The sequence below is a fragment of the Elgaria multicarinata genome, chromosome 12 (assembly GCF_023053635.1).
Source record: "Elgaria multicarinata webbii isolate HBS135686 ecotype San Diego chromosome 12, rElgMul1.1.pri, whole genome shotgun sequence".
Classification (NCBI taxonomy): domain Eukaryota; kingdom Metazoa; phylum Chordata; class Lepidosauria; order Squamata; family Anguidae; genus Elgaria; species Elgaria multicarinata.
This window is the reverse complement of record NC_086182.1, coordinates 25,342,783-25,414,871: the sequence shown is the minus strand read 5'-3', so window position 1 is coordinate 25,414,871 and position 72,089 is coordinate 25,342,783. Positions and strand designations below refer to the sequence as shown.

The 72,089-nt window shown below is 42.4% G+C and overlaps 1 protein-coding gene across 1 annotated transcript; it reads right to left on the bottom strand.

The window, feature by feature from the left end:
* Positions 1 to 23,014: 23,014 nt before the first annotated feature.
* On the bottom strand, positions 23,015 to 68,124 carry BARX2 (BARX homeobox 2). Its single transcript, XM_063139078.1, has 4 exons — positions 67,938 to 68,124; positions 30,986 to 31,283; positions 24,796 to 24,880; positions 23,015 to 23,507 (listed from the first exon to the last, which is right to left on the bottom strand). The coding sequence occupies exons 1-4, from the start codon at positions 68,122 to 68,124 to the stop codon at positions 23,259 to 23,261; spliced, it is 819 nt and encodes a 272-aa protein (XP_062995148.1). The 3' UTR covers positions 23,015 to 23,258.
* Between the last annotated feature and the right edge of the window lie 3,965 nt (positions 68,125 to 72,089).

The window sequence follows — 72,089 nt, the reverse complement described above, 5'->3', positions numbered from 1 at the left end:
GGGAGCCTCCAGGCAGGGTTAGGGGATTTACTTTACTCAAAAGTAAATCCCATTGACTTCAACTGCCAACGTGACCTGCTGCCCCTTGGTCTGTGCTTGGAAGGGAGACAAACAGAGAGAAGAGGGAGCTGGAAAGATTTCCCCTCTTTCTGCGCCCTTTTTTTAAGCACAGACCAAGGGGCAGCATGTCATGTTAGCAGTTGAAATCAATGGGATTTACTTTTGAGTAAAGTAAATCCACTAACCCTGCCTGGAGTCTCCCTCCCTGCTTGCTTGCATCTTCAAGTTCATGAGCTACAGGTGTGCTGGTTCCCTTACTCAAAAGTAAATCCCATTGATTTCAACTGCTAACATCACATGCTGGCTTACCTTTGAGGAAAGCCCACTGAACAGATAGAGTCTTGTTTGTTGTTTTTTCGTTCAGTCACTTCCGACTCTTCGTGACTTCATGGACCAGCCAACGCCAGAGCTTTCTGTCGGCCGTCGCCCCCCCCCAGCTCCCCCAAGGTCAAATCTGTCACCTCCAGAATATCATCCGTCCATCTTGCCCTTGATCGGCCCCTCTTCCTTTTGCCTTCCACTTTCCCTAGCATCAGCCTCTTCTCCAGGGTCTTCTCCAGAGTCTTACTTCTGAGTAAACACATATAGAACAATGTCCATACATGGAAGTGGGGAGGGAGGTTGTGGCTGCAAAGAGGAACACGAGGCAAGAAAGAGGAAAAATGGCTGCTACTTTGGGCATGGAAACACAAGAAACACGCCCCGAGGAAGGTGATAGGCTAAGGAAAAGCATATATAAAAAAGGAAGGTTTCTTATGATGCAATCGGCCACATAAGAGAAAATACAATGACTGATACAGATAAGATTAGAAAATAGAACAACAGAAAGGGTAAGCAATACAACATTACAAGGCAAGCGTCATGTGGTGAGATAAGACTCAATACACAATAAAAACGTTTATAAGCGGTATACCCAGCTTAGTGTAGAGCTCCCTCAGAAAGGCTGAATGTGGAGAAGTCTTAAGTCAAATTCGGTGGTGGATCTAGCCACAGCACTAAACCAAAATGCAATGAATGTATGGGTTTCACAGCCACAAGCTGGGGTGATGGAGGCTAGCTTAAGTGGCTTTTAAAATGGGCAGGTGAGACTAGGGTGACCATATGAAAAGGAGGACAGGGCTCCTGTATCTTTAACAGTTGCATAGAAAAGGGAATTTCAGCAGGTGTCATTTGTATATATGGAGAACCTGCTGAAATTCCCTCTTCATCACAACAGTTAAAGTGCAGGAGCTATACTAGAGTGACCAGATTTAAAAGAGGTCAGGGCACCTGCAGCTTTAACTGTTGTGATGAAGAGGAAATTTCACCAGGTTCTCCATATATACAAATGACACCTGCTGAAATTCCCTTTTCTATGCAACTGTTAAAGATACAGGAGCCCTGTCCTCCTTTTCATATGGTCACCCTAGGTGAGACCTGCAACAAAATGTTGCAGTACACAGTGTTCCTGTTAAGGTCCTGACCAGTAATGCCCATTTCCAAAGTATTCCGTTCCATTCTTCCTTCCCCACTGTGTTTTCTGTTTTGTTCCCCCAATAGGCATCCCTCATTCTGGGATCACTGAGCATGCTCAGTCCTCCTTCTGCTGTTTTGGAGTACCCCCTCCCCTGGTCTTTCCCACCGCCTGGGCAGAAGTAAGCCTGTGCAATGTTGGATTTGACCCAAAGAAGACTTTTTTTTTTCAAAATCTAAAAGAATTTAAAATACAGAGCAACAACAATTAAAAATTCAGCCCTCTATCTTTAACTAAAAGCATATTGAAATGAAAAGTTCTTCAAGGCCCATTTAAAAATGGAGAGAGAAGGAGCCAAATGTAGATACCACAGATACGGGGCCACCCTTCAACAGGCCCTGTCACTTGTAGCCACCAGTCTCTGTAATCATGAGGACCAGACCCCTTGTTTTCTTATATCTTTGTGACACAGCCTGCTGAGACCCAAAGCTTTTCAGTGGGCAGAAGACTGCACTTCAAGACACTGGAAACCAGGTTTAGGATGTTCATGCTTTCCTTGATTCCCAAAGATATTAAACGACAAGAGGTGTAGACCCAGAGGTGAACATTCCATCAACTACAGGAATTATTTATTTTTGTAGTGATAGCACTGTACCTGTGACCGCCAGTTGAACCTTGTTCTCTTACCTGAGAGAATATTTCAAGCTGCTTAATGTGACAGGGAAAGTGAGTGACAGGCGTTTTCGCTTCCCATCTCCACCGCCCCTCAAACCGCTTAAAAAGAAAAGAAAAAAAAACAGAGGGAAATAGAACATTCCTCTTCTTTATGAGGGTTTGAGCAAACAGTTCCTATTGTCACCACACCACCACGCTACGTGAACTTCCTCACCATGTAAGTCATTGAAAATGCATGCGTAAGAATTGCAGCCAGGTGACCCGAGGACTTAGCTCCAGGACAGGTTTCCAATGCCCAGGCTCACCTCAAGACATGCGGGATAACAATAATTAAGCAAGACTCTGAGCATGTGCAGAGCACATTACCTCCACACTGAACAAGCACGACCACACACATCTGTAATTCAGGCTAAAAGTAGAATTTAATTTGAAAGATCTGACCCCCAAAATGGTTTATGTTTCAAGCACAGCCCACAAGCAGTTATGGTGTTTTTTCCAACATTGTTATTCTTCAAGGTGGGCGTTCCCAATAGTTTTGTGGAGTTTGAGCCAACATCAGATAGCTTTAACTCAGGTTTTGGCCTGTTGTTGTTGCTGTTGTTGTGCTTGTTCTTGTTGTTAATAATTGAATAATACCTTGGTACAGTACCAAAAAGAAAATGGGTAAACTCTGCCCTGTGCTCATTTCAGTTTGTTGTCTGTTAGTGATGCAGTTGTTGAATACTAAAAAGGTTTACCTGATCCCTGAGATTAAAGCCATGTGGACTTGCTCCAAACACTGTGAGCCAACGGCACTGAATAAAAACAAGACAACCTACATGGCAGGCGTGGGTCCATCATCCCAGATTTAAGTCTGGATTCCTACATCTCACAAAGTTGGTGATAGCCCATGTCACAATAAAGTTGTTAAAATTGTTTGCTCTTTTCCTCATGTGTGAAGCTCCGTTGACCTCAGCATGCATATTACAGACTAATGCGGAATGGGTGCTGAGTTTGGTCTGGTCATGTTATTAATACAAGCTCTATTTTAAGCTTGGCTTTTGCTAGAACATTGGACTGTTTGACATAACAACTGTTATATGCTTTTAATGCACGTTGTTTGACAAGATGTTAATCACTCTGCTAACTTCAGCCAGGTGTGCCTTTTTGAATGAAAAAGTGTGGGGGGTGGGTGGAGGTCGGGTAGAGATGCCAGCCCATTCAAATAGCTTTAAAAATATTAGGCATAAACTTCTTAGAATTTCTGCATAGACCAATTGCAAAGCTTACAAAGATGCAATAAAAGTCTCCACTGCCCTCTCTTCCAAAGGAAGCCAAACCTGCCCCATGGAACTTCTCACAACTTGGGGATGTGGGGCACGTGCAATGGGATAGGATCAGGGAAGAGGGAGGCATCAGCCCCACCAGTGATACACAGTGATACCATCCCTCTTTTCATCTTTGAAATGTTGGAGGTCATACTACAACTGAAGGTTTCCAGATGGACTCAGCCCACTGTCAATAATAATCTTGTCCTTTGCCCAGTACACAAACACTCACTTCCCGTTTTGATTTTAGGAGGAGACAAAATTATCGTTAAGGTTATATAATTTTTATTGTATTTATTTATTTAAAATATTTATATACCTTTCCCTATTCACGAATTTCAGAGCAGTGGACAAACTGAATAAAAACAGAATAAAAAACACAATTAAAAATACATTTTTTTAAAAAAAACACAAAAGTGCAATAAAATCATGACTGGCCATTAGGGGAAGGCTGTTTAAATCATCTTCCAAACCTGGGGGCTTTCTATATGCCCTGTATACGCCATGGTGCTGCGCAGTGATGCTGCATCATTTATATGACACAGCCACCAACTCGCAGCCACCATGTTTTTTTTCTGACGGAACTACATCCTTAAAAAGCAGCTGACTTACAAGATCACCATCTTCTTTCCACTGTCTGTAGGCGGTGACTTGGCTTCAGGTTCAAGCTGGGGGCATTCCAAGGGATGAATTGAGGCCCAGGATAGGACGTGGTAAGCTGGGAATGCAGGGGGCGGGCTCAACCAGCTGATCGGCCACTGGCACTGTGGCTTTTTCAGCCAGAAAGCCCATATTCCCATCTGCAATGAAGATTAACATTCCCACCCTGTAGCTGCGATGCTGCGGAGTTTCGATGGAGCGAGTGGCAAAGGTGCCATCATCAAGTCACGGCCCTCGTGACCCTTCAAATATTTTGGACTACAGCTCCCAGGATTCTTTGCCATTGACCATGCTGGCTGGGTTGATGGGAGTTAAAGTCCAAAACGTCTGGAGGACACCAGATTGGGGGAAACTGATCTCAGGGGTAAGCAACCTGGAGCCCTCCAGATGTTTTCAATTACAAGTCCCATCAGAGCCACCCAGCATGGCTAATGGTCAGGGATCATGGGATTTGTGATCCAAAGCATCCAAGTTGCCAATGTTTAAGCCAAGTTTAAAGGAACATAGGAAGGGAGAGCAGGGTCACATTTCTTCCTCACTATGATGAGATGTATTGTATTTGTATTTAAATGATAGTCATTATTTCTAAATAGGCCACGTATACATAAAAATTAGCATATGCAAATGTTATGCAAATTTTGATCTTTTTGGTCCTCCTCCTCCTGGCAGTGTGTTTCGTCTTTTTGGATGACGTGGAAGTGGCCACCCTACCGAGTAAGTGTGCAAAGGCTTGCAGCCCTGAAAGTGCTCAGTTTGGGACTGGATTGCACACAGATGAAAATCCATGTTCTCCTAGGCATTGGGCTTGAAGTGAGAAATGTCAGCAGCCGTTGGCCTGGGTGACTCTTTCTGAAGGACTCAGAACATCTCTTGTACCCTTTAGTCTGAATTTGGGCCTCAGACAGAACGCCATTAGCTGTACCGTGAGTATTTAACGACGGTGTCAGAGTCTGCCGGCTTGGATCAGTCAGGCTGTTGCCGCTCTTTCAAGAGGTGGCACTTTGCATACGCAAACGTTCTCAGCTGGTAGGACTTGGTATTGCTGCAATGCAGTTAGTGCTAATCCCCGCCTTGGCAAGAGCATGTGTGCTACTACCCAGCGTGCCTTGCTGAGCAATTTCGCTTTTATAAATAGAGTTAGCAGTATGCAGCCCTGGATGGCAGAGGAGGGCATGGTGCTTTATGGAACAATTTTATATGGGATGAGGAATGGCAGAGACCACGGAATGTGTCTTTTCTCCCACTCCATCCTCCTAATTCTTCCATTCATCACAGAAATAACAATGGCAGTTTCTTAAGGGCAGCGGTTTTCAAAACCGTGCTCTGGAGAATGTTGAGACTCTCCAGAGAAGCACTTCTTGGCAGCCCATTGATAATGGCACATTGAAAGATGTCTAACCCAGTCTTCACAATCTTCCTCTTGGGGATGCATATCCACTAACATCTCACAGATGGAAACAGGAACACGTTTGCAACACCCCGATTTTAATACCAAGGATCACTGAGCTTCGCCTCCTAATATTACACATTGCAAAATTATTATTATTATTATTGTTATTATTATTATTATTATTATTATTATTATTATTTATTTATTTATATAGCACCATCAATGTACATGGTGCTATACAGAGTAAAACAGTAAATAGCAAGACCCTGCCGCATAGGCTTACATTCTAATAAAATCATAATAAAACAATAAGGAGGGGAAGAGAATGCAAACAGGCACAGGGTAGGGTACGTCTACATTGCCTTCTGTGTGCCACAGTTGGGTTGTGACCAGTATTAGTCTCAAGCGAAGCCCCATCCATTTCAATGGGTCTACTCTACATAGGACTTATATTGGAAGCAACCCCCCCCCCTCACTCACAAACACACACACAGTAAATTTAAAAGATCAGAAGGAGTTTGTTCTTTTGGTTAAAGATAAACATGACAAATGTAACAGTTCTACAGTGTTATCAACAGTTCAAAATATACCTCAGCAGTTGCAGGATGTGAAATGCACATTGGAGGGTGCATGCATTCATTTCTCTCATTTGGGTTTCCCAGAATGTTTTCCCCAATTCAATGGTGATCTGATTAAACCTGTTTTTATGTTTTACCTTTGCCAATAAACAAAACTATCAAGGTGTCATCCTGTTCCGTTTTTCCAACAGCCAAAGTTGCTTTTGTACCATGGGGTGTTTTGTACCATGGGGTGTTTTGTACCATGGGGTGTTTTGTACCATGGGGTGTTTGGTACCATGGGGTGTTTTGTACCATGGGGTGTTCTGTAGCTCATCATTACATGCAAACCCAGTGTCGATGGGTGGTTGGGGTGGTTGACAAGCCACTCAAAACCTATGAGCTCCTTTAGGGTTGTTAGCGGCACGTTAACCATCCCAACAACCCATATTTGCACCTAACAACAAACTACAATGCGCCTGGTACCATGGCTTGAATATTCAAAATGGCAGCCACTGCAATGGAAAACCCACAGGAAAATTCACCCACTATGTTTTCTTGTTATATGCGAACCAGGTCCCTGTAGACATACAACTTTGCAAAACTGAACAGTAGATCATCATCCTCATGATCCCCCGGTTGCAAACAGGGTCAGCTGAGACAGAGATAGTGGGCCTGCCTCTATGCCTGTTTAGCCCGCAGTGGCTGCAAGTCGGTGCTGCATTGTTTATATGATGCAGACACCACTGGCTTTCCCCCTGAAACTGCGCTTCTTAAATGGCCCTGGCTTACCATGACTTTTCCCTTATGACCTTCTTTGCTGCATCTGTTGGTGGAGACCTAGCTTTGGATTCAGTCTGGAGGAGTTCTGGGAGCAGATTGAGGCCCCAGGTAGGTCAAGAGAAGTGCAGGAAGGCCGGGCAAAGGGCAGGGTCCAAGCTCAATGAGCTGAATGTCTGCTGGTGCTGCAGCTTTTTTGGACTGCAAGCCCATGCTCCCTCCTGCCATGGAGATTTGCCATTCCCATCTTACAGCTGTGATGCCATGCAACTCTAAGGGAATAAGCGGCAAAGCGATGTCAAGACCACCACCACCCCCAGTGTCTCAATTAAAGCCCACTAGACCGGGCATGGGAGAAGTGGGATCCAAATGGAGGACATGCTGATCCATAGATCAGTCTGTCTTCTCCACTGCAGGACACCACCTCTGTAAAAAGGGCACGGCTACATTTATCACCTAGTTGATGTCGGACACCGTAATTGATTCATGTTTGCGGAATGCACCCCAAGACTTGTTCCAGCGTAACGGCCCAGCACTTTTGCCCTCCTCAATTTCACACAGCTTAGAGAACAGAATGAAAAGCGATCGTTACGGAAAAGAGGCCTTTGGGTCTCACCTTCCGCCATCAGATTGTGTTTCGAAGGTATGTGAAGAAGCAAGGCCCCATGGAGGTTAATGGTGTCCATATAAATCTCTCAAATACCTTCACGCAAATATACCATGCAGGCATGGGATTAACTTTAAATCTGAGGGGATTAGCCAAGGAGCTTTGCACAGTGATTTGGAATTTCAAGAGAGTGGGGGGGGGAACTGATATGAAATTGTCATTTTTGTCAACTTTACAGTACAATTTGATCCTGTACATATAATGAGCTATAAGCCAGGCAATATCCCCAGGATCAGGTGAAGTGAAAGCTTTCACTAGGGTTGGGGGGGAAGCAGTAAAATTCATAAGGTCAAGTTGAGAGCTGAGAAACTAAGGGGCACCTAGTTCAACCAAGGTAGGATTGATTCATGTTTTGTCATATGTCTTTCAAAAGAAGTTTTCATTTCCTTTTACTTTTAGGACACGTTTTCTATTTCACATTGGGATTCCGAACAGAGATGGAACAAATTTGCTGGTGAGGGAATTCACTCTGTCTTTAGACACTTTGACATTCTCTTGCAATCACATCTGTTGAAGGTGTCTGACGGTCTGCTTGTCATGCAGTGCACAGGTAAGGGAGATACATATATTTCCTTGCCCAAGCCAGTAGCAAGCAAAGATGTAGGGCAGAAAAATGCACAATGGGATGTCATATGGCCACTTACTAATACTAAAGCAAAGGATCCAAAATTTAGATAGTCAAGGTCTGGCATCTTCACCTTTACATCTCTGTTCACCCTGGGCTTCGGCACTGGGTGTCCTTTGCTTCAGTGAATGTGCTCCATATTTGGGGGCTTTAGTGGTCCTAAAATATAAAAGAGCCTTTTTCTATGCAATATTCAAATTTTACCACCTGCAGTTTCGGAAGGTTCTTAGGAGTCCTCCCAAGTCCCAATCAAACAATGATCATGCCCCTGCAACTCTGGTGAGATTGAAACTGTTTCTCATGACTTGTTCAACCGTAGTTTCTATAAAGGAGCTAAGGAACAATTGTCGTGTATTCTTTTCTTCTCTTCGCGTTATTTCCTGGAGATTCAGATGGATTTCTGCTTGTTTTCTGTTTGGGTGGCTCTAGTGCCAAGATAACATTAATGGTTGCCAAGTTTTTGAACATTGCCATTAACACCAGATCTCTAATGGTGGCAAAGTAAGCTGTACACACCCTCTGAACACAGCCTTTTTCATTTGTCTTGTTTTCTGTATGGTTATTTATTCTGATGTTGATGACTTCAGACCATGTGATAAGTTAATTAGGGGAGAGGGGGAACTTAACACATGGGTACTCTGTGTGTGTGTGTGTGTGTGTGTGTGTGTGTGTGTGTGCATGAGAGAGAGAGAGAGAGAGAGAGAGAGAGAGAGAGAGAGAGAGAGAGAGAGAGAGAGAGAGAAGCAACCTTGTGTTCTTCTAATTGTAAGTTAACTGAAGGTTGTTTAACTCACGATTAACCCATAGTGTCCACTCCCAGCACATGCTGTGGCAAATTGTGGGTTAATTAACCTATGATTTCCCCCCATTACATACAGACCAGGTGATTGTATTGTTCTGCCTTCACCTTTAGATGCCCTCCTTTGCCAATTCGGCTTACTTTTGGCCCAGTTATTACAGAAAACAAGCTTTCCTACCTCTGTATTTGCTTGTTGGGTGGATGGATGGGCATTACCAAGGCCATCAAACATCTTTACAAGACAGATAAATCATACCTCATTAGCAGGTGCAGAATTACCTCTTTATTCTCAAGTTTTAGTTATTCTCTCCCCCCCCCCACCCCCACACCCACACTTGAAGCTAGAAGCAAAAGAAACAATCTCAACACTGAACATCAACTTGGGCGAAGTGACAATCAGGCTGATATGTGAGGGTAATTATAAAGGAAGCTGTGATGGCCCTCATGGTGTGCTTATATTCAAGGTACACATGGATGAGTTTCAGTTGATCTTGGCCTTCTCATTGACCTGAGGCAGTAAATTCTTTTCCCCCACCTCCAGCTTCTTCCTTTTTCTGTTTAAATAGTTTGTCAGCGAATTATCCTGTTAATAAAATGCCAGTGATGACAGTTTTTGCAAAACGAAATGGCACTTCAACTCCATGCCTGATCAATCTGCAAGCAAAACAAATAGAGGGGACCTTTGTGGGGAGGTGAAAGGAGAGACAGAGAGAGGAGGGGGGGGGAGCAAAAAATTGCTCAAAGGGATGAAGGAAAATTGTCGTTACCAAAGCAAGAGATGGTGTGATGTAGTGGTTAGAGTATTGAACTGGGACTTCAGAGTTCTGGGTAGTGGACCCCTCGCAGCCATGAAGCTCACTGGTGAAAATGCCCAGTTAGTTGGGGGCAGGGTGCATGACATGAGCTTCTTGTACATCCTGACTTCCACAGGCTGTTCATTTGCTTTCTTTATTGGTTTAGTTCCATAAACAGGTGAAAATGCTCTTTTTCTGCTAACCTTTTCACGGGTGGTCCCTGCTAGTTTTGCTAATTGGGGTAGTGTTTTGACATCAATCTTTATCAACCCCTTTACTCAACCTCGGATCCCTAGATGTTGTTGGGCTGAAACTCCCATCATCCCTGTCCACCATGGTTGGGGAGAATGGGGGTTGTAGTCCAAACTGGTCTGGGTACCCGAGTTTGGCAAGACTGGAAAGTTTATCCTTTTGATATAGAACTGTTTCTAAGTGTTGTTTTATTTGTTTGCATGTACTAGTAGGCTGCTTTAGAAAGTGGTATTTAAATGTAATGAATAAATCACTCCAATAGATTCTCCCCATCAAAGTTAGCTACCTTTCTAGCTATCGAGTTTAGTTATCTACAGAGGACTCAAGTCAGATACGTGACAGATAATCGTCCTGCCTCATTTGTTTTCATCCTGTTGATGCCGGATCTGCCCTTGAGTAAGGGTGGATTCTTTGGAATCACATTTTGGTGGTGATCCAGATGGATTGTTTATATTATTTATTATTTATTGAGAACCTGTGAGAACTCAGAGGCGGTTCAGTGTGTTCTGATCAAGCATCAACATGAATTCAAGGGAGCTGATTTTTGAAGCTTGCCAGCCTCGTGTTGATTCAAACATGACTCTGGGAACCAAAGAGATCACAAATACATGGGGGACCTCTAGAATAAAGTTGGGGTGCTAAATAAGTGATGTGCAATACAATCCTATGCTTATCTGTTCAGGAGAAAGCCCCACGGACTTCAGTGAAACTTCATTCTGGGTCAGGGTGTATAGGACTCTGCAGACCTGTTGTTGTTTTTAAAGTATTTTTTTATTATTTGCCACCTTTTAGTGTAACACACACACACACACACACACACACACACACACCAGGTGACTTAGAGATGTAAAAGGAAAAATAAATAAAGCTATGCTATCCCATTCCAATAAAATGCAGTCACTTAAAGCAGCAGGTTAAAATCCATCACAGTCATGCAGAGGGGAAAATACATCTGTCAATTTCAGTTCCACTCAGTTACACATTTTTCCAACCCTAAGTTCATTTTGTTTCAGTTCTGTGCCAGGGTTTATCTATATGTTAACAATCTGCACAAAAAACTTTATATGTATTTTCAGGTGCTTTCTAATATATGCCTTGCTGTGCACTTTTTTCCCTAGCATGTGCATTTCATGTGCATTTTTATATACATTTTGTGTGTATGTTTTCTTGCACGTATGCATTTTTGCCACCTAAATTTCCCCAACGTGGTTTTCCCCCCTGCAATTTCCGTGAATGTATCCTTGCCCTAATGCACACGTTTTATATGCAAATTTTGTGTGGGGAAGCTATATTGCAAAATTCACTAACGTCTAAATTTTTGACGACACGCATTTTGGTTCACTTATTCATTTGAGAGGCATGTACCAAAGAAATTTCTCTTTCATCATTACAGCACACTCATTTGAAACTAAGTTTCAATGATTTAAGAGAAAACATTTTGAAAACACCAGCAATATAAACCATTAAGGCTGAAGTCCTTTACACTTACTGGGGAGTAAGTACTCAATTGAGCTTACTTCTGAGTAGATAAGTACAGAATTGCATTGTAAAAACTCAAGAATTCAGCTCAGCATCTGTTTTAAATGGATATTGTCTGTTTTTGTTTGGATTTTATTCTTTTTATGGTTTTAAATTTTGTATATTTGTTTTTAATGTTCACTGTTTTTAACTTTTGTAAACAGCCCAGAGAACTTTGGCTATGGGGTGGCATATAAATGTAAATAATAATAATAATAATAATAATAATAATAATAATAATAAATCATCTAAATGCAAGAAGAAATTAATTGGTTTTCAAAGCCAGTACTGATGGATTCAGATGTATATCTTCAAGAGGGAGTTCCACATATATGGGGCTACCACCAACCAACCCCCCCCCAAAAAAAAAACACAAATAGCCGTTTTTGAATCACAGCCATTTCAGAGGTTTGAACAATTTCCATTCGAATTTCCAGCATTCCTGAGATCCTTTGGACTGAGAATGGTAGAAGCCTGGAGCTTTCTACATGAAAAACATGTGCTCTACCACTGAGCAATGGCACGTCCCTAGAAGGCCTTGTTTTGAATAAAGGTAAAATCATCCTTACATGTGCCACAGTAAAGGTGGGCGCTTCTCAAGATTTATAGAAAGGTTTCCAGTCATTCCTGAAATGCAGGGCAAGTCAACATTAATAGATCCTATGTTGTCAGAAGTAATAAGACAATCAGGTCCAAGTGTGGAAGACTTTCCATTTAGCCATGATAAGATTATATGAAAGTGATGGAACATTCCCACTTGCTCAATGGCTGACTATATTTATCGGGCCCTGATTCAGTTCAGTGGAGTTTACTCCCAAGTAAGTGCACATACACCTTTGCTGCTGCTTAGATTTTTGGATTCTGGCACACAATAGTGTAAACCTGGGCAGGATCTACACTACTGCTTTATGGTATTGAAGTGCACTGACAACTGTTAGGGCCCAGGACACATTCCACGTACCGTTTTCAAACCACTTCCAAAGTGTTGTCTCCTGCTTGGTGTAGATCTGGCCCAGGATGGTAATGTTGCTACATTGTATTCCATAGTTGCTAGGAACATGCAACCACAAAAGAAGGAATGCTATCTAATTAGTGCAACGAACCTTTATCGTCAACTATGTGTATATGTATTGCAATGCAGATATGGGAAATTATTTTGTCTGCTGTGGATTAGTTCCTTCTGATTTATGCAAAGAGATTGCCATTGCATGATAACTAACCTCCCCTATGAGGGAACTCCTTCGCCTAATGGCTTGTCTTACAAAATTGGAGAAGGAGGTGAAGCAAAACCTCCAGTCTGCCATAATGCCCCGTGAGCTTGGGCGGAACTTTCAAATGTATGCGATTGAACATGGGCCTCCTCCTTGTCCTCCTCCTCCCTGAGATTGTTCAAGGAAACAATAGCCTCAGTGTTTCCAATGGTGCAATGGACGTGTCGGAACAGACCGGAGGGGTTAGCTCACCTTGTTTGTCTGGCAGCAACTTAAGAGCACACCTTTCCCTCTTGGCAACACTGACATATCTCAGCAGCCGAGGCAGGTCTGGGTTCACTCTGAGTGCTATAGTGGAGAAATGTAATTATTTCTGTCATTCAGATCCATCTGGAGTGGTTTACACACAGAGTGTTTGCAACTGAGAGTTAATTCAGAGCAATCGAGCTTAGCTGGCCAATTTTTCCCGTGGACTTGCTGTTACAGTTTCAAATTTGGGTTTACCTTAAAAGGAAAACGTTTCTCGGCAGAGGTGACATTTTTAAATTCCAGATTCCCCTCCCTACTATGGAAAACTATATACCTAGAAGGATTGTGAGTGTTTCGATTTAGGGATATCAGATAAGTTTTCTGAAGATTCTAAGTAGGTTGACCCAGCTTTCAGCATGGGACACCATGCTGTCTTACTACGATTGATTCAACATGCTGGTGTATTCTGTTGAGAGTGGAGAAGGAAGCATAGAATAAAGACACAGACACCAGAGCTTGGGTTAAACTAGGGCCTCTTTATTTAACAATTGGGTAGCTTCATCCCTCCCTGGATCTGCATATGAAAGTGCGGGAATTAATGTCCTTATCTCAGGCCACTTGCCTGGCATTAAGGGCAAGCCACTTTCCAAAGCAAGGAGCCAAGAAAGCCAGCTCCTTCCTTATGTGACACTTTGTAAGTGTGGGGAGACAGCACCCTCCCACCCATGTTCCCCAGAAACTGGTGTATATAGGTTAACACTTGCTCTTGGGCCCTAGCACCAGGCTGAGGACAGATACAATTCATCATGTATAATTTCCCACAATGGCCCAGAGCAGCCTGGCACCAATTGCAGTTTTGGTGTCCTGCTATTCGTTTCATTTCAGTTATTATATTTCTAAACCTCCCAATAGCCAAAGTTCTCTGGGCAGATTAAAACCTCAAAAATACAGTATTGTACAGAATATAAAAAGCAATTTACACATACAAACATATAAACAGATAGACACACAAGCACACACACACACCTCTAAATAATTTTAACAGCAATAAAAAAATCCCATGATCTGATTAAAAACTTTATCAACTTCTTATGGCAGATAGGATCCATTAAGACAGAAGTGGGCCTCCTAGGGCTTTGCTAGACCTACCGGGTGTTCCGTTGTTGAGGAGCGGTGAAAGCGGCTTTTCCCGTTCAGCCATGACGCCTCATCATCCACACCTGCCTTCGATTTGTGGCGGAAGTTTGCGCCGGTTGTGCTGCTGCCGCCGCGAGCACGGTTGCGCAGCCACACCGGCCTGATTGCCGCGGCTTTTTTTTTCGCTCGGCGCACGGTTTGCGCAAGTCCGAAAGACCGCAAACTTGCGCAGCCGTCAGCGATGCCGCCGCCGGCCCTGGCGGCAGCAGAGCCGGAGCCGGCGGCGGCGGCAGTGCCAGTGCCAGTGCCAGCTGAAGTGCTGCTGGTGCTGTTGAGGGTCAACATTGATGCGCTCACTTCCTGATGGGGGTCGTGGCGGGTGTAATATGACCCGAGGTCAATCGTCTGCATGGGCACTCTGTACCTACATCTCCCATCATGCCTCTGAGGTGTCGGCGCCGATGACCGCCTCTGTGCCCTCTGCCCCATCCCAAGGAGCCAACCCACATCTGACCGTAGCCATGGCAGCAGCCCACAAACAGCTCTGCCCTCTGCCAGCCTGGTACGCCCACCGCGAGGAGTCACCAACTCCCCATGAAGGCGGACTGTGGGATGCCCGGCTTTCCGAAAACTGACCCACGCAGAGGTTGCAGTAGAAAAAACAGGCGCACATGCCCCAGCAGCGCACCAGCCACTTTTCCGGTCCTCCGGTCCTGCGCAAATTGTCACTGTGGAAATAAAAAAAAAAAGCCGCTCCGCCACGCTGCCCCAGCTGGCGGGCTGGGCGCAAATGGCGGAGGCGGCTTGACCGAAGCCGCTGGCCACTCTCCTTAGCACGCCTTTTCCTGACCAGTGTGGATCGCAGTGACCTCACATCCTCCCACACGTACTCCGAATTAGCGCGGGCCGCCAGGAAAAGGCGCACTAGAACTCACTTTTTTAAAGTCGGGAGAAAGAGGCTTCACCGCAGGATAACGATGGATCCTGGTGAACGTCATCTGGAAGCCTCGACACGACTGCGGAAGGTAACGCACGCTACAGCCTCGTCTAGTAATGCCCCAAGTGTTTTGGCCTACAACTCTCATTAGCCAATCTTGATGGAGCATAGGAGTTGTAGGCCCATATATTGGGGGAGGGGCTACAATTTGCCCACTCTTGAATTAGGGATGGCATGGCCCTACCATTAGATGGAGTGAGGCAATCACCTCAGGTGGCAGTTGCAGGGAGGTGACAGCAAGGTGTTGGAGAAGAAAGCTTCTGCTACATGGCTTAACCTACACCCTTAAGTGAACTTTTTATCTTCAGATGTGGTGATGGATGTTGTACCATTGCTAATGTTGAAGAAAGGATCAACTTCCAGTCCAGTCAGCCTTTGTACACGGATTTGGGAGGGTGTGCCATCTTGGTTTTCATCTTTGGCAGCAAAATCTCTTAGGCCTGCCCTTAGAGGAACTGATATATCTAAGAGATGTGCCAGCAGGGCCAGCCCTACTATTAGGCATAGTGAAACAATTGCCTCAGGCAGCCCAAAGGTGCATTAGAGGACACTGTCCCATCACCAGTGCTGAAGACAGATTCATCTGCCATTCCAGTTGGCTTTTAAACATGGAATGGGAAGAGGTGCCATCTTTTTTGCCTCAGGCAGCATAACGTCTTTGGCCAGTCCTGTGTGCCAGGTCAGATTTCTGAAAGCAGCAGCTCTGCAGGGCTTCAGGCAGAAGTTTTCCCTCTCCTACCTGGAGATGGCCAGGATTGGATCTGGGGCCTTCTGTACACAAAGTATGTGCTCTACCATGGCCTACTCAGGGAGAAGAACCTATTGAGAGCATCTTTGCCAACCCCCCAACCCAACCTAATCCGGAACTGATATGGGGGTGCTTTATACAACCAGCAAAATCAGCACTCTTCCTGGACTGTACCATCATGTTTTAACATTCCTACATACATAAAACATCCCTTCATATAAACTAGTATTTCAGAGAGAAGGGTTTAGCCTGGTCTTTTCCATGACATGCAAGTTTCCTTCATGAAGACAGCCCTCCCCCATGGGAAAGCATTCACACCCCACCCTGGGTAATCTGAAATTGTACAGCTTTGCTATGTGATTCTGCTGGGCTGTATAAACTTCCCCAAAGAGAACAGCCATTATGGAGGGGGGGGATCTGAATGAGAGAACATATTGCTTCCGTTGAGCTGAACTGATAAAAGCCAAGCTTCCAGCTCATCCTTGTGTGGACTTGTTGAAGGTTCCCACATGATAACAATGCTGCTGGCTTTCTCCAAGGGCTAAATGTTATTTCGGGGCCAAAAACTGCACCTGCAGAACTGTCTGAATCTCAAGATGTTCGAGGGGAAGTTGAACCTGAGCCAGTTGTTAATCTCAGAGGCAAATGAGGAGAAGCTTCTTCTCAAAGACCCATGGTAGCTTTAGCATGCAATGGCTGGTAGAAGAGAGTTTAGGAAAATTATAAGTGTCCCCATGGGGCATATGGCATGGGCAGAGGAAAGGCACTATATTGCAGTGTCATGGAGACCAGAGAATACAGCTGAAAGGGTGAGGAAATGGTGAGGACAGATTTGTGCAAGGGATTGGGATGAAGCCAAAAGAGCACCAACTACAAAATAATCTCTGAACATAATGATCTGGGAATTGTTTTTGGTAATAATTACTACAGGGCACTTAGGGGGTGCTTGGATTGAAATAACCATGTGTTTTGTTTGTCAATACATTTATTTAGATGTTTTTCATGTAACATTTTGATATTTGTATTGTTGTATTATATATATTTTTTCTTGTTGCTGCTTGGTTTTGTGATTGCAAACCGCACCAAGGGCATTGACCAGTGGGGCATTATATAAATTGAATAAATAAATGAATAATAAAAAGGCATCCAAATCCCCCAAAATTAAAATAATGAACTGAAGGGCTCTGTTATTTACTGCTTAGTTGAAATGAATTGGGCATGTTTAGCCTGGATAAGAGAAGATTGAGGGGAGACATGATAGTGCTCTTCAAATACTTAAAAGGTTGTCACACAGAGGAGGGCCAGGATCTCTTCTCGATCATCCCAGAGTGCAGGACGTGGAATTATGGGCTCAAGTTACAGGAAGTCAGATTCCAGCTGGACATCAGGAAAAACTTCCTGACGGTTAGAGCAGTATGACAATGGAACCAGTTACCTAGGGAGGTTGTGGGCTCTCCCACACTAGAGGCATTCATGCGGCAGCTGGACAACTATCTGTCAGGTATGCTTTAAGGTGGATTCCTGCATTGAGCAGGGGGTTGAAGAAAATGGCGTTGTGGGCCCCATTCTATGATACTATGATTCTATGAACTGGAGGCAGTCTTCAGATTAAATTTGCTTTATTCTGAGTACAAATCTAATCTCCACTCTGCTGGCTAGGACTAGTCTAGCACCAGTATCATGTGTTTGTAGTCTCATCCTATGCTTATTAATTCAGAAATGTGTCATGCTTGAGCTCAATGAGACCTTTCTATACATGCCCATAGAACTGATGCTGGGTTACTCTCTTTTGAGGAAAGATGCTTAAAATTTGATTTTGCTGTTCACGTATTTTCATCTAAACATTATACTGATTAACAGCTCCCTTGATTCACCCTCTTTTGATCTCTCCTTAATAAAATTTGCACTGATTTAAAGCAGGACTGATTTAAAGCAGGGCTGGGTGGGAAAAAATTGTTGGGTTTGTAGATTCAAGAGGTATCAAATTTGTACATCTAGAACCTACACCCAAACTGGAACACAGTCCTGTATTTTGTAATCCAGTTCACAAGTCAAGTAACATGTACCAATGATGCCCCATGTGCATTGATGTTTCTTAAATAAATGAATAGTATAATAGGGGAAAGTATGCACAAAAGTATGCATATACTAAAATGAATTATATTTGGGGAGATGCAGACATAAGAGAAAGTACAAATAAAAATGCATGTATTGGGAGAAATGAGCACAAAATGCATACAATTTTAATGCAGATTTTTAAGGGGGGAACAACACATGATATAAATACCTTTAAAAGTATAAAATACAATAGAACCCAAGTAAAAGCAAGAGTAAAAGACAGCAGCAGGTTAAAAATGTTGAACAACATCAGTTTTGTTTGGTTTTTTAAACTGGCTCTAATAAAAGCCGTGCATTCTGTTTCTTGCCTAATCATCAGTGGTAGGGTGACCAGATGAAAAGGAGGACAGGGCTCCTGGATTTTTAACAGTTGTATTGAAAAGGAAATTTCAGCAGGTGTCATTTGTATATATGGGGAACCTGGTGAAATTTCCTCTTCATTGCAACAGTTAAACTGCAGCAGCTATACTAGAGTGACCAGATTTAAAAGAGGGCTGCAGCTTTAAAGGTTGTGATGAAGAGGAAATTTCACCAGGTGCGACATTTCTGTATTATTTTATCATGATCTCCTGGACACACATTTCTTAGTTGTAAACATGCAAGAAAGAAAGATGAACTAAAAGCCAGAGTGCCAATATGCTACTTATTTTGCAAGAATATCAAAACAGTGTGTTCCATGCGCTGAATTCCCAATGATGTAGACTGAGGCAGCATTCATACTAGAAGGAAGGGAGATGCATTCTCAGTCATGGTAGTGCAGCTTATCCATCATCCAGGGACAATTCTTAATTTATTTGCAACTTTTGTATGTCGCTTCACATCTGGACACATTCCAGAGCAATGAACAATAAAAATACAAAACAGGATAAAAGAATAAACTGTCATTAAAATAATTACTTTTAAAAGAAAGAAGAAGAAGAAGAAGAAGAAGAAGAAGAAGAAGAAGAAGAAGAAGAAGAAGAAGAAGAAGAAGAAGAAGAAGAAGAAGAAGAAGAAGAAGAAGAAGAAGAAGGAACAGAGTTCTGCTAAAACCATGTCTGGTCAGTTAAGGAAGGCTTCTTGAAACAGAGATGTGTTTAGGAGGTGTGGGGCTGTAACGTGTTAGGCTGAACACACACACTATTTGGAAGGTCAGGCGGCAGAGTTATTCCTGATGGTGCTTAAACCCTCCTCTGATTTTGATCAAGTAATTCTCTCCACTGTCAGCCACAAACTCTGTGAATCATTCATCAAAATGTGTCACTCTAAATAGTGACGTGGGAGATAATTTGAGAAGTGCAGAGAGGGGTGTTTTACACTTTGCGAGGTTTGTTTGACCCCAGGTGAAACTGCACTCTTTCCACTGGGCTTTTGGCATGGATAATAGTGACATCTATCCCTCTTTTTGATTTTATTGTCTGTTGTGCTTTATTTTATTTATTTATTCTACTTTGGCCCTTTCTACACCTAAGGGTTATCCCAGGAAAATGGAGGGATCGTCCCTGCCTGCTCCTGGGATCCCCTGTGTGTCATTTGCATGCACAGGGATGATCCCGGGATGATCCCTGGAAAAAAGGCAGGTGTAGAAATGGCTTTTGATGGTATCCTATTGTTTTGTTTTTGACAGAAACCATCTTGGAGATACCCGTGGAGGAGACAGAGAGGGTGGGGTACTCTGTATCGTTATCTGATATATTAATTTTCAACTCAATTCTCGAAGTGCTTATTCTTTTGTAGCCAAAATGGCACCATCCATGCAGAACAAGCCTAAGGGCCTTGCTAGATGAAGGGTTAGACCGGTGCAAGCCCCAGGCCCGCCCCTGTGTGTCCAGATGATGCACAGGGGATCCCAGGCCCAGGCCTCCCTTGGCCCAGGATAATCGGCACCGCTTGTGGCTGAGCCTGAGACTGCGGGCATGTAGAGCAGTCCGCCGCTTTTCCCGGCTACCGCAATTACTCATGGTAGGGGGAGAGATCGGGGGTGGGGAGATTGGGGGGAAAGTGGGGATCGTGGGGGGGAAGCGGGGATCACGGGGAGGAAAGTGGGGATCGCTTGGGGGAATCATGGCCAGGGTGGAGAAATCGGCGGTGGGGGGAGCAGGGAACCCTTTAAAAAAAAACACTTACCATTGCCGGTGGTGCGTTCCTGTGCACCTGGCCCTTTAAGTCAAAAACAAAATGGTAGATGCGATGGGGCTTTCCTGTAGCCCGTCACATCTGATGTGTGGATTAGAGAGACAGCCCGTGCTACTTGTAGCGCAGGCTAGCCCCTCCACACACCCAGATTTTCAGGTAGGTCTAGCAAGGCCCTAAATGTGATAAAAGAATGGATTTATTCCCCACACTTTCAGTGCATTCTTATAAATTGGAGAGGGGGGTATATTCAATATACCACTTTCAACCCAAGATCTAAATTCGGTTTTGGTGAAGCTCGGGGAGACGGGACATTCCAGTGGTGTTCCAGCTGTGTTTCACAGACTGTCAGATGCCTTTCATTCCATCATCCACTCATTGATGGAATTGGATTTTCCAGTTCCCCAAATTTTCACAAATTTGCATTTGCACAAATACGCATTTGCAAAAATTCGCAAATCCATTCAAAATGCATTAATCTGCCCAAAACTGTATAAATCCCACCAAAATGCACAAATCTACCCAAAAATGTACAACCCCCCCAAAAAAGTGTGCGTTCTCATGGTTTAACCAACGGGGGAAATGCACATTTTTGGCTGGTGTCTTTTATTTTGCGTATTTTTCTACGTTTAAATCTGTGTTCAATTCTAGGATGTTTTCTTTCTTTCTTTTTTAAAAAAGGACCACAAATCAGCATAACCCATGTGACTCGGGGAAAGCCTGTCTGCTGTGGAATCCATGGGTCAAATCCATAGAAATCCGAGCTTATTTGATTATGTGGCGGATTCCTCCAACTTCCCTAGGCCTGGGTCCTAAACCAGCTTAAATACATTTCTTTTCCTGGCTGAGCTAGTTGATGGATGGAGCCAGGAATTTCTTAGTGCTTTGTTGTTGTTAATGGGAAATACAGGGTCTTTGAGATTTCTCCAGGCCTTTTGGCCCAGCTACAGCAAAATGCAGAAGAAGAAACCCACTTCTCAGAAGCTTGGACGAGAGATAGAGAGAGAATGAGAGAGAGACTTCATTGACTCCTTTATTTATATATTTTATTCTTTAATTAAAAAATAAAGGTTATCTTGATACATCTCTTTGCAGCCTTTGGGCAAAAATGCACCCTTTAACAAGACTATAGGAAACACGATACTTATCTAAATTTTGGCACACAGGGCTGGAAAATAAATGCAATATTTCTCCTGCAAAAGTTTTCCTCTTCATTCCATGGCTTGCTCTCCCCAGATGGTAAAGATGTCTCAGTGTTCCTAACGTTAACTGCTTAACAAAACGGGAGAAATGGATCCAAATGTGCAAACTCCCAAATGCTCTGATGTTTCTATAGAGTGCTCAATATTTAAAACCTCTTGGAGCCAACTCGGATTTTATGAAGGGATCGAGCCAAATGTCAATTCCTATCTTCCTTTTTGAACTCTGGTTCAAAAGTACTTACTTGTCTTTAGATACCAGGATTGCAACATTTGGGCAAATCCCATTGAACTCAACAGAAATCACTTCTGAGTAAACATGCCTTTGTGCATTTAATTAGTTCCATTAATTTATTTAAAGACATTTTGAGCCGGGTCAGCCCTCTAAATTCTTACCACCTCATTCTGCTGCATAGGTAGACTCAAGATGATTGAGGACTTCAATCTCTACAAATTCCACTATGAATTGCATTTCTTTTCTGCATTGCGCAGACTAATATGGGTATCAGAACTTAGTTGTTCAAGGATTTTCACTCTCTTTGAATGTTCTCAGCACAAATCAATCAAAATATGGTATTAAATGCACATTCTGAGAGAAAACATGTTTTAAAATATGTTTTAAATATGTATTTACATGAAAAATTGCTAATAAATTCAGAAACGGGATGGAACAGACTTATGGCAGAGCAAGTGAAAAAATGACATAGGGCTGGATCCAGAGATAGTCGTGATTACAGTAGACCCAATGAAATCAATGGGACTGAGTCATGACTAAATTAGTTTACCCTATTGATTTCAAAGCGTCTACTCTAAGCATGAAATAGACCGGTTTGCCCTTCCCTAATGTATACTGGGCCCAAGTTGAAAACAGAACAGGTAAAATCCAACATAAGTCTTACATGGAATGGACCCATGGAATTGAATGCGGGTGGAGAGACGACAGTAGGAACTGTGATTTCCTTTTGATTTCCTCCCGTTGGAGAAGGCAGATGAATAGGCAGTAAAAAGGAGGAGAAGGAGGAGGAGCAGGGCTTACTGGCAACTGGTAGTGGACCCCCCAAATGGGTCTGGGCCTTGGCAGGAGCCCAAAAGATGGTAACCCCTGATATTGGCTCTGATCTCTGTGTATGCATCCCTCTGGCACAAAGATCTGCTTCCTCTGCTGCGATGAACAATGAAGCACCAGAGTTTTGGACTGCAGCCACAGTCCGCTGGGCAGCTAAAGCCAGCCCTGCCCACTAGCCTCCACAGCCTTGGTCAGGGCAACTTCCATGATGTCAACTAACCATTCAGGCTGAGTAGCAACACAATCTTCCTGCCATTCTTGCAGTTCCTGAGGGCGCCTTTTCCAAACCCCACAACTCCGAAAGCAATTCTAGTTTTGCAAGGAAGTCTAAAATCTGCTCCATGCTTTCCCCCACCCCCAAACACAGCGCTCTGTTCTTTTTAATGGTACGACACCAACATTTCACTTTTTTGAACAGCCCATTAAAAATGCTTTGCTTTGACCCATACCCAACTAAGCACTGGTTACAGAAGAAAACTATGCCGGTGGGGAGATGCTTTTCCCTGGCAGTGGCTGCTCTGAACCTGTTTCAAAGCTCAGTAAAATATAATCATAATGGCAAGATAATGAAACCGATCTTTCCAGCACGGTCCGGTCACTCTTCCTCACAGCACTGTGGGAAGCGGAGCTCCACGTGCATCTCCAGAGTCTCCGATTTCTAAGCATGGAGGGGAAGTCAGTTCCCAGCATAGCAGTGGAGAAGGTGTACATATGAAATTGGAACGGATGAAACTGTTTACACCGGGTCATAGTTTATATTGGGTCTCCTTAGCCTGCAGTGACCTACCGCATGAGTCGATTTCTTAAGGCACAAAGTGCAAGCGAATCCAGTTTATACATTGTCTTTTTGAGGAGGGGGGAGGTTCTCTCTCTTTCGCATATTCTTAACTTGATATGGTCTCCCCTGGGGCGCTTTCTGCTGTGTCTTTAGGACATTCTTCTGTCTCTGACGAGGTCTCCAATTGCTCCTTGGTCAACTCGCACTCTTCCGTGGCCTGGCCTTCCTCCAGTGCTAGTTTCTGAGTCTGGCTGTTCATCTTCTCTTCTGCTTCTATCTCTTCAGAGGTGGGGATGGAGTTTTTCTTGGGGCGGCCTTTGGGCTTTGTGGGAGCTTCCTGTCCACCTTTCAGGACCTAGAGTGAAAAGACATTTAGCGTTTAGCTCTGTTTTGAAATTCTGTAATTGGCTGCCAGTCCAGGTCCGGGCCCGATTCAAAGTGCTGGTACTAACATTCAAAGCCCTAAACAGCTTGAGGCCAGGTTATTTGAAGGAACACCTCCTCCCATGTGTACCTGCCCAGACCTTAAGATCATCCACAGGGGTCCTTCTCCATGAGCCCCTGCCAAAGGAAGTGAAGCAGGTGGCTACCAGGAGGAGGGCCTTCTCTGCTATGGCACCCCGGCTGTGGAATGAGCATCCCAGAGAGGTTCACCTGGCACCTACACTGTATTCCTTCCATTGCCTGCTGAAGACCTTTTTTATTTTCTCAGTATTTTAACATCTAATTCATGCTTATTTTCATGCACATTTTTCTTAATATACATTGAATTTTTGTATATGGTTTTGCCACATATATACTTCCTTTTGCATGTAATTTTCTCTAACATACACATTTTTGTTCCGTTTTAGGCAGGCCATTAAAGACCGTTTGCTTTTCGTGGTTTTTAAAATGTAGTAACTTTGCATTCTTTTCATCTGCTCTTCTTTCTGCTGTGGGCAACGTTTTTATATTTTTTAAAGTTTTAAGTGTGGCAGGAGCAATCCTATGTCCTATTTTCACATTCTCACCAATGCGAATTTGAGCAAATGTGAATTTGTGCAAATTCAGCAAATAGGAAACCTCCCGATTCTGTCAATGAGTGGAAGACGGAATGAAGGCACCTGATAAACTGTGAAACGTAGATGTACATCTCTACTCAAAGACATAATGACATCAATGCACAAGGCACGGATGCTTAATTATTGCTGTGTGGGCAGGAGTCGCACTGCCTCATCCTTTGGGCTTGACTGGTGACACAAACTTCAAAAGGGCTGGCAATCATTATGCCAGGAAGACTGTAACTGTAAAAAGAGACCTGATCAAAAATGAAACATAGATCAAGCTGTATTAACTGCATTGGCTTAATAATGCTCTGGCCCTGGATTAAAGCTATTCCTTTTTCATTCATGAGTTTTTGTACTTAGAGGTCTGGTTCAGAAGACACTTTAAACAATGTCTTTATCCATGGTTAAAGCCATTTAACCATGGTTAAAAGGCCTGGTTCAGAAGACACTAGCCGTGGTTTAAAGTGTCTTCTGAACCAGGCCTATGAGTTGGATCCAGACTTTCTCATGCTGAGCACAGATCCAATTCAATGAGTTTACTATAAGCTTGGATAAGTCTGGATCCAACCTGGTGAGCCCAATGATCACGGCCCTTACCATTTTCTTCCATTTCATCCTGCGATTCTGGTACCAAGTCTTCACCTGGAGCTGAGTTAAGCCCAGTGACTGGGCAAGATCTAGCCTAGAAAACAAGAGATCTGATTTAATGGCAGGCAGGAAGGCAAGACACACAGTCCACTGCCAAGATCTGATTATATCGCATCCTCCTGAAAGTGAACAAATTGTTCCTACACTGGACGGGAAAATCAAAGAAAGCCAAAATACCAGCTTCTTGTAATTGCCATTTTCTGTTCCTTTCAGAGAAAAGATAAAAATCTGTGACTGGCAAACTGCACAATGTCCACAAAAAGACAAACACACACACACACACACACACACAGAGGAAAGTTAGAGGAATATTTTGCTTCCTCTTTGGTGGAATTAACTAGGGTGACCATATGAAAAAGAGGACAGGGCTCCTGTATCTTTAACAGTTGCATAGAAAAGGGAATTTCAGCAGGTGTCATTTGTATATATGGAGAACCTGATGAAATTCTGTCTTTCTCACAACAGTTAAAGCTGCAGGAGCTATACTAGAGTGACCAGATTTAAAAGAGGGCAGGGCACCTGCAGTTTTAACTGTTGTGATGAATAGGAAATTTTAACAGGTTCCCCATATATACAAATGACACCTGCTGAAATTCCCTTTTCAATACAACTGTTAAAGATACGGGAGCCCTGTCCTCCTTTTCATATGGTCACCCTAAATTAACTGATTCTTAAGTTTAAGAACATCACCAGGCCAGCTTTAGCAGGACCAATTAAGGCACCAATCCAATGCATACTTATTTGGAAGAAAGTCCCATTGATCTCGGTGGGATTTCTGTCTGAGCCAGCATGCATAAGACCATGCTGTTAATTGGGTTTTTAAAGGCTTCCATCCTGCGCAAGGGACTTACATATGAGTAAAGATGCAATAGGTTTGGGCTGCATAGTTTGTACGGGTCTGTGGTTGTGTCACACTTTGTATTATGCATGTTGAAAATGAATGTTAAGATTTTTTGTTACATTAGCAATAACACTCTTAAGGCAACACACCCTGCGAAGGAGAGCCTGGATCCCCCATTATATTTATGGGGAAAATGGCAATCAGCAATGTGTGCACCTTTAAGAGAATTCTAGTTGGCAGGAACTGGGGAAAGAATTCCTCTATCAGCTCTTTCAAGCGAAGTTTCTAGCACATTTCTAGAAATTACAGCTTAAAGTAGGGTGACCCTATCTTTAACAGTTGTATTGAAAAGGAAATTTCAGCAGGTGCCATTTGTATATATGGGGAACCTGGTGAAATTTCCTCTTCATCACAACATTTAAAGCTGCAGGTGCCCTGCCCTCTTTTAAATCTGGTCACTCTAGCTCCTGCAGCTTTAACTGCTGTGATGAAGAGGGAATTTCACCAGGTTCTCCATATATATAAATGACACCTGCTGAAATTTCCTTTTCTATGCAACTATTACAGATACAGGAGCCCTGTCCTCCTTTTCATAGGGTCACCCTAGCTTGAAGTAAAAAAAGGTTTGTTCCCTATGTTAGACACCATATCAAATACATCCACACAGGTAAAATGTTATCTTTGAATCATTTATCAAATCATTTGCTAGGATAAAGGCTCGATATAAAACAATAAATTAAAAAAATGCAGTGCTCAGCTTGTTATGGAAGCTGGGCATCATGGTGAAATTAACTTTATTTATTTAACAATATTTATTAAATGCTTCTATGAAAGACATTTCAAAGAGGTGCACAAAACCAAGCCTTCATACTTAGGTCCATCAGAAAGTGCACATTTTAAACAGCAAAAGCCTATCCGAAAGGGTACATTTTCAACCCCAGAATTGTTCGAGAGATAGGGGAGGGTTTCCCCCAAAACCAAGTATTGTTTTTATGCTGCCAGGCCTTTGATTCAGAGGCCCATTGGTAAAGAATGGAATGAAATAAGAGTCACCTTAGATGAAACTCACCAAACAGTGGGCATTCATGAGAAGCAGTTATCCACCTGGGGAGAGCTCCTACATTTGAGGCATCCTACAAAAGCTTAACAGCTATCCGTAGACCTCTCCTGCACCACAAATATGTCTAATCCCCCTTTAAATCCAACTAAGCTAGTGGTTGTCACCCAGAGTGGTCAAGTGTCCTCTTTTACAGAAGATAGTATTTGAAGAGCTGCCAGGGGACTCCCACCTCCTCTGTTTGAAGGTGTCCTCTGTTTGAATAACTCTCCTGTCTGCCATCACTTTAATGGTGAAGAACCTTTAGAACTGTTGTCCATCAACAGTTAGCACTGGAAAATCAGACTAAACAGGAAAGTACAGAGGTCTCCTAATCAACCTTCTCCATTATGGTGAGATGCACTGCATTTCTATTTAAATAATGTCTGTTTAAATTATAATAAGTTTTTCTAAATTTGCATCTATACGTACAAATTAGCATATGCAAATTTTACAGATTTTTTTCCCCCTTATTCTTTTTTGGCCGTTCATGAATGGCCACCCTACTATTGCTGCCCCTTGTGGCATTGAGGTCTACAAATATGATGTGCTTGTGCAGGGAATCCCCAAAAAATGTGACCATTGCCCAGAAAGCACTGGAGAAAGCACTGGTGGGATGCCAGAAGGCCATATTAAACTGCAGCACTAACTCCAAGGAGGAGAATTGAAGTCTTGAGAGATTGCAGGCTTTCCATTTCAAACCAGGAAAAGAAGTCATGATAACTGCACCCAGAGTTAGCCAGTGCCAAGACATTACCAAGGTTCACACGGGAAACGTGTCTGCTTGGTTTTCTTGCATCAGCTAGCACGTGCCTCATCGCAGCTTGATTACCTGTAACCCTTCTTGCTATTCCTGTTAGAAACAACGAGGGCTGCCTAGGAAACCAAAGCAACAAACAGAAGGGCAAAAAGATGCTAAAGCAGTGCTTGTCAGGCTCAGTCACGTACAATGCCGAGGAATATTAATGCCAGAAAACTCATGCAGTAGCAACCCAAGCGCATGATTGCTGGTGCCACCCAGCCGGTCACATTAGTGCAACATTAGCTACCCAAATGCTTGGACCATCATGATTATATGGCCCCTTTGCTAAAAGGATGCAGAATTCCTACATGCTGATTGGCATGACAAGCATCTGGGAAGCTGACAGCATGAAGCATCCAAATGTGTTTGGGAGCCCTGGTGAGTATCTCGTCCCAATGGTCAGTGCCAAACACTAGAAATGGAACCACCATGTCCCCATGCTTTGGCAAAAGTCTATGAGAAGGAAGATCTAAGTTTTGCAGAACACAAAACAAAAGGAGGGTAGAGAGTGAAACAAGGGGGGAATGGTGAAGGTCTGGTTTTATTAATAACTGCAGGCTAAATTAACAGAAAGCTCCCCTTGATGTATATGACAATCCAATACACAGCAAGCTTTATACCAGGACTTGAGTCCATAGCAGATCTTGGATCTGGAGCCTCTGGGATGCGAGGCAAGTATTTAGCCTGTATTCTACAACCAGGGTCTAACCAAAGCTGGGAACTAGAGAGTGGAAAACTCTGCATATTCTAAGATATTCTGCATAGGCAGGATATAAATTGAATAAATAAATCTTAAGTATAGAATGGAACACGTAACACTAAGCTAGCTTTCCCAAATCTGGTGCTGTCCAGTTGCAGTGGACTGCAATTCCCATAACTCACATGGCACCCATAGGTCTGTCTTCCATCACCTCACTGCTGCTCCCTAAGCATCTGCTGCCAGAGTTGGCACCTCACCTTGCCTAATGGTAAGACCGACCATGGAAAAAAAGGGATTGGAAGCATTGACTTCTGCTTTTAATCTAGTTGAAATACTCCATTATGCTCCAATGGGAGCTCTCCCACCACCAAAGTCATGGGGGAAAGCATTAAAGCCCCCGTACCCATTACACAAGGATTGTGTGATCAAGATTGGGGTCTCCACGCCTGCCATTTACATTTTAAAAGACATTCATGCCATTGCTAACTATGGCCTTAGCTAGACCAGGCTTTATCATGGGGCGAACCCTGGGATCATCCCTGTGTGTCCACATGATGCACAAGGGATCCCGGGATCAGGGAGGGATCATCCCTCCCTTGCCCCGGGATAGAGCCCTCCCTTTTGGGCCCGCTTTTTCCACGGTCCCAGGCTGAGCCCGAGACTGCTGAACATGTGGCCCAATGCCGCGGTTTGACCTGGCTCCTTGTGGAGCCGGGAGCCACACTGCACCCATCTGGGTTAGGGTTAGGGGAGTGGGGAAACTAAATTATTTTTTTTTAAAAAAAACCACTTACCTTCAGCGCGCTGCTTCTCCTTTAAAAAATAAAAAATGGCGGGCGCGACGCCTCTTTTCCTGAGGTCGTTGCGCTTCATGTGTAAACAGAGGAGGGATCTCACATTAAACACAACACGAGATCTTCCCTCCTCTGTCCTGGTTTATAAGGTAGCTAAGGCCTAGGTGAGTGGTGTCGTCTCTACTTTAGCCATTAGACTTTTTTTTCCTGAGCTGTGAAATCAAACAACTGGTTTCCTTCCCCACTGACTCACAGCCAGCATCGATTCCATCTCCATACCAGCCAGTGGAAATATATAGGTCACCCTTTCAAAGGGTATGAGGAAGAAAACAAGTTTATCTCTCTTCCTCCTAAGTATCACTGCACATCAATCCATGCTGGCATTCACATATGTATCAAGCACTCCCATGGCCTGGTATGTATTTTCCACTGACATGATCTATTCATGTCGCCTTTGATTCTAAGGCAAGGGAGCTTTGAAATCCGATCTGATCACGTGGCTGAGCACTCCACGGAGGGCAAACTCATCTTCACATGCTAAGAAGCCATCACGGTACTCTCAGCACCTGAACAGCTGTGAGGAACATAACAAGCAACGGTTCGCTTGCGCCTGGGGGGAGATTGCGCCCACCCATCCCAGCTCAAGGAACACTTTTGTCCTGGCCTAAATCCCACAAGGAGGGGGTGGGGAGTCCATTTGACAAATGATGACATGATGAGGTCAAAGCATTGGCTGCTCTTAGAAGATCTAAGAAACTATTTCGTGGGCGAGCATCTGTTTGCTTATCCTTTTCTCCAGTGCACGAAACACTGAAATTGTTTTTGCCGTTATTCATATGCAAATAGGTGTTTCTTACTGACATACGGACTTAAATTAATTATATCTTCTATACAAGCTAGAACAACAAAGAGTCTGGCAGCCTGTAAAATGACGCGTTGTTGTTTTTGCTGCAATGGACTCACACAGCTACCCTCTGGAAAGTCATGCAAGCTGGAAAGATGAAACGGGATTTTTTTAATAGATTGTTTTGAAATCGTAACTGCAGAAAATATGGTTGTGTGTGTGTTTTTTAAAACAAACAAACCAAAGTTTTAAAGTTCTAAGCAGGATAATAATAATAAAAAGACATATCTCTTCCATTTTACTTGTTCACTGCTGGTTGTTCACCAAACCTCACTGTCTGTATGGGTGTATGCGGGCAGGGATAATAGGTAAGTTGGTTTTCATACCAAAATAATAATAATAATGGAGGTATTTGTGGACATTTTGATGGATAATCATGAAACATTCATGCTGGTAAATTTTACTACTGCAGAATACGAAAGTATAAAGGCGGGGCTTGTTTGCTGTTGTTTTAGCAAAGGGAACCATTTTGAAGGGGGTCTTACACACTCATTGATCTTCCGATCCACTCTTCCAAAGCATACAGTAACAGCAAGGTTAGTGGTAGTTAAAAATGCAGTGAGACCTTCTGGAAATACAGTTATTGCATTATAAGAAGGCGTCCGTATTCAAAGCTTGGACTACCATTCCCATGCGGTGATTTGCGTAAAATGTGCATGTGCTAATTTGTATGTATTTATGCAAATTTAGAAACAATTCTTATAATTTAAATAGAAATACAGTACATCTCACCATAGTGTGGAAGACTTTAACCAGGAGAGTTGTGAGCCTGCCTGCTGCCCAGGAGCTAACTTGAGTAACAGTTCTTTAAGGTTCTTTATCTTAAGACACTACGGCTCTTCAAAGAGAGGATAGCCCTCTGTAAAAGAGGAGACATGGCCACCCTACGGAGACCTGCCATCCTGTGCCATGTTGCCCTTCTTCATCCCCCTCAAGGGGCTTCCTTGGCCATCCCCTCAAACCAGTTGGGCAGGCCTTACCATCCACATCTCCTCAACTAACCTGTCTGGCGTGGATAGGTATTTCTGCTTTTGGAATTTCTTCTCCAGCCCCATAAGCTGCAGTTCTGTGAAGATGGTCCGGCTGCGGCGAGGCTTTTTCAAGCGAGGGGTGGGCTGCTCCGTCTCCGATTCGCTGCTCCCGTGGGTTTCGCTGGCCTGCGTCTCTGAACAGGTGCTTCCCGAGGGTGTGTGTGGTGAGAGAACCCGAGAGGTGCTTGCGGTGGGGATGAAGTGGGAGACTGCAGAGGGCTGCCTGGTGATGACAGAGATGAGCGGATAGGCCCTCAGAGAAGGGGAGCCTGCGAAACAAGAATCAGAGAAGGAAAGCAATTACCCCACTTGATAAACAGCTTTGCCAGATGTTTCATAGTTAAGGTTCGAAACCTTGATTCAATGGAACATAGAAAGCTGCAAACCTTCGGACCATCTAGCCTAGGGTGACCATATGAAAAGGAGGACACAACTCCTATGTCTTTAACAGTTGCATAGAAAAGGGAATTTCAGCAGGTGTCAATTGTAGAAATGCAACACCTGGTGAAATTCCCTCTTCATCACAACGATTAAAGCTGCAGGAGCTATACGAGAGTGAGCAGATACAAAAGAGAGCAGGGCTCCTGCAGCTTTAACTGCTGTGATGGAGAGGGAATTTCACCAGGTGCTGCATGCATACAAATTACTTCTGCTGAAATTCCCTTTTCAATACAATTGCTAAAGATACAGGAGCCCTGTCCTCCTTTTCATATGGTCACCCTAGCCCAATATTCTAGATATTGACTGACAATATCTCTCCAGGGTTTCAACAGGATTCTATTCCCACTCTACCTAGAGATGCTGGGAATTGAACCTGAGACCTTCTGCATGCAAAGCATGTGCTCTACTGTTCAGCCACAGCCCTTCTCTAATGGCAACAGAAAGGTGGCACACTGAGTTAATGGCCTAAACATACGTTCTATGATCTGCCCCTTTGCAGCTGGATACCCTTGGGCACATCACTTACTCAGATTTTCACCTTCATTTCTTTGTTAATTTGCACTAGAATCATAGAATCATAGAATAGTAGAATTGGAAGGGGCCTACAAGGCCATCGAGTCCAACCCCCTGCTCAATGCAGGAATCCACCCTAAAGCATCCCTGACAGATGGTTGTCCAGCTGCCTCTTGAAGGCCTCTAGTATGGGAGAGCCCACAACTTCCCTAGGTAACTGGTTCCATTGTCATACTGCTCTAACAGTCAGGAAGTTTTTCCTGATGTCCAGCCGAAATCTGGCTTCCTGTCACTTGAGCCTGTTATTCCGTGTTCTGCACTCTGGGATGAGCGAGAAGAGATTCTGGTCCTCCTCTGTATGACAACCTTTCAAGTCCTTAAAGAGTCCTTTCAAGTCCTTAAACTATAAAGCCCTGGGGGTACAGAACATGTTTGCTATGCGTGTGTACAATGCACAGGAACAAGAGGCCCTTGCGCAGCCCTAGGACCTGATCCAACCTCCACAGCTGACACAAAGCAGCCAGTAATGGTTGTTTATTGGCCAGTCCCAGTTCGGTTTTTGGCAATGGGTTACCGGGTCAGAGGGTGCGACTTCTGTTCTGTCAGGTTTGAGGACTGTTACATCTCATTTTTTTAAAAAAATGAAACAAAGCAATGGTTGATCTGTTGGGACATGCATCGATCAACAATATATTGCACAGAAATTTACTTTTGCACACATCAACATGTCAGAATTCATGTCACTGAAGCAGAAAAGTGGTCTATCTAGCCCAATAAGTTTGACTCTGGCTGACAGTGGCTCCCTATGACAAGGGTGGGCAACACACAGCCCTTGTTACCCACTGCTGCAGTACACAATGCCTCCTTAATTTCAGTCAAAATCTTTCCGAGTTCTGATCCTCATAACTGGAGATGTGAGGGTCTGAATCTGGCGAATTTATGAATGAAGAGCACATACTCTATCGCTCAGCTAAAGGCCCTCCCTTAACACCAGGTCTGATGTATTCATTTTATTTATTTATACAAAGTCGTTGTACCTTGCCTTCCTATTTAAAATGCCCAGTATTAAAATCGATTAATTACAGTGAATAAAGTAAACAAAAGGGGGGAAAAGTTGCTTGCAGCAAAATTAAAACCATTCCACTGAGCTCAAATTTTGCCACCATTGTAGGACATATTTCTGAGTAAATGTGCCAGGATTTATTTATGTATTTATTATTGCATTTATATCCTGCCTTTTTTCCTGCAAGGAACCCAAGACAGCGTACATAATTCTCCTCCTCCTCTCCACTTTATCCTCACAACAACAACCCTGTGAGGTGGGTTGGGCTGAGAGTCTGTGACTGGCCCAAAGGCACCCAGTGGGTTTCCATGGCCGAGTGGGGACTAGAACCCAGATCTCCCGACTCCCAGTCCAACACTCTAACCCAACACCACACTGACTCTGCACTGCACATTTGGAACTTGTGAATATTTTCTTTTTGAGATATGTTAGCAAACAAACAAAAATCATAAATCTTAGCATCAAATTTGAAGATCAGAATATTATGTTGCCAAATACAATGCTTGTGTATTTCTTCTTCTTTTGGGGATGGGTGTCACCTGGAAACTCCCAAAATCTAGCAACACCAATTATTGGAAACATTGATAAGTCCGGACGGGGGTGGGTGGGAAGAGTTTGGATTGGGAAAATATACACACCAAGGTGTGTGTTTTTGCAAGCCATTTTCAAATTAGCAGAATTGGTTTTCTCCCTAAGTTTGTTTCAGTTTGAGATATATAAAACTTGTATTTGCATTACAGCATCTTGGAAGAGAATACTCAATGACTTTGCACATAGGTTCCATAATGCCTGCCTTCAGATACCTGTCCTTGGTAAACCACTGCCACTGCTTTATTGCTATAACTTCACCTGTTAGGAAAATGTTGGAATCATAGAACAGTAGAGTTGGAAGGGGCCTCTAAGGCTATCGAGTCCAACCCCCTGCTCAATGCAGGAATCCACCCTAAAGCATCCCTGACTGATGGTTGTCCAGCTGCCTCTTGAAGGCCTCTAGTGTGGGAGAGCCCACAACCTCTCTAGGTAACTGGTTCCATTGTCATACTGCTCTAACAGTCAGGAAGTTTTTCTTGATGTCCAGCCAGCATCCAGAGTGGCGTGAAAGATGAAAATGAATGGTCTCCTGCCAAGGCTCATAAACCAGGCAGTTGCCCACTACTGATGCCTCCTTTTTGCTGTTGCTTCCTGTTCTCCAAGTGTATGAGCAGTGAGAGCAAGGAATACAGCAGCTGCAGCAACAACAGGAATACAATGTAAAGGGGCAGAGAAAAGCCTACAGTTGTAGTGTTCTCTTTGTGTGCCTTTCGCTCTGTTTGTGCCTGTGGCTGTGTGCATGTTAGGGTTTGGATGGATTTGTCTTTTTCTAGTCCACGTCAATTTCACATTTATTCATTCATAAGACCGTTCCCTCCTATTTCCACATCAGTTTGTCCTTTTTTCAAACAATTACGTTCGTGTTCTTTTGTATGCATTTTTCACAACGTACACATTTGTGTGCATTTCATCTGAAAAAACGCATTTTTGTGCACATTTTATCCTAACCGCATGCATTTGCATTGCATTCGGTTACTTTTTTAGCTTAAATTCAGAGAGGTGAGGAAACCGAAGAATAACTGTGTACTGATCCATGTGTTAGACAGGGCAGAATGAATCATATTGGTTTGCTTAAAGATGTGGACCGAATAAAGCCCTCAAGCATCCCTTGTGTGCGTATACACAGAGGCACCAACAAACCTGCTACCTGATACCTCCTGTATCTTTCAAGCAAGGCACCAAAGAAACCACAAAAACAGTTAAAATGCAATAAATCAGCAAAGCTCAGAAAACACTGAGGAGGTTTTGATGATTGAAACCTTTGGAGGGAAGCGTTTTTACAAGGGACCGCCTTCCAAGATGCTGAGCAAAGGATATTCTGTATCAAGAGCAATCGGGGTTAATACAGTATTTGTTTTCCTCCTTGGGTGGGGTGCAGGGGAGCAGCAGGCATGAAGGGCTCTAATATAATATAGGAGAGCCAGAACAACTCAAGGAAACAGGAATGGTGAAGCATTCATCATGCCATTAGGAAATACCAAAACTTAATGGGATCAGCATGTTATAATTGTATACGTGGGACAGAGAGAGTTTAGACAGAACCTGCACTGTTGCCAGTGTTTAGACCATGAAAGGATGAGATTATGGCTCCTGCCTCTGTTCCATGAACTCCTCACTACACTCACAAAAGTCAGTACATGAAAATCAGGAGAGAGATTAATATATTTGCATTGATAGTCACCAAATTCCTAAATGTGTGGTGAAATCAAACCATTGCTAAGCTTTAACACTATATTATGGGTATAATAGCATTTCCATACATGATCCTCTTCCTTGAATGTGGGTTAATTAAAAAGTTTTGACAAACCCAAGCTGTCAGATAGCTCAGATCTAAAGTGGCTCAAGGTCTATTTGCAACACTTTAGATCTGAGCTATCTAGCAGCTTATGGTTTTTTTGGCTACTATTGTGACCAATATGCAAATAAGCTGCTACTGTTTTTATGTTGCTGATGTTATTGTTCATGCCATGGCAAGAAATGCCATGGGTTAAGTTATTTAGTGTGTAAAAATGTAGATTCTTTTATTTTCTATTGCTGATCTCCTGCTTGCCTCTAAGATTAAAAGCAATGAGTAGGAGCCAATGTTTTTATTCAGTCAGTGGCTTGGTTCGCATGATTGCAACCCCTCAACATGGGATCTCCACTCAGAACCACCCTGCTAGTGATTTGCAATCCCTTTCTCTTCTGCAGCCTCCCAGCCACCTATCCCCCTCTATTTTGGAGGATTCCCCCCTGGAGGGATGTAGGGGAATCCAGGGGGGAATCAGCAAAGATCGTGTGCTCCCCCCTTCAGCCAGCAGAACAACTCCATTGGATCAAAAGCCTTCTGCTGGCAAGAGGGGACCTTCAAGTCATGGGAGGCTTTTCCTGGACCCAACTCCTGGATCTAAGATATGTTTTAAACATCTCATCATTCCTGTGATCATTTACATTCCCTTTGCTTCATTCGTCTGTCTCTATATCCTTTTTGAGGCTGGTTGACCAACTCTGTAAATAGCAGTTACTTAGTAGATGATATTAACCATATTGATTATAGCCTTTCCCCCCTTATTTTAAAAGATTGGTCCCTTCTTCTTTGCTTTAGAAATATCCAGGATTCTAATCGTCAGAGTTGCATTTGCACTCATCAGGTTCTGCTCATTTTCTGAGGTCTAAATGCCCTTGAAGGCTGGATCCAGACATCAATTCCAAAACACACTCTTAAATTCTAGACAGACCCATTTTTGCTGGAATTGAAGCAACAACAATAAAAAAAAATTAATATTGACGAGCAATTTAAAATAGGCATAACACAGCTCTGCCTAGTTAGTGCTGTTGAGGCTTGTTCGAGGTCTGAAAAGTAGCGAAGGGAATCCTTCTCAGTGAACTTCTATCAATGTACTGTTCTTGCTGCTGATAAGAATCTGCCATTCAGTGTATGGATTGTATGTTTTCAGACACTCGGACAATGGTGATCATGACTTCAGCTGCTCTTGCTTCAAAGTCATCCTCCACTTAAGCCAAGGGTGAGCAACTTTGGGATGTCCAGGGACCACTTTTGCCCCCCAGTCCACCCTTATGCAGGCCAGGGGGCACCCTGAATATTTTTAACTTAAAAAAAAAAAACACCAGAGAAAAAATGGCATCCATTGTATTATGAAATGCCCAAAGGGTCTAATTTCGTTTACTTGCAAACAAGCTGAACTTGACCCTTTGGGCGCTCTGTAGTGGTATGGATGCATCAATGATGTGCTGTGTGAAGAAGTATTTCCTTTTATCAGTCCTGGATCTCCCACCAGTCAGCTTCATGAGATTATGAGAGAGGGAGAAAAAAAGTCTCCCTGTCCCATTTCTCCACACCATGCATAATTTGTAGCACCTTTTCTCTAAAAGCTAAATAGTCCCAGATGTTGTAACCTTTCCTCATAGGGGAGGTGCTCCAGCCCATTGATCATTTTAGTAGCGCTGCTACCTGCAGTATTAGAGGCACTATGTAAACCAGTTGCTGGGGAACTTGGGAAGACTACATTAACATTTCTTCAGATCTCTGTTCTACCGGCTGAGCTGTCAAAGTTCAAAGCAATTCACAATTTCAGAATAAAGAATACACTAATTAACAGCACAATATAAATATCACTAAATAAAGCAGCCACAAATTAAAACCACAGAAGATGATCCAAGTGAGCCAAATGTCTGTCAGAAGGGAGAACATAAGAAGAACCATCCTAGATCAGTCTATGAGCTTCATCACACCAGCGTTATACCGTGCAATCACTGCAAACTGGGTGCAAAGGACTCCAAAGTTTTCAAGCTTATAATCTGCTTTTACTATGAAGGACTCCAATGCATCCTGGAGGGAATCTACACGGCGTACTGAAGGCGCACGCAAGCGCCTTTAGTGCGCCCTGAAAATGCCTGTGTAGATCCTGCCTTCCGAGGCGCAGGAAGAGGTGGAGGAGGAGGAGGCTGGGGAACCGGCCGCGTCCTTGCCGCCGCCGCCGCCTCCCCGCCGGCCTCCTGCTACCGGGGTAACAGCCACCCAAGTCGGAGAGCTCAGATGGCTCTTACCCCGGCAGCAGGAGGCTGGCGGGGAGGCGGCGGCGGCGGCAAGGACGTGGCCGGTTCCCCAGCCTCCGCCGCCTCCGCCTCGGAAGGCAGGATCTACACAGACGTTTTCGAGGCGCACTAAAGGCGCTTGCGTGCGCCTTCAGTACGCTGTGTAGATTCCCCCTTGCTTTAATTGTGCTTCTTAGCCAAAAGAAGTACCTTATTTTGTACCCCTCTAAGAGCAAATCTTTTGTTGTTCTTCGAGCGGCCACTGGAGGCGCAGGAGGATGATTGGATATTTTTAAACTGCAAATTAAACAAATGCTTATATCTGTGTAAGTTTTAAAGATAAAGACATCAACATCGGCACAGTAATAGGTATTAAGGAGAGCTTTCAGCATACCAGATTTGAATCAGATTGGGTCATCTGTTGATTTTTTAAAATGATTTTTTACATTCCCCCTGCCCTTAAACCCTTTTCCTGGTATTTATTTATTACATTTTTATACCGCCCAATAGCCGAAGCTCTTATAAAAGCTATTGGGCTTTTATACCGCCCAATAGCCGAAGGTATGCAGAGGATCTTAGGAGTGCTGCCACCTGGGCTGTGATTTAGCTAACAACAACAACAACTTTACACTATGGGGATAATTCGAGGGAAACGGGTACGTGGGATGAAGCTCTTTGGACCCATCTAGTCCAGCACTCTGTTCACACAGTGGTCAACCAGCAGTTGACTGGGAACCAATAAGCAGGACACAGTTGCAACAGCACCTTCCTACCCATGTTCCCCAGCAACTGGTGTATATAGGCTTATTGCCTCTGATATTGGAGGAAGCACATAGTCATCAAGACTAGTAGCGATTGATAGCCTTCTCCTCAGGAATTTATCTAACCCCCGTTGAAAGCTATTCAAAATGGTGGCCATCACTACATCTTGTCATAGTGAGTTTCATAGATTAACTATGCACGGTGTAAAGAAGTACTTTTATCTGTCCTGAATCTCCCAGCAGTCAGCTTCATGGGAAATCTCTCAGGAGGTTTTGATTAAACTCCTCAATACTACTGGACATGACATAATATATATACAGCCTCCTACAAGATCACATTTCAGAAGCTTTAATTAAGATTAAAATCTTCAAACAAATCCCTTTTCTCTGTGCTGCCACGCTTTCCAGCTCCTCATTCCTTCTAGCTCAACATGGACGTACACTGCAGATGTTATAACAAATGGAAAGCAGAGACGCGGAGTATAAAAATGATGAGGGAAGCGCTAATTAATTGCACTGTCTGAACACCAGAAACGGCAGGACATTTCTCCCTCCCAGGCAAAAAGCTCAGCTAAGTCTGCTTTGGAATCAATAAAAGAAAAAGGAAGGGAAGATTTATGGATCAGCACCTTGTTGGCACGTCAGCTCTGCTCGGAGGCAGAAATGAGATCTTTGCTGAGAACATTGTGCAGTGCGGAAGGTAAATATGACAAGAAAACGCATGAACCTGTGACACCAGAAGGTCTATAAATCTGCAGGCTTGGGGGCATCAAAACAAAAGGGAAACCAAAAACAACTTATTCTATTCCTAGCTTGAGTTGTAATAGAGTTGGAGGTCAAAGCTCTGGGAAATGGACATCAAAGCCCTGGAAAATGCAGGGGCAGTGTCAATAATAATAATAATAATAATAATAATAATAATAATAATAATAATTTATATCCTGCCTTTTTTCCTCCAAGGAACCCAAGGCAGTATACATAATCTTCCTCTTCCGCATTTTAACTTCACAACAACAACCCTGTGAGGTAGGTTGGGCTGAGAGTCTGTAACTGGCCCAAAGTCACCCAGTGGGTTTCCGTGGCTGAGAGGGGATCTCCTGGCTCCCAGTCTAACACTTTGGCCATTACAAACGGGCCTCTGCAAGCAAGAGTGCCTTCAAAAAGGCATCTCCTGCTGATGTTAGTAATGAAAGGAGCAATCCTATGGCCACTAGACTGTGTAAATGGCCATAGGATTTATTTATTTTTAGTTTCTAGGAACCGAGGTCAGAGCCAGCTCTCCAGCCTTGGTTCCCAGAACCCCTCTCTCCCTTCTCCTCCCCCTAGTAGTCAGCGCTGTTCTCTCTTCATTGGGTTATTTTTCGCTCTTGGGAATGTAGCACAGAGAGGGTAGAAGGGGCCATGCCCAGGGCGGAAGGTGAGGAGATCATGAAAGCTCCTTTACACAGCTTCCTATGTGCTGAGTGGCCTCCCCCTCCCTCTTGGAAGCCCCTTGTCTAGATGCTGGAAATCAAGAATCTAGCAAAAATTGTAGGGCAGATGGAGCACAGAGGAGAGGATCCCATCTGTGTTCCATCCACCCTGCACTGGACAGCCGTTAGTCTCCAAAGTTGGATGCTTACAACTATTCTGATAAGAATAGTTCATACCTAAGCAGGTTCATACCGGGATAGGCAGTCCCTCAGATAGCCAGGCACTAAGCCCATTTAGAGCTTTAAAGGTTAAAACCAACACATTGAATTGGGCTGGAAAACATTTGGAGAACTTTCAGTGCAGATCTTTCAGTATTGGCATGATATGACTGTGATACTGCACAATGGCGAGCAGCCAAGCTGCTGCATTTTGCACCAATGAAACCTTCCAGACACTCTTTAAGGGCAGCCCCCAATACACCGCACATTGCAGTAGTCTCACCATGAAGTAACCAAGGCATGGATAACTGTTACCAGATCAGATCAACTCAGAAATGGTTGCAGCTGGCAAACCAGAGGAAGTTGTGCAAAAGCTCCCCTTGGTATTGTTACCACCTGGGAATTCAAGGGCAGAATCCAAGGATTCCCTGTGAAGTCAGGATCATTCGTTGGAGGTGACCTCATTCAGAGGTGACCTCATTCAGAGGTGACCTCCAAAGACCACATCTAGACTTTAGATCATTTAATCGTTCCCATTAATGGATTTGATCCAAGAGCAGATTACGATAAATGGTTGACGTGTTATATTTGCTATGGGGATTAGTACCCACATAGAGAGTTTTATTACATACACACCCTGGCTATATCGTGTATTACAGCTCACATAACCATCATATCCTGAATTTCCTCGCCCATAATCCACATCAATATAGCATCTCCGATGGAGATGGGTGGAATTCATTCTATCATTGCCCTGACTTAGACACTAAGGTATAACAAGATAATTGGAGGAGGTATATTAAATGATGACAAATTGCAACATTGTATCCTTCACCTCCTAAAAGCTTCTGCTCAGGCTTCCTTCTCCAGGGTCTTCTGTTACATTCCCCTCTTTACTTTTTCTTTTCCAATTGATACTCAACATTCCAAAGCTACTGAGCATGCTCAGTCTCCATTAGGCTGGGAAGGAGGGTTGGGGGGAGGTTGTTCCCTTACTGTGCATACTGATACCTTTTGTTTCTTAATGATCTTCCTTTGGCCTCACTGCTGATTGCTAGTATATGGAGCCAAAACAGGGCATTTGATAATTAAAATAAGTATCCTGGCAGAACCCATCAATGCTTCTCAAATGTGGACTTCCTACCCTCCAACTACCCTTCATTTCTGGTCCAGTTCCTAGAAAATCTCTGCCACTGTTGGGTTCCTTTTGAAATGTTCAACTCACTCAAAAAGCAAAGATAGCCATATTAGCTACAAGAAAAATTCCATACGATAAATATTAAACTAATCCATATTTGGATAATTCATTTAATAAGCCAATTCAAATGTCACAAAATACCATGCAAGCTTTCAAGTTGCCCAGAATTCAACATTAAATAAGATGGCAAACAAAGCAAAGATGCACGTGTAAAGTACTGGCTGTGCAAAGTACGAGATGGTTTCAAGTTACACCTGGATAAGTTGAGTGGTGTACAAATGCGCATAACACTAACCCATGGTATGGGTTGTTAATTCTGGGTTGTCATGATGTATGAACTCAGATATGCTAACAAACCAAAGTACCATGAACAACCCAGAAAGAGAAGCCATTAATTGTTGTTGGTTTGTGAAGTCTGGATTGTTTAAACCAATGGTTATTGTTATATATGAACCCAGAACCATGAATTGTCCATGGCTTGTTTTGCCAGGCTACAGACTCAGCAGGCAAATGGTTTAAAAAAATCAGCAGCTGTACATGCCAGTACTACACCACTGCAAAGGCATTTGGGATACAGGCAGAGAACGCGTGAAGGAGGGGGGAAACAAGCAACCTGAGGTTTGAGAAAACAAACTATGATTTGTTTGATAATTGAATAAAACAAAAAAGACAGGATTCCCAATTAGAATTCAACAAAACATATAAGGTGCAAGAAACCTTACAGAACTGCAATTAACCTATATAGTATGAAAAGAGTAAAATTTCTAATAATTTGAAGACATGTAAATAAGCCATTAAGGCGCACACATTTATACACACCAAATTGCAGAGGAAATCAATAACTCCAATCCATATATCCATATTGGAAATCAATAATTCCAATCCATATCAACCATATCAGTTAATTACAAAGAAAGTCAATAGCCCCAATACATATACATGATCTCAGCCATCTCAGTCAAAGGAACCACACTGTAATACTGTTTCATCTAGAAACAGTTTTCCTCTTGAACCATATAGGCCAATTTTCTTAATTGTTATCTATAACACACTGTGAAATGTATATAACAAGAAAAAAAATCCACTTCCTCAGTATTGTACATTTTCAGGGGTGTGTTGGTCAATTAAATAAGACCCCAAAGCCAAGTACATTATAAATGCTGAGCTGATTAATTCATCTAGAGAAAAACTCGATATACAGAACTTTAATAGTCCAAGTAGGCTCTGATAATTATTATAATTACACTTAACAATGATGGGTGCACTTTTTTGTTTTCAAATTGCTTGGGGGATAATTAACCAAGCAGGGAGAGGCAGAGGTTCTGTGTACATTTTCTGTGTACATTTTCACCAAACCTCTATTCCACTCCCTAGTCTTCAAAACACATGAGACCCATTATTCGGAAACCTTGTTTGGCTTGGCTCCATTGCTATGAGTGGTAGCAGAGCTCAGCCTTATTAGCAGCCTATCAACTCAACATTGCAGCATAATTTGGGCATAATAATAGTAATTAATAACTTTGATTGCACTTAAAGCTCCCATGCCTGAAGGCCTTTGGAGGTTACAGCAAAAACTAATCAGGAGGATAATTAACACAGTTACTTACGACGGCACTTTTTATACTGCAACTTGTATTTTCAAGGTAAATGTGCTGATAGTATCTAATTAGCTCGCCAAAATGGGACGACCTGTAACTTTTGGAAACGCAAAACAGTTTAATAAAGACAGACCTTGGGGCTAGCCCCTCATTGTAATTGCAGAAGTAATGTTCTGCCCCTGCTTATCATACACTATTCAAACTCCATTCCATTAGAGGATTCACTGTTCATGGTAGCGATGGAAGAACCAACCATTTTCAAGTCCACCTAAATTTTCCCAAAATTACTTCAACGCTAATTTAATCTCATTCTTCTTTTCATTTCACCCTGTTCGAAGAGGGGGAATGTGTGTTTTTATTATTATTATTGTTGTTATTATTATTATTATTATTTCTCTGTGCGATTCACAAAAACTACAAAACAAAATAAGAATATAAAAACTTTAACATACAAAATTTAAAAACAATTAAAAACAGCTTAAGAACAATGACAATAAGATACCTGGACCTGATAAAACAACGAACATTTAAATTTCATCATACAACATCAGATGCCTGGAAGCAAAGGGAAGCCTTAACCCAGATCTACACCAAGCAGAATATAACACTTTGAAAATGGTTTGAAAACTGCATTTGGAGTGTGTTCTGGGCCTAACCAGTTGTCACTACTGTTATAAACCATTATAAAGCAGTCGTGTAGATCCTGCCCTGGTGCAAAAAAAGTTGACAAAGTTGGTGCCAGGCAACCTGCATGGGGAAAGTGTTCCACATTTTTGGGTCTATCACCAAGAAGACTCTCTCTCTCTCTCTCTCTCTCTCTCTCTGCCATCGTCAGAGCTTCCCTTAGATGATGAGCATAGTATATGGGTAGATTCATGTTGGTCCTAATGAAATTTTCATGACTGTGTTTATGGGATTGTTTCAAATAGGACTGTAAAAAACTCTCAAGGCCAGCACCCAGCATCCCGGGGCAGCTGCCAGTGCCCCAATGCCCAAGCACAGCCTGCTGCAAGCCCTGCCCATCCACCCACCCACTCTGTGTGCAGCTGGGCCTGGGAGCTATCGGCCATTTTAAAATTCCCACAATGCCCCAGAGCATCACTACATCAAACACTCCAGGCACTGCAGGAAATTTACAACAACAACAACAGTTTATTGCGGTCAATAGACCATTCCAGCAGATAAAAATTTTACATACAGCAAACTGAACATACCATTAACTATTAACTATTAAAAGTCAAGCGATCATAGAAGATCTAAAAGAAATGGCCAGGTTCAAAAACTTGGCCACTTGCTCAGTGGTTGATTTGTCTATATTACAAAGTAAAAGAGACGTTAAGAATTCAGTTGGGTGACCAGGATAAAATTGTAAAATAGGGTTTAGAAGATCATTTCTAGCCCCTAGATAAAATCTGCAAAACAGTAAAACATGAGATACAGTTTCCACTTCACTATTGTTGCAGGGGCAGCATCTGTTGAGCACTGGAATTTTATTAAATCTGCCCTCCAAAAGTTTGGAGGGAAGAACATTAAGTCTGGCTAATGAGAATGCTCTCCTGTATTTAGGAATAGACAACCAGCGTAGATAAGGCATCCCATCTTTACAAAAGGAGGCTGGTAGTCCTAGGGACAGGGGGGAGCATGGGCCCCGTGCAGCACTCTGAAGGACTTGCATATCTATATCAAGCAGTCTCTGTTTCACTACTGATTTGGCACTAGCTAAATCCCTTGATAGTAGCTTTTGGGGGGATAGGCCTACTGACTTGATTTTACTAGTCATGGCCTTTGCCCAAGGGGATTCAAAATGGTCTAACAGAATCTTAGATACTAGAGAATTAGATGGAGGTGCCATGTTACAGCGAAGCCAAAAATGGATTGCAGGAAATTTAAAGATGGCGGGCAGACCCCTTCAAACCAGAAGCCAGCCCTGGTTATGTTGTTTTCCCTTTCCCAGCTGCAATTCAGTTTACAAAAAGCGCTATGTATTTAAAGTAAACATAGGAAGCTGCTTTATGCTGAGTCAAACCACTGCTCCATCTAGCAAAGTACTGTCAATACTGACTGGCAGCAATGGCTCTTTAAGGTTCAGGCAAGATTCTTTCCCAGCCCTATGTAGAAATGCTGGGAATTGAACCTGCAACCTTCTGTGTGCAAAGCAGCTGCTCTTACCACTGAGCTACCGCCCCTCCATTCTGGTTATGATATCAAATGGAAATGAGTTGGTGTAATACGTCTACGTCATTAGAGATAGTGCTGATCACTTTCCACTCACCCCCACCGTCCCCAATTTTGCTGACGTTCAAACTTGATCCATCAACAATGAAGACAGACAGAAGAATATCTGGAAAGTTTTGTCAGATTAAATAGGAGCCCTACAAGCGAAGAAGAAGAAGAAGAAGAAGAAGAAGAAGAAGAAGAAGAAGAAGAAGAAGAAGAAGAAGAAGAAGAAGAAGAGAGCAATAGGTTACGCCTGAAATCCTAAACATGCAGAAGAACATCACACTGCAAATCTATCTCTGTATTCTTAGAGGTGCATTATTAATAATTAGTACATGTGTTTGTGGGAATGCATGCCTAAATATAAATCAATCAGTCGTTGGCTTCCTGCTCTGTTAATTACCGCAACAGCCATAAGCAAACATGAATTCTGGACTGCTGACTCACAGTGTACACAAAAGAAGCTTCAAGTTTCACAAGCCCACCCTTCTGCCTGGTGCCAAAAAACCTCTTGTTGAAAGTGCCACCACCTTTTCCTGCAAAATAATTCGATGAGTTACACACAAGGACAGAAAGCAAAATTAATTACTTGCAAACTGAGAGCCATTTTAATTCCAGGCTCTCTAGCATTTCAGGAAATACATTTATCTTACAAGGGGACACATTTCTTAGGCACGTGAAGTGCAGGAAGTCAGTTGTGTGACAAGTGGAATCATTTCCGCACATTTTATTATGGGAAAAATAGGCAGCAAACTCTGTTCTTTATTGGAACCGCATAAATCCAGAAAGAAAAACTTTATGCTTTGGGAACTTCATGATGCAGTTTTCCAAACCCAAGATCAATTACATTGATTATTGGATATATACAGTTTGCTGCTCTGGTGGTTTCTTCTCTAAACAACCTGGAATGTTTATAGAAGGAGTGTAGCTCAACGGTAAAGCATAAGCTTTGCGTAAAAAATATCATGGCACGTTCCTCAATACAAAAAATAAAAATCTATAAATATAGACAGACATTCAAGAAAAGTGTTTTAACTTAGTCTTTCCCAAAATTGCTTGGTTTGTTTTTTTAATGGGTAGGAATCATTTGTTCACAGGGGTGCACTCCATCATCTGGGCCCCCACTATAACCTGAAGTGGCATACAATTGCAAACTAATTTTCTAGTGCATTAAAATTGTAACTCTGATAGCATTTTTTTAAATTTGCAACAAGACTTGTCATACAAATTGTAGCAGGTAAATAAACAGTTCTGCATATAGAAGAAACGCAGTGATGTGTGAAGAACTGCCTGCACATGTATAGACTAAACGGAAATAAGGGTTCAAAGCACTAACAAAGAAGAAAATGGGGCTAGTCCAAAATAATGGTTAAGCTACTTTTTCGAATTCAGTACTACTTATATAAATAATTGCTATAGGTTGGAGCCAGCCAAGCGCACTTCTAGACAATGTCATCTTCCACTTGTACCCTTCCATGTTTACCTGCGTTTTTCCCCATATACTTTTCTTAGCACAGAAAATCCATTAAGAAGGAAAAGATGGGATAGCTGTCCAATGCCTTCTGACTGGTAGTGCTAGATAGTTCATCAGACGAGCGTTTTATCACACGCTCGCTACTTACAGATGTGCGTATGTCCTTTATACGATGTCATCTGCCTGCTGCTCCTTCTGCTTGTTTTTCCATTGCAAAATAGACCCAACAAAAAACGGCTTTTTAAAAACAAAACCAAAAAAAACCCGCAGAATGTGCCACGATCTCCTGCTGGGTGCAGGAAATGTGACATGATCAAAACAGCCCCTGAATGGGCCAAGTGGTCTTTGTTTACTTCCTCTTTTCCAGCTGGGAAGAATGAGGAAGTAATGAGGGACAACAGCAGGGGTGGAGAAGCGACAGTAAGGAAATGCAATTTTCCCATGTGATGATGCTCTAGGAGAGCTCCACCTAGAAGCACCATAAATTAGCTGAACTTAGTTCCCACTGAAATCAATGAGAAGTAACTTAAGTCATTACTAACCTGTCCCATTGATTTCAATGGGTCTCAAGCTGAACTAATTTAATTGGGATCCAACCCCTTCTGTTTATTCCATTTGCCTTCTTTTTGTAACCTGGATTTATATAGCAGATCATTCAAAACAAGCCAGGACACCACTGCCACTTTCTGAATTCTGAAGTGATATAATCTTGAAGGGTGTGTGTGTTATACCCTGCCTCGATCCAGAGGGAGAAGCAGGTAAGAAATCATCATCATCATCATCATCATCATCATCATCATCATCATCCCCATTTGATTCTGACAATTGTACAAACCCAGGCTTCATCTCCATGCATAGAATCTGGAGCGTTGCCTTAAGTATGCAAAACAGAATTACTTTAAAAAAGAAAAAGGAAATAACCAATCATAGTTACCATTCACTTTATTTAAAGCAGCTATCCTTAATCTGGATGCCCTCTGGATGTTTTGAACTACAACTTCCATCATCCCTGGACACACTGTCTGGGGCTGATAGGAGTTGCAATCCAAAACATCCAGAGGGCCCCAGGTTGGAGAAGGATGCTTTAAACACCATGCATGCAAGACTTCCGACAGGTGCAAATTTCAATCTACCAAGCGTGGACTGAAGTTTAAGTTCAAGGCCCTCCTATTGCTGTTTCCTCCTAATATTATCAGTGTCCACAGTCTTTCAATACAGCCCCCCTCATTCATTTCAGGAGGAATTGGACAGAAGCTCTTAGTGCGTCTAAGTTCCTTGAATCTCCTGAGCTCTGTTATTTTAATTCTTTGATCTAAGACCTGCCACAATAGAAAGAATACCCTTCTCTTCCGCCCCCTCCCCTGTATCGGACAAAAATAAACCCAGTGTCCAGTTTTGCAGAACAGCTGCATAAACAATGCAATTTAGAGGGATGCATAATGACACATGATAGAGTTTTGGCCGGCTGGCCTAACCTTTGTTTTTGTCAATTAGCTCAGACAAATCTCTCTCGGCAGGGTAATGAGGAGGGAACAGCACACAACACAGATAAATAAAGAATTGTTAACTGCAGGGCTTGTCGGAAAGCACTCTAAACACCAATGGGAAGCCCCCGAGATGTCATAAAAAAAGGACACAGGCTCCCCCTTGCTAAGCCAGGGGTAGAGGGGAACGTCCCCTACTAAACAGGCTGCCGCTTGCTTTGATGATTATCCCACCCTTTCTCTCCCAATAGAGCTGAAATTAGACTCAAGAAGTTTTACTTGATTAATCATCTGCCTTAAGCGGATTAAGAATAACTGATTACATTTAAATACATTTGCATATTTCCAAACCTGTAAAATAGGCACCTCATTGCAATACAAGAGAAAAATTCAATTTAGAGCCAATCACTACCCACCAATTAAAAGTAGTTCATCACCCATTAAATCAACCCCATAAATTGGTCCAACCACTTATTCATCAACTAAGCTTTATTTATTTATTTATTTATTTAATTTTTATACTGTCCATCAGCTGAAGCTCTCTGGGCAGTGTATCGCTTTAGTTGATGTGTCACTTCAGCCGGTGAAAGCTTGCTACAAATCTATTAGCATTCCCTTGGAAACTCCTGAGGATCGGATTCATGTGCCTAAATAATTCCATTTGAAAAAGAAGATGGCTTTTGTAGGCAGGGCAGGCCAGACTATTTTGCGCCCTGGGCAAGGAAAGCTACTTTTACCATCACCACTCCCCAAAAATGCCAACTATGATTTTTAAGAACATTTGTTTCCTGGAAAAAATAAGAAGCATAAAACTTGAAACTGCTAAAAAAAAAATTAAAGTGCAAGAAATACGTCATGCCAATTATAGCAAACAAATTGGAAAGGAACGTCTATGGGTCTAAAATGCATTATTTAATAGGAATATCACCTCTAAATCATCCCCCCCCCAACTCACACATGCGCGCAGACACACACTCAGCATCACTCACTCCAAACAAACACACGCGTGAACACATGCATTCACTCAAAGACCCCATGCACCCCATTCACCCATACATTCGTTCTCTCTCTCTCTCTCCTTTCCAGGCGCATTCCGGAAGTCCGAATGTGGAGCTGCCCCACCCCCACCCCAGCATCCCTGGCTTCACTTCAGCTGGGTGGGTGCGGGGCACCATGTCGCCCGCCCAGGCCCAGCTGAATCCTCGGGCCAAACTGGCTCATGGCCAACGCGCGTGAGTGCTGCGCTGTGCCCAGCATCCCTCTTAGCTTGGCGCTCTAGGCGGCCGCCTGAGTGGCCTCTATGGTAGCACCGGCCCTGTTTGTAGGTCATCAGAATCAGCCCTATCCTGAGGCAAGGTTGGGCAATGGTTTCCTCTATAGATGGTAGAGTGGGAGAAAGGTAGACGTGTGCCATGAATGAGGCACAATCCACCAGGATTTTCTCCTGCACAATCCCTGTTCATTCAGATGAGGCTCACTCAGGAAAACTTCTTGGTGGATTGTGTTGCATGTTAAATTAGCACTAGTGGTGGACATTTAGATTTTCCTCCTCCAGCCCCCAAATGGTTTGGGAATGCACCAATGCACACGATGGTTTCAGACACTTTAATCTTCTAAAATAATGTAACATCCCTCGAGAGATCTACAGTGCTGCATGACTCAGCCACACGGGACAGCTGCTTAAATCCCTTTGTGAGTGGAGAAAGATTCAGGACAACAAGCCCTAGAGAAGTTGCCATTCCACCCGATACATCCCACCCACTCACAGTAGGATGTAATGCTCTACTTTAATTTCAGATTTGGCTGAACACCATCTCTACAGGCATCTGTATCAAGAGATGGATCAAGGGAGGAGATCATAGCCTATCAGGTCAGGTGCAGCATGGGTTGAGGACTGACAGTGCTTTAAATCTCTGCACTTACGCTGTTTGCCAACTAAAATCTTGTAAGGACATCTATTTTAGACTTTGGCGTCTCCAGCCACCGTCATTCATACCCAAGTCCCACCCAGATTAAATTACTGCCTCTGTAAGCAGTTCGTAAATTTTACAGTTCGTTAACAATATGTCTGCTTGGTTGTTCATTGGGTTATGTCCATCAAAACATATTACTCCAACTTTGTGTTAACTTCACTGGTTTGCAAGCTCAGTCTAAAGTGTTGCTTTCAATTTAAAAGGGATAAATGCCAAGTTCTACATTTAGGAAATAGAAACCAGATGCACAGTTACAAGATGGGGGATACTTGGCTCAGCAGTACTACAAACGAGAAGGATCTTGGAATTGTTGTAGATCGCAAGCTGAATATGAGCCAACAGTGCAATATGGCTGCAAGAAAGGCAAATGCTATTTTAGGCTGCATTAATAGAAGTATAGCTTCCAAATCACATGAGGTACTGGTTCTTCTCTATTCAGCCCTGGTTAGGTCTCATCTAGAGTATTGCATCCAGTTCTGGGTTCCACAGTTCAAGAAGGACGCAGACAAGCTGGAGCGTGTCCAGAGGAGGGCAACCAGGATGATCAGGAGTCTGGAAACAAAGCCCTATGAAGAGAGACTGAAAAAACTGGGCATGTTTAGCCTGGAGAAGAGAATATTGAGGGCAGACATGATAGCTCTCTTCAAATACTTAGAAGATTGTCACACAGAGGAGGGCCAGGATCTCTTCTCAATCCTCCCAGAGTGCAAGACACAGAATAGTGGGCTCAAGTTACAGGAAGCCAGATTCCGGCTGGACATCAAGAAAAACTTTCTGACTGTTAGAGCAGTATGACAATGTAATCAGTTACCTAGGGAGGCTGTGGGCTCTCCCACACTAGAGGCATTCAAGAGGCAGCTTGACAACCATCTGCATTGATTCCTGCATTGAGCAGGAGGTTGGACTCGATGGCCTTGTAGGCCCCTTCCAACTCTGCTATTCTATGATTCTATGACTAGGAGAGATGATTCCATAGTCTCTTCCCAAGCCAGAGAGATGGGAGAACTCAATTTGTAAGCAGCCATAGAACTCTCTCTGCCTAACTAGTTAAGTCCATAGAGATCGCAAAGAAATGCAGTCCTGGTGGCCTTATTTTGACTCAACCTGTTCCAGTGCAAATCATCTGTCTTAACTGATTTGAGGTACAGGGTGGCTAAAGTTCCTTGCATAGTGAACTGCTCTCGGCTTTGTTTCCCCATGACTGAAATGAAGATGCTGATGCCACCCACATGTGGGTGTCATAATGTAGGGTGACCATATGAAAAGGAATACAGGGCTCATGTATCTTTAACAGTTGTATGGACAAGGGAATTTCAGCAGGTGTCATTTGTATATATGGAGAACCTGGTGAAATTCCGTCTTTATCACAACAGTTAAAGGTGCAGGAGCTATACTAGAGTGACAAGATTTACAAGAGGGCAGGGCACCTGCAGCTTTAACTGCTGTGATGAAGATGGAATTTCACCTGGTTCTCCATATATAGAGATGACACCTGCTGAAATTCCCTTTTCTATGCAACTGTTAAAGATACAGGAGCCCTGTCCTCCTTTTCATATGGTCACTCTACATAATGTTTAAATTCTCTGGCATTTTTTTTAAAATGGCAGAACACATATCTGATGGAAGGCAATGCTGAATAAAAAAACATTGTTAGCCTGCAGGTTACTTCCCATTCATAGATTGTAGGGATGTTTTAAGCAGAATCTTATCTTTTGTTCTTTGGTGTGTTTATGAGATCTCTTTCTTCATTGTATATTCATTATCATCTTACATGAATTGATAATGAAGCGATGTGGCCATTGGGCTATTGCATAACCAGTCCTCACTCACTTGGAACTATTCCATCTTTAGTGAAGGCAACTGTGTAAATAGTATACAGCTTTAATTATAGGGCACAATCTTCTGCAAGCTTAAATGGAAAAAAAGTCCTACAACTCCCAGCATTCTCCAGCCACCATTGCCAGAACTTCTCTGATGAGTTAGTTTAGGGTGACCGTATGAAAAGGAGGACAGGGCTCCTGTATCTTTAACAGTTATATTGAAAAGGAAATTTCAGCAGATGTCATTTGTATACGGGGAACCTGGTGAAATTTTCTCTTCATCACAACAGTTAAAGCCGCAGATGCCCTGCCCTCTTTTAAATCTGGTCACTCTAGTATAGCTTCTGCACCTTTAACTGTTGGGATGAAGAGGGAATTTCACCAGGTTCTTCATACATACAAATGACACCTGCTGAAATACCCTTTTCTATGCAACTGTTAAAGATACAGGAGCCCTGTCCTCCTTTTCATATAGCCACCCTATTCACTACTGCTTTAAAACAGTTTATAACAATAGTGACAACTGTTGAGGCCCAGGACACACTCCATATACAGGTTTCAAAATGTTTTCAAAGTGTCATATCCTGATTGGTGTAGATCTGGCCCTGAAAATGCTGATGATTGAACCTGGAACCTTCTGCTTGCAGACCATGTGTTCTACCACTGAACTACAGCTCCTGCCCAGTTTGGGATCCTTATCTTTGACCCTATGGGAAAAGTAGGCAATTGACATAGCAGTGTGGATTCTGTTTGCCCCATCTACTGATCAGAAATAAAATGGAACGGAAATACAAACCACAATGTTGCAAACACTGCACAACTGAGCTCATAAGACCAACTCTGGCCTGTGTGTATTGGCTGCCTGTATGGTTCTGTGCCAGATTCAAGGTGCTGGTTTTAACCTATAAAGCCTTCCACAGCTCAGGACCACAATACCTGATGGAACGCCTCTCCCAACATGAACCTACCCAGACACTATGATCAACATCTGGTGCCATTCTCTGACCATCTCCTCTGGGGAAGGCTTGGAGGACAGCAGCAAGGGAGAAGGCCCACCCATCTTTTTAGCGCCAGGTTAAGACCGCCCTCTACTCCCAGGTATTTAATGACATATAATGGGGCACTTGTGCCAGCTGTCCTGAAACAGGTCTGTTATTGAAATTGTGTACAGAAATTGTTTTTAGCTATTTAAATTGTTTTAAATGTTGTATGTTAAAAATGGTTTTAGCCTGTGCTTTATTAGAATGTGGTGTGGTGTGGTGTTTATAATATTGAGGCTTGCAACCGTTTTGTGAGTTGCTGTGAACTGCCCACAGAGAAGGTGTACAAATGAAATAAATAAATAAACAAATACAACGTTCCTTTAAAGACAATTCTAACTGAGGCAAATGGGGATGGGAAACACCATTGGCTTTCTGCTGTGTTCTGAGGAATACAGATCTGGGACACTGAACACACCCCATGGGTAAAGAATCTGAGGCAATTGCTCTTAAAATCTTATCTCACTCCTCACTCATATTAAGAAGTAACTCCAGTTGAGCTTTGTGGGACTTCTGAGTAAACATGCCAATTATTTTGCTGTAAGTACATTTAGATCTGAATGAGGAGGGGAAAAAACATTCTTAAAAATGTGTGGTTATGTGATCTTACAACACAGAGCTATCAGCACCTTTTTATGAATGACTCATCCGTACAGTTTTGTGTTCACTACAATTGTTCTAGTGTTTTTTGAAAGAAAGAAACTAACCACACTCAACATCTATGCTTGTTTCTTCACAATATAAGTGAAGCAACTGTTATGCATCTCCCACACAAGGCTTAATCCTTCTAAACCACGGCTATAATACATCGATTCTTCTCTTGATTCCTTTCTGCAGAAAGTCTGTAATCCCCATAGCTCATGAGTCCTTTACCTTCAGGAAGATCGGTAAACAGGAGGACATGCACACAATTGGATTAACAACCTCTAAAAAAATAATATCCCAAAACAAAACAAAAAAAGATTATAAGCCTGATAAAGGTGGAGGAGGAAGAGCGAGAAAATTGCTGGGTGGGGTGGGGGTTGCAGAACAGATGCAATAATACATCCATTCAAGCAACTCTGGCTGGCATCTATTCAGGGACTTTGCAGTAAGTCAAATTAGTGCATAGGTACTAAGGTGCTAAATTTAGTATGAGAAACATCCCATTCTCCAGGATGTATTATTGAGAACAAGTTACAGAAGCCATGTGTTGCATTCACTGAAAAGAGATCATGTAAAAAACAGGTTGTTTCAGAAACAACTTGTAACAGAATTAATTTCCAGGCTGTTGCTAGATTTCAACTTCTGTTAAGGATCACATCCATCATACTTTGGTATCCAAGCTCAAAAGCAGTGCTATTGTGCTGCTCCTGTTGTGAAGTTGAACTTCCTAGTGGGTTATGTCCTTTGTCTGCACTTTATTTTGTATACAAGGTGGAGGTGACACAGGGCTGCTGAAGAAAATGGCAGCCCTGTACTTCATTTAACCTCTCTCCCCTGGACATCTAGATACATTCAGTGTGATTTTAACTCACCATGCTGTGAGTTTCCCCATCCCAGAAGTGGCAATGAATGAGAGGGAGCAGAGTCAGCAAAATCTTCAGCGTGGCATCACATCATAAACTGAGTTCCCATACATGTTACGGGAAAGGATGGAGAGGGGAAGCAGGCACGAAGCTTCTGTTTTCAGTGGCAGTCTCATGTCTGCCAAATCAGCTACCTTCACCCTTATGCATGCTGTCAATTAAGACTGCAATCCTATACACATTTCAATGGGAGTAAATTCCATCACACATTGTGGGATCCATATCTGAATAAACATGCACAGGATTTTAATGTAAATCAGCTTCAATCCAAATAGCCTTTAACTATTGTGTGAACACAAACCACAGTAAAAAGTTCCTTTCAATTACTTTGCCTATGTTCTGTTGTTTATACGCATTTTCTTTTAACTTTTTTAATTTTTTCCTAAGCTACTTAGGACCAGTCTTCAAAGCAGCTTACTAGAAATAAATAATGCAATTAAAGTTAATTTTTAAAAACCCATTATTAAAATAAGTATATGTTTTTGTGGCAGAGGAGAAACTGAGGATCTAGTACATTATCTTTTAACATTATCTTTTAAACTGTCTTCCCCAGTTGTTGATGGATGAAGATCTTCAAAAGGCCAAGCATTTTGTTAGCAAATACACGTCAAGGAGTGTTACTAATGTCAGCAATGTATGCCTTGTCATTATCTTAAATTCACCTGGCTTGCACATTGTTTTAACTGTTTTAATGGTTTTTACTGCTTTTAAATTATATACTGGTTTTAACTTGATTAATGGTTTAATTTGTTTTTAGCTGTGTATATTTATTGTTTTATATTGTATGATTTTATCTGAAGGCCGCCCTGAGATCCTAGTGATATAGGGCAGGATACAAGTGTTTTAAATAAATAAATATCTAAAACTTGTGCAATATGGTTTCTATGGCCTTAGCTAGACCTAAGGATTATCTCAGGCAAATGGAGGGGTCGTCCCTGCCTGCTCCCGGGATCCTCTGTGTGTCATTTGGATGCACAGGGATGATCCCGGGACAATCCCGGGATGTAGGCCTGGTCTAGCCATGGCCTATGATGTGAACTGTTACGAATGTCAATTAATTCTTGGTGTCCTACTTCATGTCTATCAGAATAAACTGTGGTGATGATAATATGTTCCTGTTGTCATGGCACATTCTATTTTACATTCTGTGATGATGATCTATAGCAAATGAATGAAATTGAATTAAGGGCCAAACAGAAATTGCTTTAACTCTTTATCTAGCAGTGATGTCTCTCCCCACCCCCATTTTTTACTCTAGAGTAGTCTCAGGGAGGCCAATCTGGCTTGGGACCCTATACTGCGGGGGTGGGGGCGGGGCTTTTAGATCTGCATCGGTGGCCCTGTGCCTACTCTAGAGTAAAAATGGAAGCAAAAATAGGATGTAGTTGCTAGATATGAATTTTAAATAATGTCTGGTTTGGCCCTGAAATATATGTTCAGAAGCAACCAGTTCTCTTTGTTCCAATGACATCAGTGGATTATACCAGCCAAAACTGTAATCTGGAAGAAATCTGAATCATCCTCCTAGCTTTTCGTATCAGACAAATATGCTTAATCAAGCTCAGAAAACCAACTGCGTCTACAGCCAGTCACCCAATTCCTGTTGAATATATGACTGACAGGATGCAACTTCACTAGGCCTAGGTGTAAATGAGCCTGATAAAAGGTATTATCCACAATATTGTGTTTGCTTTATTTAACTGGATTAATACAGCTGTTACGTTTCAGATAATAAGCTTTAGGTGTAAGGGTATCTCGTAATGCTCCACACTTTGATATACACACAGTGTAGCTATTCCTCTCTCCCTTTCCCACAGCTCAGCAGTGTCCCTTAGGAATGCCGTAACAGTATCCGTTCAATTAAAAGGGGAAAGAGGTCCAGCTAAATGTTTCCCAGCAGAAATGATTTCCACCCGGATTTTGAAGAGTGTCCCGGATCAAATTTAAAACAGAGCAAGATATGACATGCTGGGTCTCTTTCGACCTTGTCCGCATGGAATGCCATGTTGTGCTTGCGGGGTCACCAATTATAACAACTGGACTGTTTTATAATAGGTCATAAATCTGCTTCCTCCCCTTGTTTTCTACAGAGTTGACAAGGCTGATTGAAGCTCAGAAATATCAATATTCACACTTTTATTATACAACCTACAACTGAATAACCCCTATACGTTTCTGTATTTTTAAAGACTATGATGCTCAACCCATGGAGTATTAAAATGCTGTAGCCCTTGGACAGCTATGAGATCAAGGATCTTTATAATGGACTACTCCTTCCCCTCTCCCATTTGGAAAGGTTACAAATAGCAGAACTATGAAGTGCTCTGGACCGTACCACAAATAAGCAGGAATTTACCACAAGGTGAAGCAAAACTAGGGATGTACAGATTTTGTAAAATGTGTTCTGTCCACATTTCACAGATTCTCAGGTGCCTTTCATTCTATCATCTGCTCATTGACAGAATCGGGTTGTTTTTTCCCAATTTCCTGAAATTGCACAAATTCACATTTGTGCAAATTCGCGTGTGAAAAATGAGCAAATATCCCCAAATGTGTAACTCTCTGCAAATGCCCATTTTCATATTTTAGCCTATAAGGGAAATGTATATTTTATGTCAGCATTTTTTTTTCTATGACCAAATTTGAATCAAATTCTGGAAAGTTTTTTAAAAAAACTGGTCCGCAAGTCCATGGAATCAGTGTTATTTGGGAAAAGCCAGCCCATTGAAGAATCCACAGGTTGGATTCATAGAAATCCAACCTCATTTGATTCCATTGTGGATTCCTCTGACATCCCCCACTGAACCCATTGCTTTGGATGGCAGATTCCAGGTAGGGCAGTGTCATTTATCTGCCCCCCACCTCTAGTTTTGACTGTCATTCTTTAAACAGTGTCACATTTTGAATTTTCACTTCAGATACAAAAGATGCACTGCATTCGTAATAGGTTGTTTGGCAAATAGATCCCAATTTGTAAGATGGTGGTGGCCCAAAAATGTATTTCCTGGTTCAAAACTCATCTCTGCTAGAGTCCTATTAGTTGACCTTAGACAAGTCAGTGAGTCAGTCTGTCTCTCTTGTTCACATCTACAATATGGCAGTAATAATATTGACCTACATTCCAAGAATGTTGAAGATTATAGACAATGTATGCAAAGTACTTTAAAGTATTCAAGCTATTATATACATAATTATTATGCCTTTAAACCTCATATGTTTTGATGTATTTTGGTATTTGCAATGTAAGACACTTTGCTTTAAAAGAAGTGAAGAAGGGTATATACCACAAATCAAAGGTGTCAAACCTCAGAGCCCGGGGGGCAAAATTGGCTTGCTGGAGGTCTCACATGGCATGTTCCTTCTCCATGTCACAAAGTAGTTCCTGCTTTTTCAACCCAACTAACTATCATTTGGTGGTTTCCTCGTGTTTGCATATTCTACCTCACACCCCCATCATTCCAAAAGGTTTAAACCTAAGGCTTAGTATGAGTTCAAATATGCTGGTATTTGGGATATTTTGGGCTTTTCTCCAAAATTGAGTTCTGACCTAAGGCTGGAAGAAGTATGAGACCACTGCCATAAATAAGTCTAAACTATATCATGATGATGGATGAAAATTGGATTATTGTTTTAAGGGGGGGAAACAGACTCAGACTTACACATAAAACATTTCTTTTCATCAAGGAGTGGACTATCTACCTGAAAGTGTCCTGTTAATCAACTATAGGGCCTGTTCCGACAACACACTAAGCCATGGTTAGGCCAAGAACCTTTTGCAGCAAATAGTCAGCGAGTGTGTTTAAACTGGGGTTATGTAGCCACCATGCTTAGGAATGGTTCACATGACACACAAAGCCATAATGTTTAGCACAAAGTGCTTAACCACTGTGGCTTAGTATGTCATCTGAACAGGGTCATAATGTTGTAATTTTCAGTTGATAGCAATGGCAGATAGCATTAAGGTTGCTGGTCCTATTAATATAGATTCTGCAAATAACCACAGTTCTGGGGTAACTAGTAGTATATTTATACCAATAATTTGGTTGGCCAGCTGGTCTGATAGGAGACATTGAAACAAACTGGAGCTCTCTAATGGCTTGGGATAAAACATACACATAACAGACAACCATTTTTCAATCCTTGCTCTGCAGGTTTTGTGTTTTTAGGTTTCAGACTGCTTTGGACCCAGCCCGACACCTTCTGGAAATGGCCCTATATGGCTGCCGTTGTGCACAACATTAGATCTACGACAATACGGATCCCCTTCGTCCTTAAAAATAACAGCTCTTATGGAGGACAGGCAGCGGCTGAGTGCAAGCAGATGTGTCATGTAAGGTTCAACTGCTCATCCAGCCATTCTTTAAATGGGAGGGGGCATTATCTTGTCCTTTGCTTCAGGTAGCAAAATATCTGGGGCCAGCCCTGAGAAAATCTATACATTTTAGGTCTAATTTTGGTTGGCTTTAAATTTAAGAGGTACCCCTAAACATTTTAATAACTATTCCCATGTGGGTTCTCCACCACACTGATCAAAAATGGCTTACATGTCTGATAACACACTGCCCCTTCTTAGTGAAAAAACAAACTATGAAAGAATCCATAACAATAATGAGTATGAGGTCATTATATTTCTCAGAGGCCAAAAACAAATCAATACTGGAAAGATGCCAACACTTTGATGCAGGAAAAGATTAAGCCAAAGTACTAGAAATTAAGCCATTAATGGCAAAATGGACAATAACTTCAAATTCATTTATTGCTATTGTGGTGAATCTGACCATGGGAATGTTCACTACAATCACCCTCTTCTTTGATGTAGCAATTCTTTGAAATTATGATCTAAACTGTCAATGCAAATAGAGCAATCTTGCTAATGACATAAGGGTCTAATCAATTATGTTCACCCTAAAGCATTCCATTGCTTTTGATGCAGAGATGTCAATAGCTCAGTAAATACCAATCTAGGACAAACTAGGGCGGTTTTTTGTAAACCGCCCAGAGAGCTTTGGTTATGGGGCAGTATATAAATTGAATAAATATATAAATTTAATAAATAAAGAAGTCATAAGAGGAGTCCTGCTGGTTAGACAAAGATCCTATCTACCAAAGGGAAGGAGAATCTCCTTCCCGTGGATGTTTCCCATGGAGCCTCCTTAGATTCCTCCATTGGAGTAGGGCTTAGCTTCTAAGCCCTGCCCCCTGGAGGAACCCATGCTGTTATCTCTGATCTATAATAGGAGATAACAGTGAGTATGTGGGCAGTGGGGGACTCAGCTGATGCTCCTCCCAGTGCCGGCTGAGTATATTCGTACACCGTGCATCCCTCCAATGGAGATGACTTGGAGTGCATGACACCAGCGACTCACCTGCCATGCATTTCTCCCCTCCCATTTCATTTCACTTATTACATTTCTATACCGGCCAGTAACCAACATTCTCTGGGCAATTTACAGAGATTAAACCCTAAAAAAATGCAAAATAATAATGTAATATTATACCATTTAAATACAAAAATATAAAATAATTTTGCACAATTAACAATAATAATTTTGAAAAAAATCCCAGGCCCCATAAAAACTCTTGAAAGCAATATAGTGGCATTTACTTCTGCATAAATATGCATAGGATTGTGCTGTTAAAAGACCAGTTCTACTGGTTGGGAAGTACGAGAAATTGCAAGTTACACCAAAGTCCTCTTCAGACTAATTGGTTTCAAGAAAAAACAAACAAACAAACAAAGAGTCTTGCTGGCACCTTAAAGATGAACTAATTCATTATGGTACAAGCTTTCGTGGACTTAGATAAATACATTACTAAAAATTTCTACAAAATTTCTACAAAACCAAGTTTTGGTCCGACACAATGTAATTACACTGTATATTAACCATTTTTTAAAACAACAACAACAACAACACTTATCTTCTAAGATACTGAAATAGTAAACACATTCCTTCTTCAAGCAAGAGCAATCAGTCCATCCATATCCAGTTTCTACGATTCTGATCGGCTTTTCTTTGACCACTGGGACTGTTGGAACTTTCCAGTGACTTGCTAGAACAGTTATCGTTACTATCAGCTTCAAAATCAGATGTTTTACCGAAATATGAAAGGAAATGGCCAAGTTATCAGATAAAACATAGGATCCATAAAGACTGAGCATTAGGAATTAACCAATTACCTACTGAATTTGTTCGCAATGTCATTTGAATCATATTGCAACTCCACAAAGATATATAAAATCTGCATTAACTGCATTGCATTTCAGCGTTTAGACCTATTAGATTGTGATTTCTCCTTTTGTTAAAAAATAAAATAAAAGCTCTTGGTATTCAGCTCTGTTCTTGTCCTTTCGGATAGTTATGGTAATGTTTGAGATACATGCTTGTATTTTCTGATACAATCTATTCTTGTTCTGTCCTGTTTTGCTATGCTGTGGGCTAGCAACTTGACCTTGTAAGTATAAGGCAATGTCAAGGCACTGCAATTTAAAATTATATGCTGGAAAGTTTATGAATTCTCTTTCAAGACTTGAGATTAAAGCGTGAAAGTTGTCCATCAGAGATGCCAGTGTTTTACAGACTTCTGCTTTCCATAAAGGGGCCGTGTTAGATTGCTTTGCTGCTTAGGCACAAATCTGCAGTCATCTTATCTCATTCCAGTCTCAGTGGGATCTCCAAGAATATTGGAAAGGCATATTTGACCCTACCAACCAAGACACTCCAAGATGAAACAAAGAGATTGTTGCCACTCCAGCCAACACAAATACTAAGAGATTTGACTCCCGACATGAGAAAGGTCTGTCCTGCTGCACAGCTGTGAAGATGAAGTGATTAATTATGAAGATTATTATTCCAAGAATTTTAGAAGCTGCCTTTGCTGTAATATCTGGGCAAACTTTACACGGTTTCAATTAAGAGCGGTCACGCCTGGGCAGAGTTACATGGTGGCGTCTTCCTTCACATTGCAGACTTCAGAGATGCAAGAATCTAAAAGCAAGTATCTCAAACTCTGAAAGTGGAAAAACCATACTGGTTTTTTTTTGGGGGGGGGGGGTTCAAGGAAAAAAATAAGCAATTGACAAAAGAGGAATAAATGTATATTCTTTCATTTTTATTAAACATTTCAGCTTCCGCTTTTGACAGTGACAATTAGTACAAGAGTTGGAACTGAAGCACATAGAGTGACAGTTATAAATGTCTATTACTTTGTTTATTATACTGGGGGGGTTACAAAAAAAATCACTGTAGTAATTTTTGCACCACCATTGTGACTTTCTCTGTACCTCCTACTTTTGAAAATACATACAGTCCCGAGGCACTGAAACAGGACAGTGTTTTGATCAGCAATTTGACTCCAGTTACACAGGGTCATATTAATTTCACCCATATTTATATATCAGTTTCATTTCCTTGATCTGGGGTGGGGGAAGGATCTCTTTTCATGAACACCAGTGCAAATCAAGCTTCAATTGTTAGTTTAGAGTCATGGGAAACCTTTCATTTGACACAGCGTGACTTTGTAATCCTATTGCTCTTTTTGCTTAGAAAATAGAAATCCAGTATGAAAGCCTCTGTAGGACCATCTTCCCTAAAACCCACCTTTTCGTGAAGCTCTGCATAGGCAGCCTCTCCCTACCATATTCCTTGCTGCAAATTAAGGAATTATGTGTAACTTCTCACCTCTTCTATTCCTCCATTTCCCCTGTTCTCTCATGCCTCTCAAACTTCAGATGGTAAGAAATTTGAGGCAAGGACCCCTCTTTTGTTCATTTACATATGCTGTAAGGGACATAACAAAGTATACGCATTGGCAGCACTGTATAAAATGATAATGCAACCACAACCACAATAACAGAATATGAAAAAAAAAAATCAACCTGCAAAACTTTCCCAGTTCTCCCTCTTTAATCCAGCACACAACTCAAAGAATTATATTACAGTGGTAGTCAATCTGTAATCAATTCTGCCAGGGGTAACTCATTGAATGGGGGGACGCCGCCGACACACACCACAGAGGTTATTGGAACAACTTCCAGTATTTCTTCTATGAAATACGGATTTACTGCTTGTCAAAAAAAAGAGTCCAAGAGCTAGAAACAACAGAATGCTTAAGACTTTAGAAGAGCAACGTCCTTGAGCAACCACTGAATCACCTCATTTTACTACAAGTTATCTCAGACTGACAAAACTAAAATGAGTAGCCGATAGCCATTTGCTCAACCTTCCCATGGGCAGGATGATAAAGAAATAACTTTGTGTTAGTCAACGTAACTCATTAAAATATGAAAATACATCTTTTAAAGTGAAGTTCACTCTCAAGGAAAGTGATGGGGGAAAGCAGGGATTGATGAGAGTTGAAGTACATGTTGTAGATGTGTTTTTTGTCCTAGCTATTGATATTCTTCTTCGCACTGGTCATGTGGAAATTTGTTGGGGAGCAGTTTATACAGAGTTAAATCCAGTGGCTGGCATTATTTCCTTTAAAACATAATCAAAAATGTGTGTGCGCCGCACAAGCACGCACAAACAATGTAGAAACAAATGTTCACTTATCTGCAGTCCATGTACATCTTTACACAGAAGTAAGTCCCACTGTGCATGGGATTGCAGCCTTCAAGAATGAACTTTTTGCATTATTGGACAAGTTGGTTTGGAACTTAGGGACATACATTTTCTTTTTAAAATGGGACTTCCATTTAATAATAGATACATTTCTGGGATCTACTAAAGAATCAAAAATTGAGCAAAAAAGTAAAAGTAAAGTAAATCTTGCCTGCAGGTCTTTAATAAGTAATTATTTATTCCAAAATTCTTGGCTCACTTCTTGCATAAAAGAGAACGTTCAGAGGAAATTGATATGAAAAGACGACTGACAAGATAATACTGTAGCCGGGTAATCTCCAAATACGGATTACTCTGGAAATTGTGTGGAAGAGGAAGCAAGGGGGAATTTGGCCCCTAGGCACTTTTCTAACAATTTAATTCATGATACAATCTGTTCATACTTTGCAATCTATTTCTCCAAATTGAGACATAAAGAAGTTCAAATATTTTTGAGAATGAAATCTCATAGATGGTTGCTGAAAACTATTGCTTCTCAGCCAAATCCTACTACGTCCCACTAAGTTCAGAGAGAATTCTGTCTTCTTAATATGGAAGTTTAGGACTGCAGACTAGGAAGATATTAGGAAGACGACTTCCTCATCAGATGGAAAGACACAGACAGGGATTTAAAGTAAAGCCAAAGTGGATACTGATGGTACCCAGGGAAAAAACAAAACAAAACATTAAACCCACTGAAGTAAATGGTACCCTGTTTTTATTTTGAAAGAAATTTGTCATGAAATGTTTCACGACTTGTAATGCAATGCTCAATGTACATGCACAACAACAACACACTATCACTGTGTATGGCACTTTACAGTGTAACACAAATGCAAACACACTTGTTTCTTAAGTTATTTGGTTTCCAAAAAGAATTTCTTCATTATTTCAGTTGTTAAAAAAAAAAGGGGGGAGGAGGAAGAAATAATAGGACTCTCAGGCTGCAATTCTATATGCACTTGCCTGGACGTAAGACCCCTTGAACTGAGTGGACTAAAGTAGATGTGTATAGAATTGTGCCGTCAGTAACAGAATCTGAAATGGCAAAATAGCTTTGTGTTGAATTGCTTCATTTTAATTGTTGTAAAAATGAATTATGAGCCTTGAAATCCAGTTATCACTTTTATGTCAAGAAAAAAGAAGAAAAGGGAGGAAAGGAAGGGAAAGAAAAGAGGAAAAAGGAAAGCTTGCTCTAGAAAACTGGGAGGAAAGGCATCGTAGCTGTTCCATTATACTATATCAAAGGGAGTTTTACTATTGATTTCCCACAGGTGTCGCTTAATAACTGATACCTGTTGGGGAACCCAAAAAGCAATGGATATATTTCACTAGACACTTCCATTGCACAACCTGGTTTCAATTCAGTGGAAAGTCCAGGCAAGCCACAGTGAAATGAACGTAGATTGAGCGATAGCTGTGTTTTGTTCTGGGTGAAATTGGGTTTTTTAAGAGGATACCATATAAAACCCTGTGGGCACTATCTAAACAACTCAAACACCTTCATAGCCCAGTTTCAGTAGGAGGCATGTTGACTTCTCCCACTGAATTCAACAACACTTTTTAAAGTTCTCAACTTTGGCTGGATTCTGCCCTTTTAAAAAAAAATACTTTTTAAATTCAATTTGAATTGACACTTCTTTAAATACCCATTCCCATTTCTAATATTTTTGTGCAAAAGAAGAAAAATGAATTTGGGACATTGACTCTTCTCTCATTCTCCATATTGTAGATCCTGAGAGACCGGGACATTTCTCACCAACCAGAGTTTTTAGTTTTGATGCCTCATTGTCAAAATAAATGTATTTGTCGAGAAATACCAACTGCGATCCCAGTCCTATAATTCACTGCTTGTATAGAAACCTCATGAGTTCATATAGAGTCATCTAAATCCAAGAAGTGTCCAGTCATCAACCCTAACCCTGCGCTCACGAAGTCCTGTGAATGGGAGTACACTATGCAACTAACTGCTTTTACCTCAAAGAAATGCCTGGAATGCCTGAAGTAATGTGTAGCAAATAGGCTGCAATGCTCTTGGAAATAGATATGATGGAAGACCATTATACCTTCATGATATCTCCATTTACCACATTGGTATTCTATCCATTATATCATTTATTTATTTATTGCGTTTATATACCACCCCATAGCTGAAGCTCTCTGGGATGCAATGCTCTTGCAATTAGATATCATGGAACACCATGATATCTTCAGATATCTTCAGAAGACCATGGGACATTTCATTTACTACATTGGTATTCCACTCTTCCTACAAGGAGATCCAGGGAACAAAGTTGGGATTATCCTATTTTAGCCTCACAACAACCCTGTGAGGTAGCTTTGCCTGAGAGATAGTGACTTCCCCAAGGTCACCCAACACACTTCAAGGGGATTTTAGCTTCACTCACCCTAGTCCAAGTCCTGCCATTGCACAACACATACCTGTCAGTGGAGTTGGAAGAATACTTGGATTTCTGGCGTCAAGGCATAACTGCAGGCTTGCAGTGCCAATACAACCCAGCTACAGGATTTATTCTGAATCACACGCAAATAAAGATGGAGTCAGGGGAGATCCAGTTTCCACTGATGAATATTTAGGAATGGGGGTGGGGTGGGTGGTAGAACAATTAGCGGAATGAGATGCCCCTGGAGGTCTAAGTTAAGGCAAAGTTATTTGATTCTCTTCACTAAATATCTTAGGTCCAGCTCCATCATTGATTATTATTATTATTATTATTATTATTATTATTAATATAGCACCATCAATGTACATGGTGCTGTACAGAGTAAAACAGTAAATAGCAAGGCCCTGCCACATAGGCTTACAATCTAATAAAATCATAGTAAAACAATAAGGAGGGGAAAAGAATGCCAACAGGCACAGGGTAGGGTAAAACTAACAGTATAAAGTCTGCACAACATCAAGTTTTAAAAGCTTTAGGAAAAAGAAAAGTTTTTAGTTGAGCTTTAAAAGCTGCGATTGAACTTGTAGTTCTCAAATGTTCTGGAAGAGCGTTCCAGGCGTAAGGGGCAGCAGAAGAAAATGGACGAAGCCGAGCAAGGGAAGTAGAGGCCCTTGGGCAGGCGAGAAACATGGCATCAGAGGAGCGAAGAGCACGAGCGGGGCAATAGTGTGAGATGAGAGAGGAGAGATAGGAAGGAGCTAGACCGTGAAAAGCTTTGAAGGTTAACAGGAGAAGTTTATATTGGATTCTGAAGTGAATTGGAAGCCAATGAAGAGATTTCAGAAGCGGAGTAACATGGTTAGAGCGGCGAGCCAAGAAGATGATCTTTGCGGCAGAGTGGTGAACAGAAACCAACGGACTGATGTGAGAAGAAGGAAGGCCAGAGAGAAGAAGGTTGCAGTAGTCCAACCGTGAGATCACTGATCATTCTTGGTTCAGAGTTGCCTCTATGCACTTGTCTAGAGTTGCCTCTATGCACTTCACCACACCCACACACACAACTTCAGACCATTTTATTGCTAGCTAATGGATCCAGAATCATCGTCACTCATCCAGTTCACAGTAATCAACATGAGTTAGAAGAATCAACCGTGCTTCACCTTTCAGAGAACTTCACCGTACATACTTCAACGTGATTTATTGCTCAATCTACAGATCATTGCAACACATACAAACTTGAAATCTTACTGTAGTATTATACAATACTGCATATGGTTAAAACTACAGAGCTATCAAATACATAACATCCGTTATTGAAAAGATAGTAAAATGGGTGAACAGCAGATATATGGAAACTTTTAATTACTTCTCAACCAGAGTTCATTTATATCTCTGAGTGAGTCTTTATAAAATTCTCTCCCTCCTAAGCTTGGGGTGGCTTTTATGTGTGTGAAGTTCATCTACCCATGACATGTGTTGCACTGTTTCTGATTCATGGTTAAACCAAGAGAATAGTGGTGTGTCCATTATTCAAAGGAGAGAAAGGAGGAAAAAATGTGCTTAAGGTTGGTGTATACACAGAGCATTATCACTATACCTTCTTACTTATGGGCTTTCTCTCCCCATCCCCTTGCTCTTCTTTTTGGGGTACTGTTGGAATTAGTGATAAATACTGGCATACAAACTGAGTTGTTTACAGGCAGAAGATCAAACTGAAAAAAACACACAATTATTTGCCTAACTTTGTGGGGGGGAAATGCTTTATCAAAAAAAGATTGGATTGATGTATGTCCCTACTCAGCAACTAGTTTACAAAACCACCTGGCTGAGGTGGTGGTGATGGGCCAGGGACCCCTGCTCATCTTCCACTCTGGACTGTTAGGAAGACTCATTGCCAACCACACACCTGAGCATTTGACACTTTCTCAAGTGGACGGATTTAGTCCTGCGGCCTCCAGTTGCTGATCCCTAATAAACGAAACTGGCCTGACCTCAGCTTTGAGAAGTTACACTTACTATTTTATTTCTCTCCTGTCCGGAAAAAGCATCAACCCAACCGATTTCTTTCTTCCTATCCAGAAGACTGCATCAAAGCGGGGACATTTTTTTAAAAAAAAGTAAATAAAAAATTCCAAATATTTGTTTTAATGGAAATCTTTATGTTCCACCTGAGCACGCATTGCTCAGAGCATCTTACAACTGCTTAAAATATTAACACAACAACAACATCAACAACACACCACCAGTAATGACTGTTGTAAATATAAACCCACCCACCCACCTACCTCTACAACAGATTCCCTCCCCCCCCCACACACACACACCTCTACAGTTTCAGGTAACTGTTTTTGTCTTTGGTTTTAACGTTTGCAGAAGTTCCTCTTCCACTTCCAACTTCCCTTGCTTAATATAATAGAGAGAGCAGAACGCCACCGCCACCTCCCCGTCCCCTGAAAAAGGGGTCCCGGGGAATGAGCGGCTGGGGCTGGGGGCAAACCCGGAGGCTCTTACCGGTGCAGGAGTGCAGAGGTTTGGGCCGGACGACGAGGGAAGGGCAGACGGAGTAGAGCGAGAGCTTCTCGAAGTAATCGCACGTCTCCTTGGAAAGGATCTCGTCGATCATGAAAGTCTTGTAGCGCCGCCTGGCTGCTTTGAGCTGCCCGGGGGAAGCCAGCCGGACTTCGGCTTGGCAGTGCATGGTCGGGGCTGGAGCGGGGGGCGAGCGCGGAGCCCCGGAGGAAGGGGTGGGGGGCGGGAGAGGCGAGAGCCCCCCACGCAGAGGCAAGGAGCGGGGGGGGGCAGTGGGAGGCCGAGGGGCGGAGGGGGGGCGGCCAGGCGGAAGGAGATCCGCAGCAGGCGGCCAAGGAGAGCCGCAGATCGCTTCCCCAAGGGGCTGGCAGGCGGGCGGACTTCTTGCTGGCGCTCGCTCACTCGCTCACTCGCTGCCTGGCTGCCTGCGCGCCTTCCCGCTGCGCTCTCGCTCTCTTTCGCTCGTCCCCACCTCCCGCCTCTATATAAGCCGCGCAGCAGCCAGCCCGGGTGAGGACACTGCGGCTGTCAATCACGCGCTCATCCTCCCCACCAGCGCCCCATTGTGAGATCCCGGGCTGCGCAGACGGGAGTCATCCCTCTATTTTAAGATCCCGGGGTGTGGGCCGGCTTCCTCCCTCCCTCCCCAAGCTGGAAATGGGCCAGGGCTTCGTGCGTGCGTGCGTGTGTGAATTCCCTTCCACGCCAGCTCCTCCTCCCGTTCTCCCTCCTTTGCCTTTCTCCGGAGGTTTGAAGGCACGAACCTTCGCAGCTCGCTGTTCCGGCAAAGGGCTCTGAGAGGACTTCGAGAAAGCGTTTAGATGGGGGGGGGGGGGGGGGAGTTGGATCCGGATTGTCCGACAGATGAATTGTCACCGCGCAGCCAACTCCATAATTAAACCACTGGTGTCTCACCTGAAAATAGATGGGCGCTGCACGAAGTGGAGCCCGTCTACGTGTCGTTCCGCAGTAGGTTTACTTGGGTGTAAATCCCAGCAGGGAGAGCTTCCGAATAAATGCCACGCGGGTTGTGGAACCATCAGGTCCGTGCTGAGGTCTGACCTGAGGGTGGAAAGCTGTTCTGAACACTGTAGGATTTTCTTCCGAGTAAACATGCATAGGATTGTGCTGTCAATTTCTCTCGCTGGGATCAATGCGACTTAACAGCTCTTTGCACGCTCACTTAGAAACAGGGCTAAAAACCCCCACTTAAGTTGGGCTGGAGTTTGCCTCGTATCTTCTTCACACTCATAGAAAGTTACATTTATATCAACTGGTAAAATCATGTTACATATATATATAATTTTCAAATCCCAATTATTTGATCAATTCTTTAAGGGCACATACACAATTATAAAATAATCAAACGATCAACAGTCAGCTGTAGCGAAATAGGTTTGCTCGAAAGGAGACTCCACTGAGTCCCTTGAGGGCTTACTTCATTGTAGGCACACTGCAATCCTATGCGTGTAAACTCAGAAGTAAGATCCACTGAGTTCAATGGAACTTACTCCCGGGGTATAGGATTGCAGCTATAGCATTGGAATAATTAAAAGAAGAAAAAAATTCTTCACCCGTTGTTGGGTGAAGAGCAGGGAAGAGCTACAAACTCTCACAACAAGCCGATCGAGGGATGTCGACTTACTCGGGGAAAGAGTAACTGTACAAAACCAAGTAATGCCCCCCCCCCTTTTTGGGAGAAAGCAGGTGAAACATCATCATCATCATCATCCTGCCCTTCCTCCCAAGGGAACCCAGGGTGGCGCACACCACAATATTCGTAACTAAAAACATCAACTATAACATCAAAAGAAAAGAAAAATAGCACAACACTTTTTGTAGTACCTAATGAAGTTGATTGTGACAATATCTAGATTTATTTATGTATCTATTTATTCCGTCTTTCCTTTAGAACTCGATTGCTGGCAAATACTGTCCCCTTCCCTCCTTGCTTCGCAAGATTATTTTTCAACACTTTTAAACTTTCTCATCTCTTCCTCTGGGTCTCTGATGTGTTTTAAGGGAGGATGAGAATAAACCTCCCCTCCATCGCGCTGTCTTTTACTTAGAGGGGGTGTGTGAATATGCAGGTGCCTCCGGGGCTTCTTCGGAATTAGCTCGCTGTTTTGGGGTTAAAAAGCTAAATAAATAAATTCCACGCAGCCATTGAGCTTTTGCGCTTTTTCTTTCTTTCTTTCCAAGTTGCATCTCCGTTTTATTTTCACGATTTGTCATTCCTGCCCGAGCAGGGCAGGTTCTTTGAACTGCTCCCCCCTCCAACCACGCCTTGTTCTGTAGCGAGACTTAAACGTTAACGACTCCTCTAATTTATTATTGCGAGAATTTCTCCGCTTTTATTTAATTTTTAAATCATCCTTCCTGAGCGTTCTTTTAGACTGCTCTCCTATACGCGCTAACCGGGGAGTAAGCCCCGTTTAACTAAACAGGAACTTACTTCTGAGTAGACAAGCCTAGGGTTGCACCGTTCGCGAGCTAACATCTTTGCCCTTCTCATGTTAAACATTCCTAAAGAATTCTTCGTCTCCTTCTATATTCCTTTCCGCATTTTTTCCGAACAGCAGTATTCCTCACCTGTTCTTTGGAGTAAGCCTCATTCATCTCAACGAGGCTTAATTTTTAGGCTTTGCACTCTAAACATGCCCACAGCAAAGTACCCCCCACACCGCAAAGTACTCCAGCGGGGTTACTTGCGAGTAAACCTATTTAGCAAAGAGCTGGCTGTTGATCCTTGTATAATGTTTGTGTCTGTGCATGTAACAATTCTGTCTGTGCATGTAACAATTCTATCAAATAATATTACCCACTTTCCTGGGAGTAAGTCCCATAGAGCTCAATTGGTCTTACTTCTGAGTAGACATGCCTAGGCTTGCACTGTAAATTAACAATGCTTTGTAACCTCAATCTCTGGTCTAGAAGGCCATTAAGGGATTGGCAGATTGATTCAATGGCTGCCTTTGCAATATTGGGGTGGCCACCTTTCTCTATCAAACTTTCAAAGGCAGCTAACAACAATAGAACTAATTATTAATTCACAATGCTAAAACCAGCAGCTAAATAAATAAATAAAAATTAATACATTTTAAAGGCATCCGAGGCATACATATAAGATATTCCCAACATTATTATATCTACTTTTGTTTTGTTCTGGAAGCTGGATAGAATTAAGTTCCTAGATCACTTTATTTGTGCGTCTCCAAAATATTATTTTGCATTCGTTTCAGTTTCTTCTCCCCTCCCTCCTCAAAACAGAAAAAAGGGGGAAGGGCTCAATCCCATACACGTTTACTTCTGAGTAGACATTTATAGAATTGGACTACTTATTCCTTACAGTACAAGCCTGCCCATTTCGTTTGAAGCATGAACCACTGGGAGTAACTCTTAAGAGAGTGTAGGTACGATTGCAGTGCAATCCTATACTACACCTGGGAGTAAGCCATACTACACTCAGTGGACCTCCTTCTGACTACACATGTAAAGCTTATGCCAGAATAAATTTGTTAGCCTTAAGGTGCCACAAGGTTCTATGTTATTTTTGCAGCAATTGACTAATGTGGCTAGCCCTCCGGAAAATGTGTAGGACCACAATATTAGCCTTGTGAGTTCCCTGGCGACAGAAAGAGCAGGGATGGAGGGGGGGGGGACTCACTGCTGTACCCACAGGACACAGGTTGTTCAATAAAAGCAGACAAATTCTTTCCTAAATATAACGGTTCTAATCAATATCTCCCAAAGCACCACATTGCTTATTTTAATTTTCTTTCCCCTGTGGTTATGTTGACCTTACAAGAGCAACTCATACATTTTACGTTCTGGAAAGGTACAAAATAGCTTTTTCAAAAAAATAAAAATAAAAAATACATTGTGAATGTTCATTTATTTTAGCGGAGTGTGTGCATTTGTGTGTGGAGTCACACTCCCGTGACTCCCGTTACACTAGGGCAGTTAGTACTCAAGGGATCCCTCGACTTATAGAAACCATTCTGGCTGCAATCCTATACACACATACTTGGGATCAAGTTCCATTGAACTCAATGGGTTCAATGAGTAGAAGTGCACTGTTTGAGTTCTCCCCGGTAAAGAGTGAATCGGTAGTTATTCCCTAACCCTATCAAC

Excerpts from the sequence above, each read along its gene's own strand:
- BARX2 (XM_063139078.1), bottom strand. The coding sequence starts at position 68,124 with ATGCACTGCCAAGCCGAAGTCCGGCTGGCTTCCCCCGGGCAGCTCAAA. Across the intron at positions 24,881-30,985 it reads TACCTATCCACGCCAGACAG|GCTAGATCTTGCCCAGTCAC; the intron begins GTTAGTTGAGGA and ends CTTGTTTTCTAG. Across the intron at positions 23,508-24,795 it reads GGATGAAATGGAAGAAAATG|GTCCTGAAAGGTGGACAGGA; the intron begins GTAAGGGCCGTG and ends TTTTCACTCTAG.